At 37.0% G+C, this 72,089-nt stretch overlaps 5 protein-coding genes and 1 pseudogene across 5 annotated transcripts; all 6 read left to right on the forward strand.

Annotated features, from left to right (window-relative positions):
• The first annotated feature begins 4,994 nt into the window (after positions 1–4,994).
• On the forward strand, positions 4,995–5,939 carry LOC122731402 (olfactory receptor 5B12-like). The gene has a single exon (XM_043971487.1). The coding sequence runs from the start codon at positions 4,995–4,997 to the stop codon at positions 5,937–5,939; it is 945 nt and encodes a 314-aa protein (XP_043827422.1).
• A 4,151-nt stretch (positions 5,940–10,090) lies between these two features.
• LOC122731831 lies at positions 10,091–19,815 on the forward strand (annotated as a pseudogene).
• Positions 19,816–19,836: 21 nt separating this feature from the next.
• Positions 19,837–20,781, forward strand: LOC122731832 (olfactory receptor 5B2-like). The gene has a single exon (XM_043972097.1). It carries the CDS (start codon positions 19,837–19,839, stop codon positions 20,779–20,781), a length of 945 nt encoding a protein of 314 aa, XP_043828032.1.
• Positions 20,782–31,248: 10,467 nt separating this feature from the next.
• Positions 31,249–32,178, forward strand: LOC122731408 (olfactory receptor 5B12-like). Its single transcript, XM_043971509.1, has one exon. It carries the CDS (start codon positions 31,249–31,251, stop codon positions 32,176–32,178), a length of 930 nt encoding a protein of 309 aa, XP_043827444.1.
• Positions 32,179–50,473: 18,295 nt separating this feature from the next.
• Positions 50,474–51,403, forward strand: LOC122731352 (olfactory receptor 5B2-like). Its single transcript, XM_043971387.1, has one exon. The coding sequence runs from the start codon at positions 50,474–50,476 to the stop codon at positions 51,401–51,403; it is 930 nt and encodes a 309-aa protein (XP_043827322.1).
• An 18,538-nt stretch (positions 51,404–69,941) lies between these two features.
• Positions 69,942–70,871, forward strand: LOC122731325 (olfactory receptor 5B2-like). The gene has a single exon (XM_043971358.1). The coding sequence runs from the start codon at positions 69,942–69,944 to the stop codon at positions 70,869–70,871; it is 930 nt and encodes a 309-aa protein (XP_043827293.1).
• The last annotated feature ends 1,218 nt before the right edge of the window (positions 70,872–72,089 follow it).

A 72,089-nucleotide genomic window follows, 5' to 3' on the forward strand; every position in this document is an offset into this window, starting at 1 on the left:
AAGAACCCTTGAACTCTTTGCCCCAGTGACTTGTGAAGAGTTTCTCTAATATGATTATATGTTTGGAATTTTGTTATTCAATAGTCATTATATGGCTTGGAACTCCAGGGCCAAACCTTGAATAAAATTCTTGGCTAACTCTCTTCTTTGGAGTTCTGGCTACCTTTTTCTATTATCAAGCCAGCTAGGTTCTAGGATATTCAATCCCATGACTTCCGTGTTTATGCAGACACCAAGGAATAGTAGAAATATTGCTGGATGTAGAGGACCTGCAGGAGGGCCTGGATAAAAACCTCCTCTATCTCAGGCACTGACTAACTTTTCCCATTGGTAAGTCTATTGACTTCTATTTCCTTATCAATAAATTGTGCATAATTACACTAGTGGTACTTATTTCATAGGACTGTCTTAAGGTTCAAATAAGATCATGTATGGAAATGGTGTTCAGATATCCAAGGGCTCTATAAACACCTCTTATTATCTACTACTTTCAACTTTTGAAGCTTATCATCCTTCGGTAACTGAAGGAGCCATTTGAGGGACAGGTGATTGTGTAGTCCAAGTGAACATTTAATTAAATAATGTTGATTAAGGGTATACTCTGCACAAGGCACTTCATTAAAAACTTCAGGGAGGGGTTTGATAAAAAAATTTAGATGAAAGAGTCCTTGCCTGAAAGTTAATGGCTCATATATATGTAACATTTGGAAAGAGCTTTAAATCAATTTTATCATTTGAATCTCCCAATGACTGTGTGAGATAAACTCCATTATTATTATCTCCCTCCCCCTTTAATGGAGAAGTAACTTGAGGCTTAGTGAGCAGACAGAGGTATAGAAAGATCGATGAATGTTCATGAAATCATAAAAGAAATTAGTAAATATTCAAGTAAGCTTAGAGCCCAAGTCTTCAGATTCCTAATCAATTATCTTTCCAAGAGTGTGATATTCACCAACACTTGGGCATTTCTGAGTAGAAAACACATCACCCTGTCAGCCCTGGCAACCAAGCAGGGCTCTCTCTAGTCATGGAAACTCACCAGTGAAAAGGATTGTCATTGACTCTGTCTATACATATATGACTCAATATTGTCAATTATTAAAATGGCATGTGTATCATGTATGAGATAAACATTACTACGAATTTTGACTCTAAGTTGTTTGTTTTCTACTTAACATAGTTACTATTATGTTAAAGGAAAATCCTTCATTGTCTTGAGATGGAAAAACTAGATTTTTTTCTAATCTTCTAATAGTCTATAAGATAAAGTTTTATTTAATTTGCCCTTACCTATCAGTCTCACATTAACCACATTAGAAAAAAATCTTACAATGTGGTTTTATGAAGACTAATGGATATCTTTTTTTCTAATAGATATCTTTAAAATTAATGCTGGTTAAAAGTTTCACAGGATCATTGATTCAGAGATGGGAAGGACCTCAAAGGTCATGTAGTCTAATATCTTTTCTTTATCAGTGGGCAAACTGAGGTCCATAATATCCTAGGAGTAAAAGACGTTAGAGGATTTGTGAAAGATAATACAGATAGCAGCAGTGGTGTAAATGAGAATAACAGTAAATAATTCTTTTATAGAGCTTTAAGGTTTGCAAAGCACCTTGCAGAATTATCTCCTTCTATACTCAGAACAGTCCTATGATGGAGGTACCATGAATTTTATCCTCTTTTCCCTGATGAGTGAAGTGAGGCTCTGTGGTGAGGTGACTTGCCCATGGTCACAGTGCCAATAAGAAAAGCTAGGAATCAAATTTTCCCATAAAATGAGAAATTAATCTTTTTTTTTAAAATCTCTGTCTCCATCCCTCTAATCTCTCTCTCTGTGTGAAATATATTGAACAAGAGGTCAACTAGCCCTTGTGTCAGGACTTCCAAGTGAGGGAAAATCCAATACATATTAAGGCAGCCCCTTCTACTTCTGAACAGCAACATTTTTGGAATAGTTTCCTTATAGTAAACCCAAGTTTGTTTCTTCTTAATGTCTAACCTTTCCTCCCTTTGGGTACAAATAAAACAAACCAAATGCTTCCTCCATATGTTAGTTCTCTAGATACTTGAAGAGAACTTTAATCCCAACCTCTACCCTAACACCCATGTTTTATCTTCCCTACACCAAACATATTCAGTTTCTTCCATCAATCCCTATATGTCAAGATTCCAAAGTCCTTCTCCTAAACTCCATTAGAAAATCTGTAGTCCATCAATGTCCTTCCTAAACGTGGATCCCACAACTGAACACATTGCTCCAAATGCAGATTATAAAGGGTTACTTCTGTATGTCTGGATACTGTGATTCTTCATGCAATGTGATGTCAAATTGGTTTTTCTGTTAGCCATGCATGTCCTAAGGTTGTAATGGGGATCAAATGGTCCCAGGTATTTAAAGTACTTTGCAAAGTTTTAAGAAGCAGCTCTGGTAGGGTGGATAGAGCACTGGAACTGGAGTCCTGAGTTCAAATCCAGCCTCAGACACTTATGGTATGACTGTGGGCAAGATCATAATCCCTGTTAAACACAGTTTCCTCAACTTAAAAGTGGGGCTAATAACAGTGCCTACTTCACAGAGTTCTTGTGAGAATCAATAAGATTATATTTATTAAATGTAACTGTGTCTGGCACATAATAGATACCAAATAACTGCTTCGCTCCACTAACATAAGTGCTAATTCTTATTATCTTTGGTATCAATTCCTAGTTGTTTCGTTTTTCTAAATCCAAAGATTATTCTCCTTGTCAGAGAAAATAGAAGCAAAATACAAATTGAGCAGCTCTTCCTTTTCTTGTCATTCATTGTACTTGTTTCATCTGTCTTGAGAATCAGTCCAGTTCCTTATTTGATTATCATTTGTTTCCCTAAATATCCAGTTTTTTTCCCAATAAAAATACCCACCTTTTTGTAGTTTTTAGCTCTCAGAGTTCCCCTCAGTTCAAAGTGAGCCCTGGCACTTCTCTGGTTCTACTGCTTTCAGATACAATCTGCTTTTGCATTCATCCTTTGTTACTTCTCCTTTTGTTCTTTTCTGCATTTTTTCATATCTAAGTCTGTAAAATTATCAATTTTTCTTCTTGTATCTTCAAAATTTCCTTCTTGAGACCTTTCTATCCCATCAAATTTGAAATCCCTGAAGAATTAATCCACAGGATCCTACTTTATCCTTCCTCTACAATATCTGGAATTGACCCTCCCCAAGCATAATGTGTATGTTTGACGAGAACTAGTTTTCCTTTCTTTATCTATCTCAAATTTTATGATTTAATTACTTTCTTCCTATTCTTGTAACATTCCCATTTTTTAAAATCCTACATCAAAATTCCTCATGATTTATTAGAATCAAATGCAGGATAGAATTTTCTCATATTTGTTCCTTCTTTTAGCACTTTTGATGAATAAAAATATCATTTTTATCAAGAAATCAATAGCTGTTCTTTGAGGAGACTCAGATAGATAGATAGATAGATAGATAGATAGATAGATAGATAGATAGATAGATAGATAGATAGATAGACCCACAGATAGATAGATAGTACACAGGGATAATCAGGCAAACAAAGAAAGGAAAAATAGACAGGGAGAGAGACAGAAAATGACAAAGCAATGCATATATGTACACACATGTGACACACATATATACATATGTGTATACACATATACACATTAATATATATACACATATTGATGATACCAATTGTCACAGATAGCATGTGACAGCCTACTTATAACCTCTCTAAAAACTTCTTGTAACTCATGGTGGTAGAGATGAAACGAAGTACTCTAAGAGTAAGCGATGCACAACTATGGCAGGTCCTTCCAAGCTTCCAAGTCCTTCCAGGGGAAGGACTATGTATTTGTCTGATGCCTAAAGACCAACTTAGTTTAATTCAGAAAGGGAGGATTACCATGGACTAATCAGTCTATCAACATTCATTAAGCACCTACTATGTGTCCAGCACCAGGCTAAGCACTAAGAATACAAAGAAAGATAATACTCCTTGCCCCCAAGGAGTTCAAAATCTTTATATAAATAATATACAAATAACAGTTTACAAACAAACTATATCCAGAATAAATTAGAGATAATCAAAAGAGATCAAAGGATCAAGAAAGGCTTCCAGTAGGAAAGATTTTAGGTCAAACTTGAAGGAGGCTAACCCAAAGATTGGTGAGTTCTCTGGGTCACAAAAAACATTTAGTGAATGAAAGAGCAAAATATCCCTGTTTGTAGTTGCCTTCTGTTTCTATAGTGGCAAAAGTGAAGAATTGAAAAAGAGGCAGGGGGTATGAAGGAAACAAATTTAGAAGTCTTAGATTCATTGTTAAGTGATCCATTAAAAGTCTTTTTGACAGATGATTTCCACAACAATGCAACTGGTGTCCATTAGTAACTGCTCCTAGTCATGACCTGGTGACTGAAGTCCACTGCATAAAGCTTAAAGCTACAAAAATTCCAGGACTAAGCAGGATCCCAGATAGCTCTTGGCTAACTTTCTTTGATCCTTTCCCCTCTCTCTGTTTTTAAACTTGCCTCTTACTTTATTCCTCCCTCTTCTCTTTTATTCCTCTTTTCTCTCTTCATCAGAGTGAAGCATATTCATAAGAAAAGAACAAATTCTTCAGCCCTGACCAACTATAATCCCCTTTCTTATGTTTATTTTTGCCAGACACTTCCTTTTCCTAAAGTGGGAAATGCCACTTTGGTGATTGTTAAATTTGTAGTAGATTGAAAAAAAATTAGAATTAATACAAGCAGAATTCTTTCTCATTATGAGAAAATGAATAAGTAAATTTTGAGCACCTAGAATAACTACTATGACAAAGACCTGGATGTTTTTGGTCCCTTCATTGCTTATTTCTAGCCTTCATATAAAATAGGCCTCTGACCATGTTCTATGTCTTGGAGTCATTTCCCATATAGAATGAAATTTTTTCTGATAATTACTCTTTTGTTGTAGGTGAATGACCTCACCCTCAAAGGACATCTATGGAGAACAGATCTGAAGTGAGTGAGTTCATCCTCATAGGATTAACAGATGCCCCAGAGCTTCAGGTTTCTCTCTTCATCATGTTCACCCTCATCTACCTGATCACCCTGGTAGGCAACCTGGGGATAGTAGCTCTGATCTCCTGGGATTCCCGCCTCCATACCCCAATGTACTTTTTCCTCAGTAATCTCTCTCTGGTAGATGTTGGGTACTCCTCAGCTGTTACCCCAAAGGTGATGGCTGGGCTCCTCACAGGGGACAAGGTCATCTCCTATAATGGATGTGCTACACAGTTTTTCTTCTTTGGGGCCTTTGCTACTACTGAAAGTTTCCTCTTAGCCTCCATGGCCTATGATCGTTACGCAGCCGTGTGTAAGCCCCTACATTACTCTACCACCATGACATCAACTGTATGTGCGCATCTGGCCAGTGGTGCTTACATCTGTGGCTTTTTGACCTCCTCTATAGTCATAGGAAACATTTTTAGCCTTTCCTTTTGTAGGTCCAATGTGATCCATCACTTTTTCTGTGATGTTCCCCCTCTCCTAGTTCTCTCTTGCTCTGATATTCACAACATTGAGTCAATAATATTTATCTTAGGGTCATTCACTACCTTTTTACCATTTCTTGTCATCTTTACCTCTTACTTATTAATCTTCATCACCATCCTGAAGATCAATTCTGCTGACAGTCGACAGAAAGCCTCCACTTGTGCTTCCCATCTTGCTGCTGTGTCTATATTTTATGGGACAATCATCTTCATGTACTTCCAACCCAGCTCAAGCCATTCCATGGACACAGACAAAATGGTGTCAGTGTTCTACACCATTTTCATTCCCATGTTGAACCCTCTGGTCTATAGTCTTAGGAACAAAGATGTGAAGAATGCTTTTAGGAAAGCTGTGAGTGGACAAAAACTTCAATTTGATTATCTTTTTTCTTAGAGAGAAAATCCAGTTTGCACCTCCCCCAGTCTGGGATCCAGCCCCAAAATCAGAATATTTTTCCTATGCATGCAGAAGTATAATCAAAACTTTTTCAAAGGCAACATTATTTAGTAGATAGATTTGGAGTTAGGAGAGACCTGAATTTATATTATCTTAGACACTTTCACATTGTATAGTTCTAGGCAAGTCCCAATCTTAGTTTCCCCTTATGTAAAGGTCCTTTAAAGTATGCCACGTCTGATAAGATTGTTTTGTGAAATGAAACATATGTGTTTTGTCTTCTTGTTGTTCAGTTAAATGATCCCATTTGGGGTTTTCTCAGTAAAGATACTAGAGTGATTTCCCATATCATTCTCTAACTCATTTCGCAGATGAGGAATTGAGGCAAACAGGGTTAGAAGACTTTCCCAGGGTCACACAGCTAGTAAGTGACTGAAGCTCTATTTGAAATCACGAAGATGACTGCTCTTGATCTCAATCCCAGTGCTCTATTCACTGTACAGCATAGATGTCCCACCCCTCCCCACATACATTTATTTCCAATAGAGCAATGGTAGCAATTTTCCTAGAAAGAGGGAGATCAGCTACACAATTTTTGACCAGTTTACTACTTTGAGAGCAAAGTCACTGAGTTGCTTGGAAGATATAGCTTTGATGTTAATGGCATTGTTTATTCAGCAGCCCATAAACAAGAGATGAACTGGTAAATGCTTAAGAACCTGATCTTCAGAAAATAATGTATACATGATACATGTTGAAATTAATCTACATTATTGTTTTCTCCATCACTTTCTGAAATCTGGATCATCAACAAAAACAAAGTCCCAATTCATAGAACTTATTGATTTTTGCAGTCTAAGGATCAGTATAAAAATAGCCAGTTGGAGATCGCTCCAGCACACTACTGCAGTATGGCCACCTTTAGGAAGGAATATAAACCATAGGATGGTATTAAGAGTCTGGAAAGGACTCTGATCCTATAGGATATACACATCTCATTGGATTGTCAGTGTAATATACTGATGCCAACTTTACTATTAAGCCCATTCTAGGTAAAAGGTTCTTTTGGTACTTTATGTTTCTGTTTCTGAATAGGGGTTCCTGTGAGGTTTTAAATTTTTTTTAATTTTTCTGTGGGATGAAATAAATGATAGCCAGCGTTTGGTAACTTGAATAATTTTGGAAGAGCTAGGGACCCATCTTGACCACATTGGGAGAAACTTGGGAACATGTTCTACTAGTATCATGTAAGTTGATTTTTTAGGAACTCTATTAGGGAACAATCATTTTTATAGGTCACAGCCAGGATTAAACATGGTCCACACAAGCCCAGATGTCTTGATGGGGAGTGAGGGACTTTGAAATGGGTTACTGTTGGATTTCAAGTTGAAAGAAAACATTGATTTCACAGGACAGGAAACTGAGGCCCAGCTATGACTGGGTCTTTGGTGTTTCTTCCCACACTTTGACATTCCCCATTCTCCATTTGTGATTTAAATTTGGGGTGCTCAAATCAACTGGAACTGGGTTACTATACAGAAAGCATGGTTCATCTATAAAAGAACAGTGGGTATTAATGGGCTACTTTTATAACTCAATAGTGTACTTGTAAGCAAAAATGCCAATACAATATATGACCACATTGAGAACACATTTGTCCCAAATGAGGGAGGTGATGGTGCTGCCACTCTAAGAGGTTACATTAATAAAATAGAGAAATAACAGATTAATGAATTGAATATGCAATTTAAAAAAACTAGATAAAGAACAAAGGAAAAATCCCCAGTTAAACACTAAATTAGAAGTCCCAAATATTAAAGGTAAAATTAATAAAATAGAATGTACAAAGCTATTGAATTAATAAATAAAAGTAAGAGTTGCCTATATAAAAAAATAAAACATAAACAATTGATTAATTTGACTTTTGTTTGTTTTTGTTTGTTTGTTTTTTGAGGCAATTGGGGTTAAGTGACTTGCCCAGGGTCACACAGCTAGTAAGTGTTAAGTGTCTGAGGCCAGATTTGAACCCAAGGTCCTCCTGGCTCCAGGGCCAGTGCTCTATCCACTGTGCCACCTAGCTGCCCTGGTTAATTTGACTTTAAAAAGAAAGAAGAAAACAAAAATACTAGTAACAAAAATGAAAAGGCTGAATATACCACTAGCAAAGATGAAATTAAAACAATTATAAGGCTCTCTTGCCCAATTATATTCCAATAAATTTAAGAATTTAAGTGAAATGGATGAATATTTACAAAAAATATAAATTGGCTAGATTAGCAGAAGAGGAAACACAATATCTAAGTAGGCCAATTTTAGAAAATTAAATTTTACAGGACACAAATGAGCTTCCTAAGAAAAAAGCACAAGGGCCAGATGGATTTACAAGTGAATTCTATAAAACATTTAAAGATCAACTAATTCTAATATTAAATAAATTATGTAGAATAATAGGCAAAGAAGTGATCCTATCAAATTCCTTTTATGAAACAAATATGATAGTTATACCTAAGCTAGGAAGGGTAAAAACAGAGAAGGAAAATTAGACTAGCTTCATTAACGAATATGGATGCAAAAATCTTAAACAAAATACTAACTAAAAGATTATAATATATTGCAAAGATTATACATTATGATCAAGTGGGATTTATATCAGAAATGCAGGGATGGTTTAACATAAAGTAATTATTAACATAATTGATTATGTCAATGATAAAATTTAAAAATCATATTGTAGCAATAGATGCAGCAAAAAAGCTTTCAGTAAAGAACAGTACTCATTTCTATTAAAACTCTTGAAAGGAATGGTATAATTGGATTTTTCTTAAATTGATAAGAAAGCACTTATCTAAAGTAATCAGCAAGTATTTTTTTTTTTTTGTAATGGGGCTAAGTAAGTTCAGGTGTGATGTCCATTGTCACCAATATTAATCAATTCTGTCTTGGAAATCCTAGCAAGAGTAATAAAAGAAGAAAAAGCAATAGAAAAAATCAGAGTATGGAATAAGGTAATAACATTATCATTTTTTTGCAGAAAATATGATGATATATTTAGAAAATCCATAAGATTTAACTAAAGTTAGCTGAAACAATAATTTTAGGGGGAAGCTAGGTTGTACAGTGGATAAAGCATTTGCCCTGGATTCAGAAGGACCTGAGCTCAAATTCCACTCCAGACACTTGACACCTACTAGCTGTGTGACCCTGGGTAAGTCACTTAACCCTCATTGCCCCACCCCACCCACAGAATTAATAATTTTAGCAAAGTATCAGGATGTAAAATAAATCCACAGATATATTCTTATACATTACAAATAAAACCCTGCAAGAAGAGATAGCAAAAAATACCCCATTTAAAACAACTCTATAGTATAAAATACCTGGGAGTTCACCAGGCAAAAGAAACCCATGAATTATATAAACCACCTTTTATACAAATTACATAAAATTATATAAAATATTTTATACAAATAACATCAGATTTAAATAATTGGAAAAAGGTCAATTGTCCATTGTAAAACCAACACAATAAAAATTTTACTCAAATTAATTAATATATTCAGTGCCATCCCAATTAAATTACCCCAATTTTATTTTACTAAATTAGAAAAATTAATAACAAAATTCATTTACAAAAACAAAAAGTAAAGAATATCATAGGAACTAATGAAAAGGAAGGAACTTTAGCAATACTAGATCTTAAACTATACTATAAGGGAGTAATTATCAAAACTATTTGGTACTGGCTAAGAAATAGAAAGGTAGATCAATGAAACAGAGTAGACATATCATTTACGGCAGCAAATAAATAGAATAATTTTGTATTTAGTAAGTGTAAAGACTTAAGGTTTTGGTGGGGGCAGCTGGTGGTGCAGTGGATAAAACACTGGCCCTAGATTCAGGAGGACCTGAGTTCAAATCCAGCCTAAGACACCTGGCACTTACTAGCTGTGTGACCCTGGGCAAGTCACTTAAGCCCCATTGCCCCACGAAAAATAAATTAAATTTTAAAAAGACTTAAGATTTTGGGATAAGACTTTATTACTTAGTAAAAATGGTTGAGAAACCTGGAAAGCATTATGGCAGAAACTGGGCATAGATTCTTATAAGTATATGAATTAACAATAAAGTACAAATTAAAAATACACTATATGCATCTAGAGAAAGAACTGTAAGTAGAAGTTTGTATAAAATAATTTTATATATTATAGCTACGCATATATACATAATGTATATATGATATACACATACACTACATATACATATACATATATATAGTGTGTGTGTGTGTGCATGCATGCATGTTTTTCTAATGTTAGCCATCTCTAGGGAGGGAGGGAGGGAAGGAAAAAATTTAAATTACTTTATGATATATTTAAAATTAATAACAAGGTGTACATAATTGATTTTCCATTTCATATGCAATTTTATTTTTTATTATATTATGTTATGAAATTGATTGTTTTATTCTATAAACTAAAAATAAAATAAATAAATGTAGATACAAATAAAAACAAAGTGGGTTGAAAAATAGTATATATTGTTAAGAGCTAAAATTCTAGCTGGTCTGTCTAAAATATCTAATGAGTGGTCGCCAATAAATTATAAGCTTTAGCAAGAGTTAGATTTTTAAGCATTTATTAAGGAGAATAAGAATTTGGTAAAGAGAGAGAAAGGCCTACATTCATCTATCTATTAAAGGGAGAGCAGGTTTCTAGCTCCCTTCTCTGCCATAGTCCCCAGGAAAGAGCGTGAGACCGAGCGCCAGTCTCTTCCTTCTTCCTCCCACTAGCCCGCATCACTTCCTGATGCCAAAGAAAAGACTCCTGCTCTTGCCCTCAAAGACCTTCGCTTCATGGGCCGAACTCTTCTACAGTAAGTCTTCAGCAGGTGGCGTCATCCCAATCGTTACAATATTGAATGAAAAAAGAAAAGAACATTTCAGGATCTTTCCTGAGATGTCACAGTGAGGAAATACCAGGAGCAGATACTTGGTCTTAACTGCCATGTCAAGGGCTCTTTCTAACAGTGAGGTTCATTAACAAAGGAAAACACCCAAGAATATGGTCTCCTGGAGGAACTGAGTTTGGTCTCTGTGGACAGCACAGAGTTTAATGATGTGTGGTGTATATGGCGACTGTAGAGCTGCCAGTTGTCTCTGAGGGAAAATAACTTCTTAAAAGTAGATGTGCTCTGAGGTTTGTATGAAGATCTTGAGAAATTTAGGATTTCAGCTTTGACTTCCAAGCATTTCCCTGCTAGGGATCATTGAAGTGGGACCAACCTGGAGTCAGAAGTCCCTAGAGTCACTCACTCATTCATCTGCCTTCCATTGTTCATCCTGAGACTGAGCAGGAGGGAAGGTCACTCACTCTGCCTCCTTGTAGCAGCAATGAGCAGGGGATAACTTCTTGTGATTTAAGGACTTTGGAACAGTTGGCAGCAGGGACTAGGGAAGAGTGTCTTGAAAAGCATTTCTTACATACTAAGGTTGGGACTTCAAACCCAAGACACCCATGTGAAGGTGCCTGGCCAACTTCCAATGTTGGAGAGTCATCCACCTTTGTCTATATACCAGGTAGGTTCTGGGAAATGTCATGTAAGGTTAAGATGCTTATGTAGACAATAGCAAGGCAAAGTGGGAAAAGTGATGTATCTGGACTCAGAAAGAAAAAGCTGGATAAAAACCTTGCTTCTGAGATCACCTTCGATTGATATTCTGTACATCTTGTGTGTGCATTGGTATTTGCTTGTTATCCTCCACCCCACCCCCCTTAGAATGTGAGCTCATAGAGGGCAAGGTCCTTGGTTTTGCCTTTTTTGGATCCCTAATACTTAGTGCAATGCCTGTCGTACAGTAAGTGGTTAATAAATGTTGGTTGACTGATATCTTTACCTCTGAAATTTGTTAACTGTTTCCCCATAGAAAAGTTGCCTCATCTTTTTGAGCCCCAGCTTCCTGCTCCAAAAAATTTGCACAATAACACCTATGGTTCTTATCTCACAGGTTTGTCTTCAAGATGCAATGAGATAGTATACCTAAAGTGTTTCACAAATGTTAAAGTGCTTTCTAAATATTCTCTACTTGTCATTTAAGTGGATTGTCCTGCAGTAACTGAATGGGAAATCTGAGGGGTGGGAGACTGTGTATTCCTTTTTTTGTTTTGTTTTTTTTGTCAGGCAATGAGGGTTGTGACTTGCTCAGGGTCACACAGCTAATAAGTGTCAAGTGTCTGAGGTTGGAATTGAACTCAGGTCCTCCTGAATCCAGGGCCAGTGCTTTATCCACTATTACCCTGAGACTGTGTATTGCTAATGAGCTCTTAACAGCACATCCACAAATATGGATTAAGGGAATACTGGATTATTGTGTTAAATTCTTTGGGGACAGGGCATTGATGATAAAATGTAGCTAAGAAAGGGATGCTGTCCTTGACCTAAATATTTGGTGTTTATATAGGACTTCAAGATTGACAATGATCTGTTTTCTCATTTGAATCTCCCAACACTTATGTCAAATAAGTCCTATTATTATAATATAGGTAAACTTGAGGCTGAGAGAGTTAATTGACCTATTCAAGTGTGCTCAATTTTTAAGAGTCTGAGGGGGTTATTTTAAATGTGGATTTCCTTGACTCCAAGACCAGAGCCCTGTTACCTATACTGTATTGCATCAATGTATTAATAACCTAATATGACCTCTGTCTTCTGATCTCCATGTGCTTCTCAGGACTTTTTTCCCATAAATTTTCATGTATTAATTCATTAGCTTTTGCTGGTCAAGGACATTTTCATGTCTACAATGCTTTGGGTTTGTCATACCCAAAGAGTTGCCCTTGAACTCCCATATGCTAAGTAATATTATTCCCATTTTCCAAATGAGGACACAGAGGCCCAGGATGATTAATTTACTTGCCTGACATCATGCACAAATCAATGGTTAACCCAATAAAAGCCAGAACCTAAAATTTCTGATTCCTAGTTCAAGCATTCTTTTCAAAAATACTCATTTTACTGATTGGGAAACTGAGATAAACAGCACCAAAGTGACTTGTCACACAGTGTCTGAAGTTGGAATTGAACTCAGGTCTTTCTTTCATTGTTTGATCCATTGTATTGTCTCTGAGGTCCCTCTCTGCTCTAAGTCTATGACCTTTGGATGAAAACCTCAAAAACCCGGGCATTCCTGAGTAGAACAAGAAGTCACCTTGACACTATCCAGTCTTGAGTTCATCAAGCTGAATATCGTAGGCTTTGTCTACACATAATTGCTTTACTAGTACTGGATACCAAGTTAGCTCAAGAGTACCACATACATGACCAATATTACTTTAAAACTTGATTCCGAGTTTTTAGGTGCTGTTTGCAATAGATTCTCTAATACTAAAGGAAAATCACTGTTCAATCCAGAATTAGATGTAAACATGAATATTTCTTCCATTCCTTCACTAGACTCTGAAAAAAAGTTTTAAGCATTTATTATGTCCTTGCCTATGGGTTTCATATTAACCATGTTAGAAAAAAGAAGTTATAGGGTCCCTTTTTTTTACTATAGTGTGAGGAAGACTAATGGATATTTTTAATATTAATATAGGTTTATGACATAATAGAATCATAGATTCACAGCTAGAAAGAATGTCAGGGATCATCTCATCTTTACAGATGAAGAATCAAAGCCTCATTAGATAAGAGTTTTAAAAGAACTTAAAGGATATGTCCAAGGTCAAAAGGCAGTGGCTGGAGTATTGGTAATTAAAATAATAAATAGCAGCAGATGAATTCTAGAAAGCCTCAAACTTTTCAAAGCACTTCATAAAATGACTTCATTCTAAACTCAGGACTATTAAGCAGAAACTCAAGCATTATTGTCTTCATTTCTCATATGAGGAAATGGTCCCAGAGAGGAGATGGGACTTGTCCATGGGCATACAACCAGAAACTAGCATTGCCAATTTTCATTTATTCCCATAAAATGAGAAAGAAGTATTTTTCTACATTTCAGTATTTTCGTTTTAGTCATCTGGTTAACATGACTACTCTTTTCAGTACTATGACCTCCAAATAAAAATGTACATATTAGGTATGTTGACTTAGGTAAGTACCTATTAACATTATCTAAGTTTTAGTGCATGTTTATTTATTTAATTAAATATTTTCCTATTGCATTTAAATGTTTGCAAATCTCACTCTGGATTGCATATTAGACAACTTTGGTGTAGATAAAAACGTTACAATGTTTAATTATCCTATCTGGTTTTTGCTCAGATTTTCTAATACATTTCTATAGATGTTTGATAATAGCATCCAAAGGTCATAGACCTAGAGCAGTGTGCTGCCTCAGAGACAGCACAGTGGATTGAACAATGGAAGACTTGAGTTCAATTCCAACTTCAGACACTAACTGTGTGACACAGGCATTTAACTGCTGTTTGCCTCGGTTTTCCCATTAGTAAAATGAAGATAATCATAGCATCTACCTCAATGGATTGTTGTAAAAATCAAATAAGATTTGTAAAGGAGTCCACATACCTTAAAGCACCATATAAATGCTTACAAGTTATTAGAAATTACACCCATACTTTACACAGCATGACCTAATACAGCCCTTCTTTAAACACCTCAAGGGAGGTAAAACCCAGTACCTCCTGAGGTATCCCTCACTCTTTTTTTTTTTTTTTTTTTGGTGAGGCAATTGGGGTTAAGTGACTTGCCCAGGTTCACACAGCTGGTATGTGTTAAGTGTCTGAGGCTGGATTTGAACTCAGGTCCTCCTGACTCCAGGGTCAGTGCTTTATCCACTGCACCATCTAGCTGCCCGTATCCCTCACTTTTAAATAGTTCACAGGGTACTTAGGGTCTAAAGATTCGGGCTCTTTTTCCCAGATTTTGATCTTCCCAACTTCTATTCATTGCTCCTGGTCCTTCCTATTGTTACCAAACAGTATGTGTCTGATCTTTTCTCCAAATCACACTCTTTCAGATACTAGGAGACAGCTATCACTCTCCCCTGTCTCAACCACCTCAGTTTTCTCATCTTTAGACTAACCACCTTCAGTTCTCTCCAATGAGCTTAATATGACAAGATGTCAAATCCTTTCTCCATCCTGCCTGGCTATAGTCTTTGGAAAGCCTCTACCTTGTCAAAATTGTTCCTAAAATGTGGAAGCTGACACTGACCATTTTACTTTAAAGTCAGAGGATTTTGACCCCCCACCCACCCCATACTAATTTTCCTGGATTCTGTGCTTCTCAATGTACTTTAATGTCAAATTTGTTTCACTTGCCATTTCAAGCTACTGAATTATGTTTGAGTTTTCAGGCCACTAAAACTCCCAAATCTTGTTTTCTATGGTTTGCTCTTGTGATGTTAATCTTTGAACTAAAATGAATCTTCATTTCTTTTATGTATCATACAACATGTTAGCTTTCTTCCCTCCAATTCTGTTGTTTTCGAATTTAACTCATGTACCATTTATTCCTTTATTTAAGTAATTGATAAAAAGTAATAAACAGATCCGGGGTAGGCCCAGATCCACAGATTATTTCATAAGGTTCATCCTTTCAATTTGACAGAGTCATTATAATCTAATCTCTGCATCCAGGCTTTCTAACCAGTTCAGAATCCTCCTTATTTTATTATCATCTGGCTCTCATTGCTACATCCTTCACAAAGATCTAAAATGAGAAATTTTTCAAATGCTTTAGAGAATTATGTAAATGTAGAATTTCCCTTATTTACCATTTAGTACATTTTTTCAAAAAATGAAATAAAGACTGTTTGGAATGACCTGTTCCTATTGAAACCCTACTGACTCTGAGTAGTCTTTGCTTCCTTTTCTCATTGTCTACTTGTTATCCTTACCAGAGTCCACTATAAAAATTTACCTGGGGTTCATGTGAAACTTCCTAACAAAGTCACCAAAAATTGAGGCTGTCCTTTACTAGATATCCCATTATTTTTCAAAATTGATGTACAGTGGCTAAGTAATCATCAAAAGTCTTTTGAGTATTCAATATTGTAGTTGATTTGTGACTTGAACTCATCAAGGACAGCTCCTGAATCTCTTCCTCTCTCCTTATTTTTGGAGAAATAATGTTGCACTGTGCATAGGAAGCTATACTTGGAGTAAGGAACACTTTTGTTCAAATCCTACCTTATACACTTATTTGACCCCTTCCAAGTAACTGAAAAGCTGTATCAGCCTGAGTTTTCTGTTCTAAGTACTAATACTTGGAACAGTTACTGCACAGAAGTGAGGAGAGCACATTTGTTTAATTTTCAAACATAATATGGACTTCAGTTATAATTGTCCTTAATATCATCTCCCTAGTACTTATATTGGTGTTTTTCTCCAAACCTTTGAAACTATAAACCCTTTACCTATGCTAATTTTCACCAGACAAGGAGGCATTTCTTTACCCTGAGGAGGTATATGCTCCTTTTGGAATTAAGGATATTGAAAATCGTTGGAAAGCAGTGGGTACAGGTGTTTCTCCCAACAGGGATTTGGATCAAGGAACGTGGGGGGTCATGGAATAGGGGTTGCAACAGATGCCTAGATGCTCTTTGCCCTTTAATTCCTTTTTCACCCCCATATAAGATGTGTCTCTGGCCTGTTTTATATCTAAGAGTAATTCATTATAGTGGGTTACTTCCTTCTATGGTTTTTCTGTTGTCCCAGGTGAATGACTCTCCCTGCACCCCCAAAGGACATCTATAGAGAACACTTCTGAAGTGGATGAGTTCATCCTTATAGGAATAACAGATGTTCCAGAGCTTCAGTTTCTTCTCTTCACAATGTTTACCTTCATCTACCTCATCACCCTGGTAGGGAACATGGGGATAGTAGCTCTGATCTCCTGGGATTCCTGCCTCCACACCCCCATGTACTTTTTCTTCAGTCACCTCTCTCTGGTGGATTTTGGCTACTCCTTAGCTGTTACCCCAAAGATGATGGCTGGGCTCCTCACAGGGGACAAAGCCATCTCCTATAATGTATGTGCTACACAGTTGTTCTTCTTTTTGGCCTTTGCTTGTACTGAAAATTTCCTCCTAGCCTCCATGGCCTATGACCACCATGCTGCTCTCTGCAAGCCCCTACATTACACCACTACCATTACTTCAAAAACGTTTGTACATCTGGCCAGTGGTGCTCACATCTGTAGCTATCTGACCTCCTCAATAGTAACAGGAAACACATTTAGCCTTTCTTTCTGTAGGTCCAATGTGGTCCATCACTGTTTTTGGTGAGATTCCCTCTCTTTTAGTTCTCTCCTGCTCTGATCTTCATATCAGTGAATCTGTATTATTTATCTTAGGGTCATTCACTGTCTTTTTCCTTTTTCTTGTCATCTTTGCCTCTTATTTGTTAATCCTCATCATCATTTTGAAGATTCATTCTGCTGAAGGCTGCCAGAAAGCCTTCTCTATTTGTGCTTCCCATCTCACAGCAGTGTCCATATTTTATGGAACAATCATCTTCATGTACTTCCAACCAAGCTCAACCCATCTATGGACACAGACAAAATGGTATCAGAGAGTAAAACCTGCCCTCCCTTAAACCAAAACACCTGGCACCCTCTGAAGCTGGGAACAGTAGTATAGCTGAGAAGCAGGGCCCCCCAGTGGAGAGTTTAAAGTCAAGTAAAAGATGAGCAAGCAAAGAAAGTTCAGAATTATAGAAAGTTTCTTCAGCAACAAGGAAGATCAAGGTGCAGTCTCAGAAGAGGAAATCAACCACAGGGCCCCCAGATCCAAAGCTTCCAAGAAAAATATGAACTGGTCTCAGGCCATGGAAACTTTATATACTTTGGAATTTTTCTTCTTGTGTCTTCAAAATTATATTCTTGAGATCTTTCCCTTAAGGTTTGAATTCTCTGTAGAATTAATCTCTAGACTTCTATCTCAACCTTCCTCTGGAATGCCTGGAATTGATCCTCCCCAAACCTAATGTGCATGTCTGACAATTACTAGTTTCTCACTGTTTATCTACCTCAAACTTTAAGATTATTTACTTACTTTTGTAACATTCCCATTTATTTTGATTCTGCCTAATAATTTTTCCTCCTTTATGAAAGGCAGATGTTTACCTAATCCATGATCTATTTCCTTTTCCAATTAATTGTTATTTATAACAGTACAATGTTATGCTACTATCAGTATATATGATTTCCACCATATTTCCCCACTGTGGTCTCTGAATTTCCTCATATGTGTGTATAGTCTATATTGTTTAACAAATAGAACAGCTTGTTATTTCCTATCCAATTTCATTCAAATAAGAGAGAAACTGTTCTAGAATCACATTTCAGTTATGAGTCCCGTTCCTGAAGTCTAGATGTTACTCTGGTAGCTAGATTTGATTTCTTGTGTTAGAGATTCTGTTCATCTTGCTTGTTAGGCATATTAGCATGTGAATCCCAGAAGGCTACCAGAACTATATCTCCCTTATCTTTCATTTTTTTCTACTTAACCAGCTCTACTTCTTTTTCAACCTTACATGCCTTTTAGCAGACTTTTGTAGAAGTGATGCATGGTTAGATGTGAACTGAGGTAGGTGACCTCTGAGCAAGTATACTGACTTGAGATTCTCTGACAGTTTGCTATGATTTTTTTTCAAGATACATTTTGTTATAGATAGTACATAGCAGCCCATTCATAACTTCTATGAAAATTTTCTTCTGGTCGTTCATGATGGTCGAGATGAAACCAAGTAGTCTAAGTTAGTGAACCATAACTATGGAAGGTTCTTCTAAGTTGTAAAGTCTTATGGTGGAATCTGGGGATGGACTTTGTATTTGTTTGATGCCCAAAGGCCACCTTATCTTAGTTCAGACATGGAGTTTAACCAGTGAAATTGATGAGGCAATAAACATTTATAAAGTGCCTACTATGGGCACTGAGAATACAAAGAAAGGTAAAATATAATCCCTGCCTTCAAAGAACTCAAAATCATTAGACAACATGCAAATTACTATTTGCACACAAGCAATATCCAGGATAAATTGTGGATGATCAAAAGAAAAAAGACACTGGAATTGATATGGATCATCAAAGGTTTCCTTTAGGTGGGATTTTAGTTCAAACTTGATGGAGCCTAAAGCAAAGACTGGTAATTTCTCTGCGACCCAGAAAACCATACAATGAATGAAAGGAAAAAATGTCCCTGTTTGTGGTCACCTTCTGTTTCCACAGTGGCAGTGGTGGAAAATTTAAAAGGGGTCAGACTGTGGGAGGGAAACAAATTTAGAAATCATACATTTATTTTTATGCAATCCACCAGTGGCCTTTTTGACAGATCACTCCCACAACTGTGCAAGTGGCAGCTGTTCTGCTTCAGGAAATGGTGACTTCAGTATGTTGTATGCACCTTACAGCTATAATGATTCCAGGACAAACCTGGACCTCAGTGAAATTTTAGCCAACTTTCTTTGGTCCTCCCTTCTCTTCTCTCATTCTTTCAACTTTTCCCTCCTTTGGTTCCTCTCTCTTCTCCTTTTTTCCTATTTTCTCTGTTCTTCATCAGAATGAAGTATATTCATAGGAAAAGAGCTCAGTCTCCAATCCTAAACACTTTATGGTGATTTTTATCAGGAAATAAGGCACTTCCCTTTCCTGAAGTGGGAAATACCACTTTAATGATTAATAGAATTTTAGCAGATTGAAAAATAATGAGAAGTAATACATGAGGAACTATCTATGAGAAAATGATGAGTGGATTACCTAGTGTAATGGCTGTGACACCTACCCAGATGTCCTGCATCCCTTGATTCCTTATTTCTACTCCTCACATAAGATTTATCCCTGACCATGTTTTATGTCTTGGAGTCATTCATCATGCTGAAATTGATTTTTTCTGATGTTGCAGGTGAATGACATCATTCTCAAAGGACATCTATGGAGAACAGATCTGAAGTGAGTGAGTTCTTCCTCATAGGATTAACAGATGACCCAAAGCTTCAGGTTCCTCTCTTCATCATGTTCACCCTCATCTACCTCACCACCCTGGTAGGGAACTTGGGGATAGTAGCTCTGATCTCCTGGGATTCTCGCCTCCACACCCCCATGTACTTTTTCCTCAGTAATCTCTCTCTGGTGGATGTTGGCTACTCCTCAGCTGTTACCCCCAAGGTAATGGCTGGGCTCCTCACAGGGGACAAGGTCATCTCTTATAATGGATGTGCTGCACAGATTTTCTTCTTTGTGGCCTTTGCCACAGTAGAAAGTTTTCTCTTGGCTTCCATGTCCTATGATCGCCATGCAGCTGTGTGTAAGCCCCTACATTATACCACTACCATGACTTCAAAAGTATGTGCATTTCTAGCCAGTGGTGCTCACTTCTGTAGCTTCCTAACTTCCTCCATACTCACAGGAAACATATTTAGTCTTTCCTTCTGTAGGTCCAATGTGATCCATCACTTTTTTTGCGATATCCCCCCTCTTGTAGTTCTCTCTTGCTCTGATACTCACAGTATTGAGTTAGTATTCTTTATCATAGGACCATTCACTGTCTTTTTCCCATTTCTTGTCATCTTTACTTCTTACTTATTAATCTTCATCACCATCATGAAGATCAATTCTGCTGAAGGACGTCAGAAAGCCTTCTCCACTTGTGCTTCCCATCTCACAGCAGTGTCCATATTTTATGGGACCATCATGTTCATGTACTTTCAACCCAGCTCAAGCCATTCAATGGACTCAGACAAAATGGTGTCAGTGTTTTACACCATGGTCATCCCCATGCTGAACCCTCTAGTCTATAGCATGAGAAACAAAGAGGTGAAGAATGCTTTTAGGAAAGCTGTGAGAAGACAACTTCAATTTGATCATCATTTTTCTTAGAGAAAAAAAATCCAATCTGTACCATCCTTCTTCTGAGGTCCTACCCCCAGGTCTATTTTTCTGAGGCACACAGAAGTTGAATATAAACTTTTTAAGAGGTACCATTATGTAATAGGAGGGACTTCAAGTTGACACCCCTAAATTTAAATTCTGTCCCCCAAATTTTATTATTGTGTTACCTCAGGCAATTCACTTAAGTCTCAGTCTCAGTTTCTTCATGTTTAAAGAGATTTAATTGTATTTTCTATTTTATAAGATTTTTGTGTAGAATGAATAATGTGTATATACACACACAAGCATGATATAGCAAATCTAGATTTTATCCTTCCTTAAAGTGAAAGATCATTTATATCATTTTTTCGCAGCATAACAATTAGAAAGAAAAGCCACAGAGTTGTTCGGAAAATTTAGCTTTGAAGTTGTTGCCATGGCTTTTCAGTAGCCTCTAAAACAGGTTTACTGCTGAATGCTTAAGAATCAGATCTCTGAGGGGAAAAATGTATCTATGGGGTACTTTGAAACTTAATATCATTATTTTTCCATCACTTTCTGAACTCTAGATCATTAGCAAAACAATAAATCAAGTCCTAATTTGTAGCATTTACTGATTTCCTGGTCTAAATGTTCACACTCAAAATTCAACAATATCTTTGTGGTCCATTTGGAGCTACCTCCAGCATACCCCTGCAATATGATTACCTTTAGGAAGGACATAAACCACAGGGTGGTCCTAAGGGCCTGAAAGAAAGAGCTTTGAATAATCCTGTGGGGGAGATTTATTTCATTGTATTATCAGTGTAGTATCTTGATGTCTATTTCAATATCAGTTCAATTCTATCTAATAGATTCTTTAGGTGTTTTATGTGTTTCTGTGTCTGAATAGAGGCTGCTCTTATGTTTTACAAACAATTTTTGATTTTTCTATGAGATGAAATAAAAGCTGTCCAGTATTTGGCAATTTCAATTATCATATATGAGCTGGAGACCCATCTTGATCACATTGGAAGAAACTTAGGGACACGCTATGCTAGCAGCATGCAAGCTGATTGTCAAAGAATACCTCTATTTGAAGAGTACTGTGAAATTGAAAATTGATCAACTGTTTTATTTTGCATTATTTATTAATTATTGATTGAAAATTTTCTTATCCCTTGAATCAATATATATGCCCATCAAATGTAGACATAATTGTATAGACCTCATTGGTAAAAATTTGTAAGAGTTTAACACCCTATTGTTATGGGATAAAGTTATAAAAGAAAGATTCAAATCTCTGAGATTTGTTGACTGTGTGAGGAGATCATTCTTCCTGGTCACAGGATGTTTGCCCATCACAAAACTTTCCAAGTGATGTTAGTCAACTCACTGTTTTCCCTGTAGCTCAGGGTTATTCAAATCTCTGCACTGAATCTAGCAAAGCAAACCCTACCCTTCATGTCTTTGTTGTTGTTGTTGTTTGTTGTTTGTATTTTTTGGGGGGAGTCAATTGGGGTTAAGTGACTTGCCCAGGGTCACACAGCTAGTAAGTGTCATGTGTTTGAGACCAAATTTGAACTCAGTTCCTCCTGAGTCCAGGGCCAGTGATTTATCCACTGTGCCACCTAGCTGTCCCCCTGACCCACTCCCGCCCCGCCTCATGTCTTTGTGACCAGTCACAATCAGTTTAGTTTGCATCACTGGATTGCTTCTGGTATCTTGTGTAACCAAGTGGATTACTGAGTTACTCCGTCAGATGCATCCTTGGCTAATGAAAAACCTTGGATCCCTTTTATTGGTAATTGCTACATTTGCTCAGACCTTTTTGCCTCAGTTTCTCTTTATTATTTTTTATGTAGCAATGAGCTAACAAGAGAGAGAAAAAATCATTTTTCCAAGATTAAACGCGGTCCATGTAAGACTAGAAGTCTAGGTGAGGGATGAGGAACTTTGGTAAGCATTTGGTATTCCTTCCCCTGCTTTGACTTCACACCTTCTCCCTTTGGGACTTGAATTGTTTTGGACTCAAATCAACTGGCACTAGGTCAGTATAAAGAAGTTATGGTTCATCTGAAAGAGTTCAATGGGTATTAGTTGTCTACTTATATAATACCAGTCAATAGTAATTCGCAAATGCGAATGCCACATCTAACCACATTGAGAAACTTTTTGCTTCAAGTGAGGGAGGTGATGATACTACTTTCCTCTGCCCTTTTCAGAGTACATTTGCATATCTTATTCAGTCCTGGCAATCACATTTTAGGAAGGACATTGATACCTGGAGTGTGAGATTTAAAATTGAATATATGAGCATTAAACTCCCCCTTTTAACTTTTCCCATATATATCCCAGACCACTAAGAAAAAGAAGCCTCTGAGCTTTAATCAGTGAGGGATTAGTTTTTATTGCTTGGTAATTAATTAGACAACAAAAGGATACCAATTAGGGAAATAGGAAAGTAGAAATACAAATGAATAATCTTAGATCTAAGCTTAGTCTATATTCCTTTATAAAACTCACTGAATCCCAAACTGCTTGCCAGGCCGAGAACCAGCACACCCAAAAGCCACACCCAAAACGCATGTGCTGCCACGGCTAAGTTGAACAGCCAGAGAGAGAAAAAGGCCCACATTCATCTATCTATTAAAGGGAGAGCACATTTCTAGCTTCCTTCTCCACCAGAGTCCTCAGGAAAGAGCGAGTCAGAGCACCAGGCTCCCCCTTCTTCCTCCCACTAGCAAACGTCACTTCCTGATACCAAAGAAAAGACGCATGGTCTTGCCCTCACAGACCTTCACCTCATGGTGGAGCTTTTCTATAGTAAGTCTCCAGCAGGTGGCATCATTCCAATAGTTACAGGAGCATGCACAGAGGTGATTTACTGTAGACTATTCCATATGAGGAACAGTTAAGGAGGTGAGTGTAGTTATGTTGGAGAAAGAAAATTGAAGCAAGCTGGGAGTATTTAAAGGTATGTCTTAGGGCAGTTTAATAAATGTTTAATGCCCAAAGACTGGTACTGAAGCTTTTTAATTTAAGGCGACCACAATTTAGATTTTAAACATCACAGCAGCTAGGTGGCATAGAGGTTAGAGCATTGGTCCTGGATTCAGAAGGACCTGAATTCAAATCCGGCCTCAGACACTTGACACTTACTAGCTGTGTGACCCTGGCCAAGTCACTTAACCCCAATTGCCTCACCAAAAAAAAAAAAAAAAAAAGGTATGTCTTGTACAAGAATGATTAGATATTCTGCTTGTTCCTAGAAGGTAGAATGGGGAGAAATGTATAAAACATTCAAAGGTAAATTTTGGCTCAGTGCAAGAAAGTTTTCCTAACAACCAACCAATTAAAAATATTCAGAATACCTTGAAGAATTCTTCTTTACCGGAGATCTTCAAATGCAGTATACATTACTGTATGTATTATAGTAAATATTCCATTTCAGACATGCATTACATTTGATGACCTCTTTGAGCCCTGTGACTTGAAGATTCTATGATTCTCTAACTGCACCCTCTTAAGAATTTCCCCTGAAACTTTGGTGCCTGACTTGGTGTTCACATAATACTAATCCTTCCAGATGCCTGATTGGAACAAAGCAAACATATACCTTGTGTTTCATCTAAATCCTTACATGCCATCATGAATGTGGATTGCAAAGCATGAAAAAATAGAGCATACTACCTGTCCCTCAACAAGTTTGAAATGGAATGTTCAACATTGAGGATATTCAGGTATATTTAACAATATTAATATCCTTCTCTATTAATCTAATGAGTCCAACTTGTTTCTTAATATTTATTCTTTATAACCTCAATAAAGGGCAAAGTCTATGAACTTGGGTTTTTGATTTCCCAGTCCTTAATATTGTAACAGTCTAAAATTCTAGTTATGATGTCTAAAATCTAATGAGTGGTTGCCTTAAATTAGAAAATGTATAGCACCAATCTTTGGGCATTAAGTATTTATTAAAGTATATTAGGGGTTAGTAAAGAGAAACACATGGATAAAGTATCCCTATTCTGCCTGTCCCCTGCTGCCTCTGCCACGAAGCCCAAGTCAGGAAATGAAAAGACTAGCTCCTCCTTCCTTCTCCCAGAAGCCTCCTATAAAACAGGAAACAGGGCCATCCACACACACACAGCTCCAAGCTAATAGGCTGGTAACTTTGACTGAAAGGTCCCATGGGTGGTTGACATCACTTCCAGATGCTAAAGTAACATGCTTTCCTTTCATGGCCAGAACTCACAATGTCCCTCCCAAGCAGGGGGTGTCATTCCAATTCTCACAATATGTTTGCTTCATAAAAGATGAATGAAGAGGCAGCTAGGTGGTGCAGTGAATAGAGCACCGGCCCTGGAGTCAGGAGGACCTGAGTTCAAATCTGGCCTCAGACATTTGATACTTATTAGCTGTGTGACCTTGGGCAAGTCACTTAACCCCAATTGACTCACCAAAAAAAAAAACACCACGCAAAAAACATAAAAGATAAATGAATGAAGAGACATTGATTAAGCATTTCTCAAGTGCCACACACTATGCTAAACAGTAGGAAAACAAATATAAAACCAAGACAGTCTCTAACTTCAGAGAGTTTATGATTCAATAAGCAACTTGAGCATGTAGAGGACAGAGATATGGAACTGAAGTACAACTGGGTTTGAATGCAATAGTAGTCATTAACTAACTGTGTGACCCTGGCCAAGTCACTTAATCTCTCCCAGCCTCAGTTTCTTCATCTATAACATGAGAATAATAATAGCAACTGTCTTACATGGTTGCTATTCAGATCTAACAAGGTGGCACATTTAATGTGTTTCAGAAGTCTAAAAGTGCTATGTAAGTATAATTGTATGGGATGATGACACTTTGAGAGGTGTGTTCAGTAGGGAACAATAATTTGTTCTGGGAAGTCATAGATATAATGCGTGGAACCATAGGGCTACCCATTGCCTTTCCAAAGACAATAGTGGTGGGGATATGATGATGAGATTGAAAGAAGATTGTGGGGGCAGCCAGGGGGCAAAGTGGATAGAGTACCTGCCTTGGAGTCAGGAGGACCTGAGTTCAAATCTGGCCTCAGACACTTGACACTTACTAGCTGTGTGATCCTGGGCAAGTCACTTAACCTCAATTGCCTCACCAAAAATATAAAAATAAAAAAAAACACAAACAAATGAATGAATAAACAAACAAATGAATGAATGAATGGATAGATAAATAAACAAACACAAATAATGAATAAATAAATGAACAAATAAACATGAATAAATGGATGAATAGATAAATAAACAAACAAATAAATAGGTAAATGAAAATCTTTTTATTTTAAAAAGAAGATTGTGTATGTGTGTGTGTGTGTGTGTGTGTGTGTGTGTGGAGAGGGGGTAGGTTGGGTCAACAACAGTAGTAAAAGCTGTGGCATTGTGGAAAATAGCAGTATAGATGAGGATACATGTCCCTGGGAGGTCAGAGTAGAGAAGATTAACTCCTCTTTACAAAATACTGATGGAAATATAAGTATGTTCCTGTACAAGATTTCTACCCCAGGTCATCTCTTCCCCTGCCACTGCTTCTTCTGTTGCTATTACCCCAAAATTAATTGAAGAAATTATCTATAAAAATAATGATTACAATGGATTCTGCAGTCATTATCCAGGATTATAATCCCTGGGGAGATGTATTCCCAAATGGAAAACTGGTCTGTCAATGAAGACTGGTCCTTCGCATGTTAATTGCATCTGAAATGACCTATGTGCCTCATCAACCTGATTAGATTGCAAGCTTTTGAGAACAGTGGCTGCTTTGCTTTTCCATATATTTCCCCAACAGCTACTACATTTTATGGTTACCAGTACATCATAGAAGGGTAAGCCACATGATTCCCTTTAATAAACACAACAAGCTTTACTTAAAAAAAAAGTCAGTCATTATTGTCAGGAGATAATCTGAAGGTTTTGAAGAATGTACATTTGGTAGACATAATTACTACTCTATGCATGGAGTATTTGGGCCAGAGGTGAGCTTCCATTCACTTTTTTTCAAGAAAGCCAACAAATATCTACTGAGGACCCACTTTGTGAAAGTACGGACTAGAGAACAGAATAGTTCCACAGATTAGAGGTAAAATGATTTAGTGAAATGTCATCCATCTAGCGGTTCACAAAATCTTTGAGAGTTTAGAATGATAATCCAAGGAGTTTGGAGCTCAGCAAATTTTTTGGTGCCACAAGCAGGATGGTAACTCAATGATGTTACAAATGTCTTTTTCCTCAATGACCATAAGCATGCACTTCAGCATTTTAGGCTTGTTTTTTCAGCACTTTGAAACTGTCCTGACCATGTACATAACAATTTAGGGGTATAACAATTTTGAAATATTACACTAAAATCACTACACCCAATGCATATTCTGGGTATAATAAGAATAAAAGAATATAGTGTGTCCATTAGGAGCCAAATTGTATTGGGGTGCAACTATATATACACATGTAAGTGAACTTGGTGTTAGAGGATTTGCTATTGAATTGATTGATATATAAGGAGTAAATGCAAAAGGGTTTTTCAGAGTGGGGTAGATACTAACAGGCAGGGGATTATGAGAGATGACCTTTCAAGTTGACATCAAACATTTATTGAATCCTTCTTATTCAACAAAATTTTGAATCTAGAACACTGTGCTCCTTACTGTCTTTTTCTGCATCTTATATTCAAGAATAGCAAGAGGAAGCTTGTCAAAGGGTTAAACCATGACCAATGATTACTATAGTATTTATTCCCTGAAGTTATGATTTAATTGGAATGCTAAGGTCATGGTTTGTCAAGGACCAGAGTTATGAAGCAGAGTGAGGTAGAACAAGATGGAGTTTGGGGAGACAGGTCAGTTGAGAGCCCTGAGTAGTTTTTTTTTTTTAAAGGAGAGCAATAGTATTAATGATAATAAGAATATCCTTTACAATTTCTATCCTCACAATGGTACTGAGAATTAGAATATGCAATGCTCATTTGCATTTTACAAATGAGGAAATCAAAGTTAATCCAGGGTAAATGACTTGCCTGAAGTTTCACAATGACCATCAATTCCATAACAAATCCTCTAACACCAAGTTCAGGGATCCTTTCACTACCCCACTTTGTAGAGATCTTTTCACTACTCCACAGCTCTTTCATGTTCAGTATCACATTTGATCTTCACCAAAACCTTTTGATTGTTTTCACATCTGAGGTTATTACACCCGTTTCAAGGATGAAAAACTGAGAATTAGAGATATATGGTAACTTGGACAATGTCACATAATGCAAGTGAAATTTTCCCTAACTGTTAGATATAAGTGATTTCACTGTGGTGGTAATCACAGCACAGAGAATAGATATTATGTAACCTATTCTTGATGTATATTCTTCAGTTGATTTCTTGTAAACTTGTCCTTGAATGTTGTCCCTCTCCATCATTGTTCCAAAGTACATTGTGGTTAACCACAACACTAAAAATATCTTCTAAGCTGAAGTAGCCAATCAGCATTGAGAACCCTAAACATAACCCCAGTTGGTTGACCGACTTGACAAAATCCCTGACTTGGCTGTCTGCTGAGCAAAACTTTGCCCACATCCTTGTCCCATCCCTGTCCCCACAAACCATGTGGAAAACCATGATCATGACTACTATGTCTCAATTTCTCTTTTCTGTATCATTTATATTGTATAATGAGAGGTGTTTGCCTAAAAATAGTAGTGTATAAATACTTTTTTTTTTAAGTGGGGCAATGAGGGTTAAGTGACTTGCCCAGGGTCACACAGCTAGTAAGTGCCAAGTGTCTGAGGCCAGATTTGAACTCAGGTCCTCCTGAATCCAGGGCCAGTGCTTTATACACTGTGCCACCTAGCTTCCCTATATAAATACTTTAAAGCCTTGTAGGGGTATCAAAGCCAGTCTCTGGCTCTGTTCAGGGTCTTTCAGGTCCTACCCCTGGCTGACCAACTTTATTGTGAGATAGGCCCTCTCTCAATAAACCTATCTTTCTATGGCTTGGAGACTTCACTGTTTCTTTTCTTTCATCAGACTTAAGAAATTTTTGCAATAATAGGTAGGAGGTATGTAGAAGCAGGACTAGTATTCAGCTTTTGTCAATGGTCTTACCCAGGCCTCTTTCTTCCTCCTTTTGCTAACAAGAATCTAAGAATGACAAAGTACCCATGAAAAAATGATTCTTTTCCCGTGGTCAGAACAGAATTTAATGGATTGTTTTGATCATGGGTTGGCAGAAGTACTGCCAGGATCTCCAAGGGAGCATCATCTCCCAAGAGCTTAAATGGCTCCCAGGTCGTCATAAAGTCCCTGACTCCAGCTGTGACATTGAAACATTCTATTATAGAGCTCAGTACAGTGGTATCAGCATGTGGGTCAAATTCCCTGATTCATTCATGCATTTATATAGTTCCTTTTCTGTTTCCTAAGGGCTGAGCTGAATGGAAGGTAAGGATGGGCACTGTTAACTGTACTGCCATCTATGAAGCAGTAATGGCCAGAAGTGACCTCTCTTCCACTAAGAACCTTTGAAATCTCTGTGCCAGTGACTAGTGAATAGTGAGTATATAGTCCTGATTTTACAAAATTAGAACAGCCTGTTATTACTTATCACATTTCATTCAAATATGGGAGAAACCTTTCCAGAACCACATTGCAATTAAGAGTCTCTTCCCTCAAGTCTAAATATTACCTTAGTAGCTAGATTTGATTCCTCATGTTAGAGATTCCAGTTCATCTTGCTTGTTAGGTATAATTCCTTGGGGACCCCAATAGGCTACAAGAGCTATATGTCTCCTATCTTCCATTTTTCCTCCTTAACCAGTTCTTCTCCTTTTCCAATCTTTCCTGCCTTTTGAGAGGCTTCTGTAGAAGTGAATCCTGGTCAGATGTGAGCTGAGGTAGGTGACCTCTGAGGAATCATCCTGGTTTAAGATTCTCTGATTCCACTTGCTATGATTTTTTTCCAACTATATTTTGTGATAGATAGCATGTGGCAGCCTACTCATAACTTCCCTGAAAAGTTTCCTCTAATGTCTCATGGTGGTAGAAATGAAACCAAGTACTCGAAGGTAGTGACCCATATCTGTGGAAGGTCCTTCCCAGTGGTAAAGGCTTGTGGTTGAATCTGGGGATGCACTAGGTCTTTGTCTGAGGCCAAAAGGCCGACCTAGCTTTGTTCATAAGGGAAGGGTTCCCGCTTAAATAAATAAGCCCATAAAGGTTTATTAAGTGCCTACTATGTGCCCAGCACCATGCTTAGCACTGAGAATACAAAAAAAGATAAAATCTAACCCCTGCCCTTAAGGGACTCACAATAGCTTCTTTAAACTTAGAGTCACAACCCCTTATGGGGTCACATAACTGAATGTGTGGGTCGTGAAAAATTTGGCAACAGCAAGAGGTTTTTGTATACCTATTTTATATACCTATATATGTGGGGTCATGGAAAAATGTCCCAGGTGAAAAGTGGTCTTGAGCGGAAAAAGTTTAAACCCTGCTCTCAACAACATGCAAATAATTATATACAAACATCCAGAATAAATTGGAGATCTGAAGAAAAGGGAAAGCCTTCAAGTTGAGATGTATTAGCAAAGGCTTCCTGTAGGTGGGATTTTAGGTCAAACTTGAAAAGGCTAAATCAAAGATTGGTGATTTCTTTGGTACCCAGAAAACCATATAGTGAATGAAAGGAAAAAATGGCTGTTGTGGGCACCTTCAGCTTCCACAGGGACAGTGGTGGAAAATTGAAAATGGGGCATGCTATGGGAGGGAAACAAATTTTAAAATCATAAATTTATTGTTGCATGATGCCTTAGTGGTGTTTTTGAGAGCTCACTCCCACAACTATGCAAATCGTATCCACTGGCAGCTATTCCTCCTTGGGAAATCGGGAATTGACTCCATTTTATAGAACTTAAAGCTACTATGATCCCAGGACAAAGATGGATCTCAGTGAAATTATAGTCAACTTTCTTTGGTCCTCCCTTTCCTTCGCTCAGTCTTTTAACATTCCACTCATTTTGGTTCCTCGCTTTTCCCCTTCATTCCTCTTTTCTCTCTTCTTCATAAGAGTGAAGTAAATTTCTAGGAAAAGACCTAGTTCTCCACACAGACTGACAAAAATCCCCATTCTTGTGCTGATTTTTGCCAGAGAATAAGGAACATCTCTTACCTTAAGTGGGAAATGCCACTTTAACGATTGATAAAATTTTAGTATATGGAAGAATGGTGAGAAGTAATAAATGGGGGACTCTCCCTATGAGAAAATGGATCATGTAAATAAGGGGACCTAATGTAATTGTTACAACTACCTGGATGTTCTTGATTCTTTAGTTCCTTATTTCTACCCTTCAAATAAGATGTGTCTCTGACCATGTTTTACCTCTTGTAGTCATTCCTCATGCAGAATTGACTTTTGTGATGGTTACACTTTTGTTGTAGGTGAATGATAAAACTCTTAAATGACATCTATGGAGAACAGATCTGCAGTGAAGGAGTTCATCCTTATGGGAATAACAGATGATCCAGAGATTCAGGTTCCTCTCTTTATAATGTTCACCTTCATCTACCTCACCACCCTAGTAGGGAACTTAGGGATAGTAGCACTGATCTCCTGTGATTCCCGCCTCCACACCCCAATGTACTTTTTCCTCAGTAATCTCTCTCTGGTGGATTTTGGCTACTCCTCAGCTGTTACCCCCAAGGTGATGGATGGGCTCCTCTTAGGGGACAAGGTCATCTCCTACAATGGATGTGCTGCACAGTTGTTCTTCTTTGGGGCCTTTGCTGTTATTGAAAGTTTCCTCCTAGCCTCCATGGCCTATGATCGCCATGCAGCTGTGTGCAAGCCTCTACATTATACCACCATTATGACAACAACAGTATGTGCATTTCTGGTCAGTGGTGCTTACATCTGTGGCATTCTGACCTCCTCCATAGTCATAGGAAACATTTTTAGCCTTTCCTTTTGTAAATCCAACATAGTCCAGCACTTTTTCTGTGATATTCCACCTCTTCTAGTTCTCTCTTGCTCTGATATTTACCTCACTGAGTTAATATTTTTTACCTTAGGGTTTTTCAATGCACTTTGCCCATTTCTTGTTATCTTTACTTCTTACTTGTTAATATTCATCACCATCTTGAAGATCCGTTCTGCTGAAGGCCGCCAGAAAGCCTTCTCCACTTGTGCTTCTCATCTCACAGCAGTGTCCATATTTTATGGGACAATCATCTTCATGTACTTCCAACCCAGTTCAAGCCATTCAATGGACACAGACAAAATGGTGTCAGTGTTCTACACCATGGTCATCCCCATGTTGAATCCTCTGGTCTATAGTTTGAGGAACAAAGAGGTCAAGAATGCTTTTAGGAAAGCTGTGAGGGGACAATAACTTGACTTAAGTTATCATTTTTCTTAGAGAAAAAATCCAATCTGCACCTTCCTCCTTCTGAAGCCCAGCCTCCAAGCCAGGCTTTTTTTCCCTTATGCATATAGAAGTGTAATCTAAACTTTTTCAGAGGTAACATTATGTGGTAGAAAAGATTTAAAGTTTAGAGTGACCTGAATTTAAATTCTGTTTCAGACATTTTCATATTTTGTTACCCTAGGCAAGTCACTGAAAGTCTCAGCCTCAGATTCTTGATCCAAGTCCAAATTAAGTCCAAATAGACTTAATTTTATTGTCTAGTTTATGAGACTGTTGTGGCAAAATAGATAATGTAGATAATGCAACTGTGATATCACACATATAGATGTTATCCTTCTAGAGAATAGAAGATAATTTACATCATTTTGCACAGTGTAGCACTTGGAAAGCAAAGCCACTGAGATGCTTGGAAAGTGCTTCTGTCAGGTCATTGGCATTGCTTTTTCAGCAGCCTCTAAAACTGTGCTGCTGAATGTTTAAGAACCAGCTCTCTGAGGAAAAAAACACATCCATGAGATACTTTAAAATTTAATATCAATATTATTTTTCCATGACTTTCTGAACTAAAGTTCAGATCATAAAAAACTATATATTAAGTCCTTATTTCTAGCATTTACTGATTTCCTGCTCTAAATTTTCACACTCAAAATTCAACAGTCTCTTTGTTGCTCATTTGGAGCCACCTCCAGTATACCCTTATAGTATGGCTATCTTTAGGAAGGATGTAAACCACAGGGTGGTAATAAGAGCCTAGAAAGAACTTTGAATGATCCAGTGGGAGAGATGTATTTCACTGTATTGTTGGAGTAGTATCCTGCTGCCTACCTCAATAACAATTCCATTCTATCCAATATCTTTTTTAGCTGTTTTATGCATTTCTGTGTCTGAATAGAGGTTGCTGCATTTTTTTACATATTTTGAATTTTCTGTGGAATGAAATAAAGGCTGTCCAGTATTTGGTAACTTGAATTGTTATATTTATAGGCTGGAGGCTCATCTTGATGATATTGGAGGAAACTTAAGAACATGCTATAATATCAACATGTAAGATTATTTTCCAAGAAGAGCTCTATTCAGAGGATAATGTGAAAAAGAGTTTATGATTTAGCAGGCAGCTCCTGGTCCTGTAGAGGATAGACATATGGAAAGGAAGTCAAGAATACCTGAGGCTGAATGCTACAATATTCATTAAGCAGCTCTGTGACCCTGGCCAAGTCATTTAACCTCTCTCAGCTTCATTGTTTTTGTTTGTTTGTTTGTTTTTTAGTGAGGCAATTGGGGTTAAGTGACTTGCCCAGGGTCACATAGCTAGTATATGAGGATGGATTTGAACTCAGGTACTCCTGACTTCAGGGCTGGTGCTCTATCCACTGTGCCACCTAGCTGCCCCCAGCTTGATTGTTTTTTATGTGTAAAATGAGAAGAATAATAGCATGTGTTTTATATGTTTGTTGTTCAGATTTAAAGTGTTTCTGAAGTCTACACGTGCTATGTAAGAGGAATTCTAGGGGAAGACAACACTTTGAGGAGTGTGGTGTCCAGGGAACAATGATGTGTTCTAGGAAGCCATAAGAGTAATGAGTGGAACAATGGGGCAATCCATTGCCTTTTCAGAGACAATAGAGGGGGCAGATAGGTGGCACAGTGTATAAAGCACCAGCCTTGGATTCAGGAGGACCTGAGTTCAAATCCGACCTCAGACACTTGATACTTGCCAGCTGTGTGACCCTGGGCAAGTCATGTAACCCCAACTGCCTCACCAAAAAAAAAACCCCAAAACTAAAAAACCCAAAGCAAAACTAACAAAAAAGCAGAGACAATAGAAGTCGTGATCTGATTATGAGATTGAAAGAGGATTCTCTGTGTGTGTGTGTGTGTGTGTGTGTGTGTGTGTGTGTATTAGACTGGGGTAAAAGCAGCAGATAAAACAGTGGCAGGACAGAAGATGTCAGGAGTGTAGTTGAGGATGCATGTCCCTGGGAGTGTAGAACAGAATAGGTTAGCTCCCCCCCTCATCCCCTAACATATTGACAGAAGGTTATATTCGTGCACAAGTTTTCTGTCATCGCCACCCCTGCCATTTTTGGCCTTGGCAGTGCTTCTGCTGTTGCTGCTGCCACCAAATTAACTTAAGAAACAATTGATAAAAATTATAATGACCAATGATGTGGGTGTCATTTTCCAGCAATATAATCCCTGTGGAGATGCTGTGTTCTCAAATGGGATAATTCTGTCAGTGAAGGCAGTTCCTTCACATGATACTTGCATCTGAAATGACCAGAGTGTTTCATGTCTCTGATTGGATAGTAAGCCTTTGAGATCAGGGACTGGTTTGTTTTTCCATATGTATCCCTAGCACCTGGCATAGTATGTTCCTGGCTAATGACTGCAGAATTATTTGTAATACATATTTCTTAATTATTTCTTAAGTTAATTTTGGGAGAGCAGCAACAGTTGAAGCAGTGTCAGAAAATGGCAGGGGTGGAGATGACCTGGAGTAGAAACCTTGTGGAGGAACATACTCAGACTTCTGGGAGAGCTAAACTACCTATGTTCTGAACTCCTAGGGACATGCATCCTCATGTGTACCACTGCTATTTTCTGCCCTACCACCACTTCTTTTTCTTTTTCTTTTTTTAGGGCAATGAGGGTCAAGTGACTTGCCCAGAATCACACATCTAGTGAGTGTCAAGTGTCTGAGGCCAGATTTGAACTCAGGTCCTCCTGAATCCAGGGCTGGTGCTTTATCCACTGTGCCACCTAGCTGCCCCTACCACCACTTCTTTTTATTTTTATTTTTTTCCTACCACCACTTCTACTGTTGCTGTTGCCTCAACCTAGCGTGCACGCACGCGCACGCACACACACACACACACACACACACACACACACACACACACACACACACACACCCCCAATCATCTTTGAACCTCCTAATCAAATAGAGTTGGTGATCTGATTAAGAGAATGAAAGAAGATTCCCCAGGGGAAAAAAACACAAAGTTTAAATCATCCCTCAAAACAAATTCCAGAGCAACAGAACCCACAAAAGATGTAGTGAAACAATTTTCCAGTCCAAGGTAATAAAATGAGTGTGGGAACGTAAAGAGGGAGTGCAACCCAGTGTAGGAAGTTTGGGGACAAACCAGCAGGAGACCCCCATCCTAGGACAGATAAGCAACTGAGGTCTCTTGGTCCTGGCTCAGCAAGTTGTACAGTGAGTCAGGGGTGAGGCCTCCAGCCCAGATATTTATAGTAGCTTTTTTAGTGGTGTCAAAGAGTTGGAATTTGAGGGTATGTACTTCATTTGGGAAATGGCTAAACAAGTTATTGTATGTGATTGTGATGGAATAATATTGTGCTATAAGAAATGATGAGCAGGATGCTCTCAGAAACACCTATAAAGTCTTACATGAACTGATGTAAAGCAAAATGAGCTGAATCAGGACAACATTGTACACAGTTACAGCTATGCTATTTGGTAATCTACTTTGAATATTAGCTATTCTCAGAAATACAATGATCCAACACAGTTTTGAAGGATTTATGATGAAAGGTACTGTCCTGCTCCAAGGAACTGGTGGAGGCTAAATACAGATTGAAGATACTTTTTTTTTATTTGTTTATTTTTCTGGGGGTTTTTTGGTCTGTATTTTCTTTGATTTCACAACTTAACCTGGAAATGTGTTTTCCATAACTACACATCTATACCTATGTCAAATTCTTTCCCTTTTCAATGTGGTTGGGGGGAAGGGGAGGGAGGAAGGGAGAAAATTTGGAACTCCAAATTTGAAAAGAATATTTAAAATGTTTTTACATGTGATTGGGAAAAATACTAAATTTAAAGTAAAAAAGAAATGAGTGCATCAAACAACATATTATAGAAACATTAAATAATTTCATCAAAGAGAATGACAACAATCACACAACATACCAAAATTTATGGGATACAGGCAAAGTATTGTTTGAAATATTTTGAGGGTGCCTGTCTCTGTTCTATGTTTTAGGGAACTTATTTGGGGTTTCTAATACATTGCTACTTATAAGTTAGAGGCTATAGCACCAGAGAGAGACAGACCCTAAGAGGGCAAAGCTTTTAGATAGGTGTGGTTTTAATCTCTATTGTCCCTATTCAGAGCCTGAGCTCCAACTTTACTGACTCTAGGCTAGCTCCAGAGTTAAGCCCTCATTATTTTCTCACATTACTTAGGGGAAAATGTCTATCTTCAAACATTTACATCAATAAAATAGAGAAAGAACAGATCAATGAATTAAAATTCAACTAAAAAATCTAAAAAAAGAGCAAATTAAAAATCTCCACTAAAACACCAAATTGGAATTCTTGAAAATCAAAGGGAAGACTCACAAAATTGAAAGTAAGAAAACCATTGAATTAATAAATAAAACTAAGAGCTGGTTTTATGAAAAAAATAATAAAATTAATAAACCATTGGTTAATTTGATTAAAAAGAAGAGAAACAGGGGCAGCTACATGGTGCAGTGGATAGAGCTCAGGCCCTGGATTCAGGAGGACCTGAATTCAAATCCAGCCTCAGACACTTAACACTTACTAGCTGAGTGACCCTGGGCAAGTGACTTAACCCCAACTGCCTCACCAAAAAAAGAGAGAAACAAATTATGAATATTAAAAGTGAAAAGAATGAATTCACCCCTAATGAAGAGGAAATTAAAGCAATAACTAAAAGCTATTTTGACAAGTTGTATGTCAATAAATCTGACAATGTAACAGAAATGAATGTTTACAAAAATATAAATTGCACAGATAAAGAGAAGAATAAATAGAATACTTAAATAAGCCTATTTTAGAAAAAGAAATTGAGGGGGCAGCTAAGTGGCACAGTGGATAAAGCACCGGCCCTGGATTCAGGAGGATCTGAGTTCAAATCCAGCCTCAGACACTTGACACTTAGTAGCTGTGTGACACTGGGCAAGTCACTTAACCCTCATTGCCCCTCCAAAAAAAGAAAGAAAGACAGAAAGACAGAAAGACAGAAAGAAAGACAGAAAGACAGACAGACAGAAAGAAAGAAAGAAAGAAAGAAAGAAAGAAAGAAAGAAAGAGATGAAGAAATTGAAGAAGCCATCAATGAGCTCCTTAAGAAAAAAATCCCCAGGGCCAGATAGATCCACAAATTCTAACATACATTTAAAGAACAATTGATTCCCATGCCAAATAAACATTAAAAAAAATAGGCAAGGAGGGAGTCCTACTATATTCCCTTTATGACACAAATATGATGTTGATACCTAAACCAGAAAAAGCTAAAGCATAGGGGAAAAACTATAAGCCAATTTCCCTAATGGAAGTCGGCACAAAAATTTGAAATAAAACACTAACAAGGAGATTACAACAATATATCACCAGTATTATGCACTATGACCAGGTGGGATTTATACCAGGAATGTAGGGTTTGTTCAATATTAGGAAAACAATCAGCATAATTGACATCATTAACTTTCTATTAAAAAGACTAGAGGACATAGGAATAAATGGATCTTTCCTTAAAATAATAAGTATAATCTATCTTAAACCATCAGCAAGCATTATCTCTAAAAGGAATAAGCTTGAAACTTTCCCAATAAGATCAGAGGTGAAACTAGGCATCCCATTAACAGTACAATATTGTACGAGAAATGTTAGCCTTAGCAATAAGAGAAGAGAAGGAATTAGAAGGAATTAGAATAGGAAAGGAGGAAATAAAATTATTATTCTTTGCAGATGATATGATGGCATACTTACAGAATCCTAGAGAATCAACAAAAGAACTACTTGAAATAATTAAGAGCTTTAGCAAAATTGCAGTATATAAAATAAACTGACATAAATCATTAGCATATATATTTATTTATAACCAACAAAGCCTAACAGCAAGAGATAGAGAAACTTCATTTAAAATAACTGTAGACAATATTAAAAAACTTGGGAGTCTATCTGTCAAGAAAAACCCAGGAACTATATGAACACAATTACAAAATGCTTCACACAAATAAAGTCAGATATAAACAACTAGAAAAAATATCAATTGCTCATAGCTAGGTTGAGCCAATATAAAAAATGACAACACATCCTAAAGTAATTTACTTATTCAGTGCTATACCAACAAAACTACCAAAAATTCTATTTTATAGATCTAGAAAGAAATTATTTTAAAAATTCTCCTGGAAGAACAAAAGGTTAATATATCCAGGCAATTAATGAAAAAAAATGCAAAGGAAGGTAGTCTGGCTGAACCAGATCTAAAACTATATTATAAATCAGCAATCACCAAAACTATATGGCACTGGGTGGATCAGTGGACTAGATTAGGTATACAAGACAGAGTAATGAAAGACCTTAGTATTTAGTGTTTAACAAACCCAAAGATTCCAGTTTCTGGGACAAGAACTTAGTATCTGACAAAAACTGCTGCAGAAATTGGGGAATAGTATGGCAAAAACTAGATACAGACCAACATCTTATACCACATACCAAGATAAGGTCAAAATGGGTAGATGATTAAGACATAAATGATGATACCATAAACTGGAAAAAGAAAGAATTTTTGACTGAACATGATACAGAGAGCATTACATGATGTAAAATAGATAATTTGGATTATATTAAATTTTAAAAGGTTTTGCAGAAAGAAAACCAATGCAACCAAATTTGAAGGAAAACAGAACATTTCCAGGAAACAATTTTTAGAGCAAGTATCTCTGATTAAGGCCCTACTTCTCAAATATATAGAGAATTGAGTCAAATTTATAAGTATACAAGTCATTCCACATTTCAGAAATGGTCAAGGGCTATGAACAGGCAATTTGCAAATGAAGAAATCAAATCCATCTACAATCACTTGAAAAAATGCTCCAACTCAATAATGATTAGAGAAATGCAAATTAAAACAACTCTCTGGTACCATCTCATAACTATCACAGTGGTTAATGTGACAGAAAAGGAAAGTGATAAAGATTGGAGAGGATGTGGGAAAATTGGGACACTAAGGCACTATTGGTGGAGTTGATCTAGCCAATCTGAGGAGCAATTTGGAATTATACACAAAGGGCAATCAAACCGTACTTACCATTTGATCCAGCAATACCACTATTAGGTCTGTATCTCAAAGGTATCATAAAAGGTGGGGAGGATGGTCTACATGTACAAAAATATGTACAGAAACTTTGTAGTGGCAAAGAATTGGAGATTGAGGTGATGCTCATCTATTGGGGAATTGCTGAATAAGTTGTGTTATATAAGTGTAATGGAACACCATTGTGCCATTAGAAATGATGTGCAGCCATTTCAGAAAAACCTGAAAAGACTTACATGAACTGATGCAGAGTGAAGTGAGCAGAATCACCAGAACATAGTACACAGTAAAAGCAATGTTGTGTCATGATCCACTATAAATAACTTAGCTCTTCTCTGCAATACTTAGCTCTTCTCACATCTAGAGAAATGCTATCCATATCTAGAGAAAGAACTGATGGTGATTGAATATAGATCAAAGCATACTATTTTCCTTTTCTTTATCTTTTTCATAGTTTTATAAAAATGTTTGTTCTATATCTTCTTTTTTCCCCAAATGATTAATTTGGAAATATGTTTTATATGATGGCACATATATAACCTATTTAAAATACTTACCTTTTTAGGGTAGAAGGAAGGAGGGAAAAATTTGAAATTCAATTTAAAAAATTAATATTACAATTGTCATTATATGTAACTAGAAAATACCATTAAAAAGAGAAAAAGAAGGGTGAAAGAAGATTGTGTGTGTTTGTGTGTGCTTGTATTTATTAGGTTGGGGAAACAGCAAAAGTAGAAGCAGTGGCAGGACAGAAAATGGCAGGCATATAGATGAGGATGTATGTTCCTGGGAGTTCAGAACAGAGTATCTTAGCTCCCCCTGACATATTGAAGGCAATTCCAGTATGTACCTACACTAAGTTTTGACTCCAGTTAAATTCATCCTGGCAATTTTCTGCCCTGAAACTGCTTCATTACCATTATTGTCCCAAAATTAATTTAAGAAATCATTAATAATACAAATTTTACAATTATTGTCCAGGCATATAACTACAGAGGAGATGTGTTCCCAAATGGGAAACTTATTTGTCAGTGCATTCTGGTTCTTTACATGACACAAATCTAAAACAACCTATATGTGTCATGTTCCTGATTAGAATGTGAACCTTGAGAGTAGATATTGCTTTGCTTTTCAATATGTATTCACAACACTTGACATCATACTTTGCATGGAATAAATGCTTTTTTCTTCTCTCATTTGTTCATTACTGTGTTTTATAATTTCCAGTACAGCATACCTGGTAGGCCTCATGATTCACTTCAATAAATAGGTTTTACCTAACAGAAGAATCGAGGTTATTGTTATGAGGGAACAATCTAAATGTCTTGAAGAATGCTCATTTTGGAGACATCACTATTACCCATACATGGGGCATTTAGGTCAGAGTTGAGATTCCATTCATTTTTTCCAAGAAAGTCAACAAATATCTACTAAGGACCCACTTTGTGAAAGGCTAAACTAGGAGCCAGAATAGTTCTATAGATTAGAGGTAGAATGATTTAGTGCAGAGTCTCTCATTTAATGGTTCACAAATTCTTTGGGGGTTCACAAATCTAAGGAGTTAGACTTACCACATTTTAATGGTGCCACAAGCACCATTTACAATTACTCAATGATTTTATGAATTTTTTTCCTCTGTGACCACTAGCATGCACATGAATGAAGCATTTTAGGCTTATTTGTGCAGAAATTTAAAACTGTCATGATCATATACACAATAATTTGGGGGCTTGTGTAAATATTGCATCAAACTCATGAGGCCCAGTGCATGTTTTGGGTATACCAAAACAAAAATAATATGGTCTGTCTATTAGGAGCAAAATTTTATTGGGGTGAAATTACATATACACATGTAAGTGAACTTGGTGTTAGAGGATTTGCTATGGAATTGATCGTCATAAGGAGTAAATGCTAAAGGATATTTCAGAGTGGGGTAGACACTAACAGGCAGGGGACAATGAGAGATGACCTTCCAAGTCAACGGGGAGAATTTACTGAATCCTTCTTATTCAACAAAATTTTGAATTTAGCACACTGTGCTCTTTACTGGCTTTTCCTGCATCTTATATTCAAGAATAGGAAGAGGGAGCTTGTCTAAAGGTTAAACCATGACCAACGATTACTAGAGTATTCTCTGCAGTTATGATTTAATTGGAATGTTTAGGTTATGGGTCATCAAAGACCAGAGTTATGAAACAGAGACAGGATAAGTTGGAGTTTGAGGACACAAGTCAATTGAGATATCTGAGTAGGAGGGAGTGCGCTGGAGGGAGGTGCAGTTGGCAATGGAAACTGTGAAAACATTGAAGCAGAGGCAAAAGCAATGTAACATGATGATTATGAGGATGAGGGTGAGCATGATAAAACTTATGGTACTTACTTTGCTGGGCTATTGTGAAGAAAATTCTTTGTCAGGGATAAGGTACTCTATAAATGTGATCTATTATTTTTGTTGCAATAATTGACATCATGGGGTTACTGTAATGAAATATCTCTTTAAAGTACTATATAAATGTAGTTTACTATAAAAAATGATGAGCAGGATGCTATCAGAGAAACCTGGAAAGACCCACATAAGCTGATGCAAAGTGAAATGTATTGTATACAAAATAACAGCAATGATGTAAGATGAAGTGCTGTGAATGACTTCATTATTTTCAGCAGTACAATGATCCAGGACAGCTCTGAAGGACTTCTGTAAAATTTAATCCATCTATAGAGAAAGAACTGATGGTATCTGAATACAGATTGATGCATAATTTTTTGTTAGTTCCTTTTTCTAGTTTTTTTTAACTGTTTTCTTTTTTTGTTTGTTTGTTTTTTTGCAGGGCAATGAGGGTTAATTGAGTTGCCCAGGGTCACACAGCTAGTAAGTGTCAAATGTCTGAAGCCGCATTTGAACTTAGGTATTCCTGAATCCAGGGCTGGTTCTTTATCCACTGCGCCACCTAGCTGCCCCTTACCCTGTTTTCTTTTACAACCTAACTCATGTGGAGAAGTTTTGCATGACTACAATGTGTTGCTTGTGTTGAATAGCTTGATTTCTTGGAGGGGGGAGGGGAGGAAGGAGGGAGGAGGAGAATTTTGAACTCAAGGACTTAGAAGTTGATCTTGTGGGGGCAGCTAGGTGGCACAGTGGATAAAGCACTGCCCCTGGATTCAGGACTACCTGAATTCAAATCCCAGCTCAGACCCTTGACACTTACTAGCTGTGTGATCCTGGGCAAGTCGCTTAACCCTCATTGCCCCACCAAAAAAAAAAAAAGAAGAAAGAAAGAAATTGATGTTGAGATTTGTTTTCACATGTAATTTGGGAAAAATAAAATTCTAAATAAAAAATAAAGGAGATCAATAATATTCATGACAATAAGAATATCCTCTATAATTTCTATTCTTACAATGGTCCTGAGGATCAGAATATGCAATGCTCATTTGCATTTTGCAAATGAGGAAATCAAAGTTCATCCAGGATAAATGACTTGCCTAAAGTTTCACAATGACCATCAATTCCTTAACAAATCCTCTAACAGCAAGTTCAGGGATCCTTTCACTTCCCCACTTTGTAGAGATCTTTTCTCTACTCCACATCTCTTTCATGTTCAGTATCACATATTTGATCTTCACCAAAACCTTTTGACTGCTTTCAGGTCTGAGATTATGAAACCCATTTTAAGGATGAAAAACTGAGAATTGGAGATATACAGTGACTTGCCCAATATCACATAGGTAGGAGGTATGTAGAAACAAGACTAGTATGCAGCTTTTGTCAGTGGTCTTGCCCAGGCCTCTTTCTTCCTCATTTTGCTAACAACAATCTAGGAATGATAAAGTTTCCTTGAGAAAATTATTTTTTTCCCATGAACAGAAAAGAATTTAATGGCTTGTTTTGATCATGGGTTGGCAGCAGAACTGCCAAGATCCCCAAGGAAGCACCATCTCCCAAGAGCTTCAGGGCTCCCAGGTCTGCATAAAGCCCCTGCTTCTTCCCTGACTCCAGCTACCAACATCGAAATATTCCATTATAGGTCTCAGTACAGTGGTACCAGCATGTTGGTCAAATTCCCTAAGTCATTCATGCATTCATTCAGTTCCTTTTCTGTTTCCTAAGGGCTGAGCTGAATGGAGGGTAAGGATGGGCACTGCTAACTCTACTATCATCCATGAAGCAGTCATGGCCACAAATGGCCTCTCTTCCACTAGGAACCTTTGAGCTCTGCCCCAGTGACTAGTGAAGGGTATCTCCAATGGGATAACATGCTTCCTAGGCCTTGGACTTCAAGCCAAACTTTGATTACAAAGTTCTGGGCTAACTCTGCTCTTTGGAGTCCTTGGCCACCTTTCTTCATATCAAAGCAGCAAGGTTGTTGGGTGTCCAATCCATGATTGTAGTGCTCATATAGACAGCAACATGGTATAGCAGAAACATTACTGACCTGGAGGCAAGATGACTTGGATAAAAGCCTTCTCTATCTCAGACACTAACTCACTGTTTCCCTATGGGTAAGTCACTTGACTTCTTCCCTTTCCTTATCCATAAACTCTGCAGAATTACATTTGTACATATTTCACAGGGTTGTGTTGGGGCTCAAATGAGATAATATATGTAAGTTTTGTTCAAACATTCTAGTGTTCTATAAACACCAGGGATTATTTTCTGCTATAACTTTTCAAGTTCATTATCATTCAAGTAACTGAAGGAGCAATTTGAGAGACTGCCACCCCTGTGGTACTAATGAAGTTAAATAATGTCGATAAAGGGGATGCTGTGTGCAAGACACACATTAAATTCTTGAGGGAGGGGACTGGTGACAAAATTTAGGTGAGATCTCATCATTGCCCTCAATGATAATAATTCATATTTTTAGACAAATGGGTTGACGAAGTATCAGAAAAAAATAAAAGCATTTAAAACTTGCAAAGTGCTTCAAATCAATTTTCTCATTTGAATCTCTTCTGTGTGAATTAAATGCCATTATTACTCTTGCCCTTTTACATGTAAGTAACTTGAGGTTGAGTGAGTTAAGTGATATGTCCAAATATATACAATTAATAAGGGTCTGAGGTGGGATTTAAATCCATATCTGGATTCAAAGGACAAAGTTTTTTTCCCCTACAGCACATTGCTGCATTAGTACTTTGGAGTGTAGTAGCACCTCTATCCTCTTTTCTCTATGTCTTTGTGTTTTTCATAATACTCTCTCATCCATTATCATGTAAAAGCCCAATAACATGTGCTGATCATGGTAACTCTCATTCTATACCACTTGATTCTTAGGAAACTCTTTCTGCACAACCACTGTTTTACCTCCCAGCTGAAAAAAATATAATTCCCTTTTTCTAAATGAGGAGACAGAGGCCCAGAGGGATTGATTAAATTTTGTGACATCACAGAACAAATTAGTGCATATACAAGTAACATTAGAATCTGAGTCTTCATAATATTAATCTCTTTGTAAAATAGTACTATCCACTTACCCCTGGGTACTTCCAAGTAGAAAACAAATCACCTTTTCTGCCCTGGCAACCAAGAAGGGCTCTCTCCAGACCTGGGAAGTTGAGAGGATCCAATCTTAAGAACATCAATGAGAAATACTGTGATACACCATGTGTACAAGTATTTGATTTACTTATATCAATTACCAACATGGCTCAAGACTACCATATATGAGTAGATATGAGACCAACATTATCATAAATCTTGACTGTAAGTGGGTTGTTTATATTCTATCTAATATAGTATCTATTATGAGAGCAAAAAATCATTGTGGTAGTTATTTGCAAAATTTTTTTTCTATTCTTCTAAAAGTATATGAGATAAAGTTTTGTTTATTTTGTTCTTACCTATAAATCCAAAATTAAGTATATTGGGAAAAGCTTCTTTTACTATAGAGTTATAAAGACTAATGATAATCTTCAAAATTAACATAGGCTAAAAGTATCACAGAATCATCAATTCAGCCATCTAGTCTAACATCTTTTCTTTATTGATGAGCAAACTGAGGTCCAAATTATCCTAGGTGTAAAAGACCTCAAGGGATTTCTGATAGATAGCACAGGCAGTAGCAGTGTTGTTAATAATGAAAATAATGCCTGTTCATAAGACTTATGTAAAGTTTCAAGGTTTTCAAAGAACTTTATACACTTATCTCCTTCTAAGGTCAGGGCAGCCCTATGATTTAGGTGCCATGCCCTCTTTTGCCATATGACTTGTACGTGGTCAAAATGACAATAAGAAGCAGTAGGAGTCAAAATTTCCTATGAAATGAGAAATAAACCTTTTCTATCTTTGTCTCTCCTGGGCCTCTATTGTACTACAACACAAAAACATCCATATAGGCCATATACACTTAAGCATATATTCTACATTACATATATATTTAATATATACACATATGTAAAAATTCATATATATTTTGTATATATATGTATGTGTCTATATATGTGTGTGTATTTAACAAGTGGTCAGTTAGCTCTTCCTTCAAGACTGCAATTGGAGGGAAATTCAGAACATGTCAAAACAATCACTTCCACATTTGAATAACAATATTTTTGAAATGTTTTCATTACATCTAAATTTGTTTCTTCTTAACTTCTGTCTTTGCTCCTAATTTTTCCCTTTACATACAAATAGAACAAGTCAAGTATTTCTATTTCCTTCCAATGTCAGTCCTATAGATTTTTTTTTTTGCAGGCCAATGAGGGTTAAGTGACTTGCCCAGGGTCACACAGCTGGAATGTGTCACGTGTCTGAGGCCGGATTTGAACTCAGGTCCTCCTGAATCCAGGCCCAGTGCTTTATCCACTGTGCCACCTAGCTGCCCCAGTCCTATGGATTCTTAAAGATAACTTTAATCTCAAGTCCTGCCTTGACACCCATATTTTATCTTCTCTAAGTTAAACACCCTCAGTACACTCCACAAATCCTAATATGGCAAGACTTCCAAGTCCTTCTCCATTTGGGCTGAATTCCTCTAGAAAATCTCTAGTCTATCAATGTCCTTCCAAAATGTCAAATCCACAACTGAATATTTTGCTCCACATGTAAAATCCAGTGTACCCTCTCTGCACATCTGGGTACTTTGCAGTGTCAGGTTCATTTTTTTCTTTTCATTATGTATATCACAGTATTGGTGTGGCAAAGGATCCAATGCATATAAAATACTTTGCAAACATTAAAGTTGTAGCTCTGGTACAGTGGACAGAGCACTGGGACTAGTGTTAGGAAGTCCTGAATTCAAATACGGCCTCAGAAATGGTGATACTCTGGACAAGTCATTTAAGCCTTGTTTGGCTCTGTTTCCTCAACTTTAAAATCGGGATAATAACAGCACCTATGTTGCATGGTTGTTGCAAAAAGCAAATGAGATATTATTCACAGTACCTGACACGTAATTGATGCCATGTGTGTCTCTTCCCTTCCCTTCACTAATATCAGTGCTAATTCCTATTGTCATTACTACCAACTCCCTATTAACTATTGTTGTTTTGTTCTGCTAAATACAAAGGCCATTCTCCTTGTCAGAGAAAATAGGAGTAAAATACAAATTCCAAACCTCTGCCTTTCTTTGTCATTCATTGTATTTTTCTCATCAACCTTGAGAATCTGCCCAATTTCTTACTTTATTATTTTTGTTTACCTAAATGGTCATTTTTCAATTAAAAACACCTTTTGTAGTCTTTAGCCTTCTGAAATTCCCTCAGCTCACCCCGAGCCCTGATCCTCCCCTGACTCTATTACTACAAGATAGGGTCTGTTTTTGGCTTCATTCTTGGTTACCACTCCTTTATTTCCTTTATTGCAGTTTTTCCATATATAAGTCTATCTACATGGCAATTTCTCTTCTTGTATCTTCAAAATTATATTTTGAGATATTGCTATCCCTTCACATTTGAATTCCTTGTAGAACCAATCCCTAGGCTCCAACTTCATCCTTTCTAAAGAATGACTGGAATTGATTCTCCCCAAACCTAATGTAGATGTCTGACAATTGCTAGTTTTCATTTCTTTATCTACTTCAAATTTTAAGATTATTTAGTTACTTTCCTGTTCCTCTTTTAACATTCCCATTTTATTTTGATAGTACTCAACAATTCCTCATCCTTTATAAGAATCAGATGCAGAATAGAATTTCCTCATTTAGGTTCCTTCACTTTTGATGTATAAAAATATAATTTTCATCAAGAAATCAATAGTTGTTCTTTGAAGAGAGAGACAGCGACATACATAGGTAGACAGATGATAAGAGGCAGACAAACAGACCACAGAGAGAAATAGGCAGACAGAAAAAGGGAAAAACAGAGAGAATGAGAGAGACAGAGACAAAGATACAGAAATATGTAGAGAGATACAGAGACAGAGACAGAGACACAAGGAAAGAAATGAAAGAAAATCCTGGGAGATGACCAGATAATTGAAATTCCTCTTCAATAACATATCATTCTTTCATTCCAAGTTTGTGACATTTACCAAATTCATGATCTATTTCGTCTTCCAATGAATTGCTATTTATAACAATATACTGTCATGCTAATATCAGTATGAATGCTTTCCACCATATTACCTCACTCTGGTTCCTGGATTTCCTGATATGAGTATATAGTCCTGATTTTACAAAATTAGAACAGCCTACTATTACTTATTCCATTTCATTCAAATATGGGAGAAACCTTTCTAGTGTTGAATATTAAATATAGTTTTCATACCCATCCTGCTACAAGATAATAAACAGGTCAGAGACATCAATAATATCTCCTACAATTTGTTCAGAGAAGTCTATTTCTGCCTCTCTTGCCAGAAAGTAGGTAACTCACAGAAACCAGATCAGAGAATGCATAGAAAAAACATAATATCAATTTAATATTTTGTCCCAAGAAGAAATATATAACACATGATTATCTAGAGACTCCCTCCCTAAGAAGAGAGCTTGGGGGATTCCCCATTTCTGAGGGTACATATGGTTTTTTTCCACTGATTACAGGGCGTTGTCTGTTTCAATAGCATGATACAGAAATGAAACCAGAAGCAAAAAGCAGTTTAACAATTTCAATTATAACAAGTATGAAGGAAATACAGAAGCATCATGAGAAGATTACAGGATTCCAAAAAAGGGTTTGGCAAGATGAGGACACCCAGATGTTACCATAAGATAGGAACTTACTATCCTGAGGGAAAAGAAATCACTAAGTAGGGTCTTTTATCTGCTAGCTATCTGGGTTCAGTTGAAGGACATTTTGCTCCTATTAATCCAGGGTTTTATAAAACTCCTTTTAGATAATAAGGTACCTCCATCAAATCCAGGTGATCCATATATTCACATTAACACCAGAACTACATTCCAGTTAAGAGTTCCCTCCCTCGAGTCTAAATGTTACCTTAGTAGCTAGATTTGATTCCTTGTGTTAGAGATTCCAGTTCATCTTGCTTGTTAGGTATAATTCCTTGGGGACCTCAATAGGCTACAAGACCTAAATGTCTCTTATCTTTTGTTCTTCCTCCTTAACCAGCTCTTCTCCTTTTCCAATCTTTCCTGCCTTTTGAGAGGCTTCTGTAGAGGTCACTCCTTGTCAGATGTGAGCTGAGGTAGGTGATCTCTGAGGAACCATCCTGACTTAAGATTCTCTGATTCTGTTTGCTATATTTTTTTCCAAATACATTTTGTGATAGATGGCATGTGGCAGCCTACTCATAACTTCTATGAAAAGTTTCTCCTAATGTCTCATGGTGGTAAAAATGACACCAAGTACTCTAAGTTACTGACCCATATCTGTGGAAGGTCCTTCCCAGTGGTAAAGGCTTGTGTTGGAATATGAGGATGGACTAGATCTTTGTCTGAGGCCAAAAGGCCGACCTAGCTTTGTTCATAAGGAAAGGGCTCCCACTTAAATAAATAAGCCCATAAGTGTTTATTAAGTGCCTACTATGTGCCTAGCACCATCCTTAGCCTTGAGAATACCAAAAAAAGATAAAATTTAATCCCTGCCCTCAAAGAACTCACAATCTCTAGCCTCTAGCTTCTTAAACTGTTAGTTGTGACAATATATGGGGTCACAAAAGTAAATGTGTGGGTTGTGAAAAATGTGGCAACAGTCAAAGGTTTCTGTATACCTATTTTATATACCTATATATATGTGGGGTCCTATAAAAATTTCTTAGTGAAAAGGTCATGTGTGGAAAAAGTTTAAGAAGCCCTGCTCTAGACAACATGCAAATAATTACATGTAAACAAGCTGTATCCAGGATAAATTGGAGATAATTTTTTTTCAAAGGGAAAGCCTTGGAGTTAAGATGAATCAGCAAAGGCTTTCTGTAGGTATGATTTTAGGTCAAACTTTAAGGAGGCTAAGTTAAAGATTGGTGATTTCTGTGGTATCCAGAAAACCACATAGTGAATGAAAGGACAAAATGTCTGTCATGGGCACTTGCAGCTTCCACGGGGGGAGTGGTTGAAAATTGAAAATGGGGCATGCTACGGGAGGGAAACAAATTTGGAAATCATACATTTATTGTTGCATCATGGCCCCGTGGTGTTTTTAATAGACCACTCCCACAACTATGCAAGTGATATCTACTGGCAACTGTTCCCCCTCAGGAAATGGGGACTTCACTTCACTTTATAGAATTTATGGCTACAATGATCCCAGGACAAAGATGGATCTCAGTGAAATTTTAGCCCACTTTCTTTGGTCCTCCTTTCCCTCCTTTCAGTCTTTTAACTTTCCCCTCATTTTGGTTCCTCTCTCTTCTCCTTCATTCCTTTTTTCTCTCTTCATCAGAATGAAGTATATTTCTAGGAAAAGACCTAGTTCTCCACATAGACCAACAATAATCCCCATTTTTCTGCTGATTTTTGCCAGAGAATAAAGCACTTCCCTTTCCTGGATTGGGAAATGCCACTTTAGTGATTAATAAAAATTTAGTAGCTTGAAAAATGGTGAGAAGTAATAAGTGGGGGACTCTCTCCCTATGAGAAAATGGATGGATGAAATTTGAGGACCCAGTGTAATTGCTGTGACAACTACTTAGATGTTCTTGTTCCCTTGATACCTTATTTCCACCTTCAAATAAGAAGTGTCTCTGACCATGTTTTACCTCTTGGAGTTATTCCTCATGCAGAATTGACTTTTGTGATGGTTACACTTTTATTGCAGGTAAATGATAAAACTCTCAAATGACATCTATGGAGAACAGATCTGCAGTGAAGGAGTTCATCCTTATAGGAATAACAGATGTCCCAGAGCTTCAGGTTCCTCTCTTCACAATGTTCACCTTCATCTATCTGATCACCCTGGTAGGGAACTTGGGGATAGTAGCTCTGATCTCCCGGGATTCTCGCCTCCATACCCCAATGTACTTTTTCCTCAGTAATCTCTCTCTGGTGGATTTTGGCTACTCCTCAGCTGTTACCCCCAAGGTGATGGCGGGGCTCCTCTTAGGAGACAAGGTCATCTCCTACAATGGATGTGCTACACAGTTGTTCTTCTTTGGGGTCTTTGCCATTACTGAAAGCTTCCTCCTAGCATCCATGGCCTATGATCGCCATGCAGCTGTGTGTAAGCCCCTACATTACACCTCCATTATGACATCAACTGTATGTGCACTTCTGGCCAGTGGTGCTTACATCTGTGGCTTTCTGACTTCCTCCATAGTAGTAGGAAACATTTTTAGCCTTTCCTTTTGTAGGTCCAATGTGATCCATCACTTCTTTTGTGATATTCCCCCTCTTTTAGTTCTCTCTTGCTCTGATATTCACCTCACTGAGTCAACAATTTTTATCTCAGGGTTTTTCAATGCATTTTGCCCATTTCTTGTTATCTTTACTTCTTACTTGTTAATATTCATCACCATCTTGAAGATCCGTTCTGCTGAAGGCCGCCAGAAAGCCTTTTCCACTTGTGCTTCCCATCTCACAGCAGTGTCCATATTTTATGGGACAATCATCTTCATGTACTTCCAACCCAGTTCAAGCCATTCAATGGACACAGACAAAATGGTGTCAGTGTTCTACACCATGGTCATCCCCATGTTGAACCCTCTGGTCTATAGTTTGAGGAACAAAGAGGTCAAGAATGCTTTTAGGAAAGCTATGAGGGGACAATAACTTGACTTAAATTATTATTTTTCTTAGAGAAAAAATCTAATCTGCACCTTCCTCTTTCTAAAGCCCAGCCTCCAAGCCAGGATTGTTTTCTTATCCTTTTCTTAGTGTAATCTAAACCTTTTCAGAGGTAAGATTATGTGGTAGTAAAGATTTACAGTTGAGAGAGACCTGAATTTAAATTCTGTCTCTGACATTGTCATATTTTGTTACCCTAGGCAAGTCACTGAAATTCTCAGCCTCAATTTCTTCATGTTTGAAAAGACAATTTTATGCCTTAGCTTATAATATTATTGTGTAGAATGGATGATGTATGTACACACACATAAAAGCATTATATACCAAGTATAGCTATTATCCTTCTAGAAAGTATAAGATGATTTACATCATTTTGCACAGTGTAGCACTTGCAAAGCTAAGCCATTGAATTGCTTGGAAAGTGCATCTGTGATGTTATTGGCATTGTTTTTTCAGCAGTCTTTAAACCAGAGGTGTTCTGTTCAATCCTTAAGAACTATCTCTCTGGAAAAACACAGAAACATGAAATACTTTAATATTTAATATAAATATTATTTTTCCATCACTTTCTGAACTTTAGATCATCAAAAAATTATAAATTAAGTCCTGATTTGTAGCATTTACTGATTTCTATCGCCTAAATGTTCACACTCAAAATTCAACAATCTCTTTATTGCCTATTTGGAGCCCCCTCCAGCATACCTCTGTAGTATGGATACCTTTAGGAAGGATATGAATATCTGTAGGACCACAGGATGGTCATAAAAGCCTAGAAAGAACTTTGAATGATCCAGTAGGAGTGCTGTATTTCACTGTAAGAGTAAAACACTGATGCCTACCTCAATATGAATTCCATTCTATCTGATAGGTTCTTTAGCTGTATTATGTGTTTCTGTGTCTAAATAGAGGTTGCTTCCTATTTTTAGAACATATTGTGATTTTTGTGTGGAATGAAATAAAAGCTGTCCAGTATTTGGTAACCTGAATTATTATTTATGAGCTCGAGATCCATCCTGACCATATTAGAAGCTATTCTATCAGCATGTATGTTGATTTTCCAAGAAGACCTCTATTTAGAGGGTAATGTGAAGTTGAAAACTGATACCCCATTTTATTTTGTATTATTTATTATTTATTGATTGAGAATTATGCTTGCACTCAGAATCAATGTATGTGCCCCAAATATGGACAATTATATAGACCTCATTGGTACAATTTTTTAGAGTTTAACTTCCCTGGTACTATGGGCTAAATTCAACCAACAACAACTGAAATCTTTGAACTTTTGCTGATGATGTGGGGAGATGAGTCACCTTGGTCAAAGGATGTTTGCCTACAATGAGACTTTACATGAGATGTTAGTCAACTCCATGTTTTCCTTGTTTCCCTGGGTTATGAAAATCTCTGCTCTCAGTCAAGACTACCCTTCATCTCCCTGTGACCAGTTATAATCAGTTTATTTGGCATCATTAGACTGCTTCTGCTATTTTATGTGTAACCAAGTGTATAAAAGAGTTACTCTGACTGTCAGATGCATCCTTGACTAAGGAAAAGTCTTTGATCCCTTTATTGATAATTGCTAGACTTGTTAATGAATTGATTGTGCTCAGACCTTTCTGCTTCAGTTTTTCTTTAACATAGATTTTATTGTGAAAGCAATGAGCTAACAAGAGAGAGGGGAAAAAGTTTGTAAGTAATTTTCCAGGACCGAACATAGTCCCTGTAAGAACAGAAATCTTGATGAGGCATAAGGGACTTTGGTAAGTATTTGGTATTTCTTCCCCTACATTGACTGCCTGCATTCTCCCATGGGGATTTGAATTATTTTGGACTTGAAGCAACTGGCACTAGGTCAGTATAAAGAAGGCATAGTACACCTGAAAAAGTTCAGTGAGCATTAGTGCTGCCTACCCTATTCCTAATATATCTTTCAATAGTAGGACTTTAAGCCACAATGCTAATGCTACAACAGACCACATTGAGAAATATTTTTGCTCCAAATGAGGGAGATGATGATACTGTTTTCCTCTACTCTTTTGAGAGTACATCTGCATATTGTATTCAGTCCTGGGAGTCACTTTTAGGAAGGACATTAATAGCTGGAGAATGCACAGAGGAGCTTTACTGGAGAGTATTCCATATGAGGATCAAGTAAGGAACTGAGTATATTCATCTTGGAGAATAAAAATGTAAGCATGGTGTCAGAAGGGTTTGAAGACATGTATTATGGAAGAATGATTAGACTTATTCTGCTTGTCCCTAGAAAGCAGAACAGTGAGCATCAGGGAACAAGGGAGTAAGTTTTCCTAACAAATGACCTATTCCAAATTGGTAAGTTGCCTTCAAAAAATTCTTTCCTTTAGACCTTCAGATGCAGTATACATTGTTGGATGTACCATAGCGAATATTCTGTTACAGGCATGGATTAGATTTGGTGACCTTTGAGAGCCTTCTGAATCTAAGATTCTATGATTCTCTTATTCTACCCTCTCAAGAATGTCTCCTGTACCTTTGGTGCCTGGCCTGAAGTTCATATGCATCTATATATCAGGCACTCCATTGGGACATAGTTTATGTTTACCTTTTGCTTTGTTTGTCTCAAGCCTCACTTGCTGTCATGAATGTGGGTTGCAAAGTATAAAAATTACAGTACTCTGCCAGTCTCTCAACAAGTGTGAGATGATAAGGATATTCAGGTATATTTAACAATAATAATATCCTTCTGCATTAATCTAAAGAGGCCAATTTCCTTTTTTTTTGTTTGTTTTTTTGGTTTTTGCAGGGCAATGGGGGTTAAGTGACTTGTCCAGGGTCACACAGCTAGTAAGTGTCGAGTGTCTGAGGCCAGATTTGAACTCAGGTCCTCCTGAATCCAGGGCTGGTGCTTTATCCACTGTGCCACCTAGCTGCCCATACCACCACTTCTTTTTATTTTTATTTTTTCCTACCACCACTTCTACTGTTGCTGTTGCCTCAACCTAGCGTGCACGCACGCACACACACACACACACACACACACACACACACACAGAATCATCTTTCAACCTCCTAATCAAATAGAGTTGGTGATCTGATTAAGAGAATGAAAGAAGATTCCCCAGGGGAAAAAAAAAACACAAAGTTTAAATCATCCCTCAAAACAAATTCCAGAGCAACAGAACCCACAAAAGATGTAGTGAAACAATTTTCCAGTCCAAGATAATAAAATGAGTGTGGGAACATAAAGAGGGAGTGCAACCCAGTGTAGGAAGTTTGGGGACAAACCAGCAGGAGACCCCCCAATCCTAGGACAGATAAGCAACTGAGGTCTCTTGGTCCTGGCTCAGCAAGCCAGCTGTACAGCGAGTCAGGGGTGAGGCCTCCAGCCCAGATATTTATAGCAGCTTTTTTAGTGGTGTCAAAGAGTGGGAATTTGAGGGTATATACTTCATTTGGGAAATGGCTAAACAAGTTATTGTATATGATTGTGATGGAATAATATTGTGCTATAAGAAATGATGAGCAGGATGCTCTCAGAAACACCTATAAAGTCTTACATGAACTGGTGTAAAGCAAAATGAGCTGAATCAGGACAACATTGTACACAGTTACAGCTATGTTATTTGGTAATCTACTTTGAATATTAGCTATACTCAGAAATACAATGATCCAACACAGTTTTGAAGGATTTATGATGAAAGGTACTATCCTGCTCCAGAGAAAGAACTGATGGAGGCTAAATGCAGATTGAAGATACTTTTTCTTTATTTGTTTATTTTTCTGGGGGTTTTTTGGTCTGTATTTTCTTTTATTTCATGACTTAACTTGGAAATGTGTTTTCCATAACTACACATCTATACCTATGTCAAATTCTTTCCCTTTTCAATGTGGTTGGGGGGAAGGGGAGGGAGGAAGGGAGAAAATTTGGAACTCCAAATTTGAAAAGAATATTAAAAATGTTTTTACATGTGATTGGGGAAAATACTAAATTTAAAGTAAAAAAGAAATGAGTGCATCAAACAACATATTATAGAAACATTAAATAATTTCATCAAAGAGAATGACAACAATCACACAACATACCAAAATTTATGGGATACAGGCAAAGTATTGTTTGAAATATTTTGAGGGTGCCTGTCTCTGTTCTATGTTTTAGGGAACTTATCTGGGGTTTCTAATACATTGCTACTTATAAGTTAGAGGCTATAGCACCAGAGAGAGACAGACCCTAAGAGGGCAAAGCTTTTAGATAGGTGTGGTTTTAATCTCTATTGTCCCTATTCAGAGCCTGAGCTCCAACTTTACTGACTCTGGGCTAGCTCCAGAGTTAAGCCCTTGCATAGTGGGGTGGGGTGGGGTCCCCTCAAACCCCATTATTTTCTCACATTACTTAGGGGAAAATGTCTATTTTCAAACATTTACATCAATAAAATAGAGAAAGAACAGATCAATGAATTAAAAATTCAAGTAAAAAAGCTAAAAAAAGAGCAAATTAAAAATCTCCACTAAAATACCAAATTGGAAATCTTGAAAATCAAAGAGATGATTCACAAAATTGAAAGTAAGAAAACCATTGAACTATTAAATAAAACTAAGAGCTGGTTTTATGAAAAAAATAATAAAATTAATAAACCATTGGTTAATTTGATTAAAAAGAAGAGAAACAGGGGCAGCTACATGGTGCAGTGGATAGAACACAGGCCCTGGATTCAGGAGGACCTGAGTTCAAATCCAGCCTCAGACACTTAACACTCACTAGCGGAGTGACCCTGGGCAAGTCACTTAACCCCAATTGCCTCACCAAAAAAAAGAGAGAAACAAATTATGAATATTAAAAGTGAAAAGAATGAATTCACCCCTAATGAAGAGGAAATTAAAGCAATAACTAAAAGCTATTTTGACAAGTTGTATGTCAATAAATCTGACAATGTAACAGAAATGAATGAATATTTACAAAAATATAAATTGCACAGATAAAGAGAAGAAGAAATAGAATACTTAAATAATCCTATTTTAGAAAAAGAAATTGAGGGGGCAGCTAAGTGGCACAGTGGATAAAGCACCGGCTCTGGATTCGGGAGAAACTGAGTTCAAATCCAGCCTCAGACACTTGACACTTACTAGCTGTGTGACTCTGGGCAAGTCACTTAACCCTTATTGCCCCACCCAAAAAAAGAAAGACAGAAAGACAGAAAGACAGAAAGAAAGACAGAAAGACAGAAAGACAGAAAGAAAGAAAGAAAGAAAGAAAGAAAGAAAGAAAGAAAGAGATGAAGAAATTGAAGAAGCCATCAATGAGCTCCTTAAGAAAAAAATCCCCAGGGCCAGATAGATCCACAAATTCTAACATACATTTAAAGAACAATTGATTCCCATGCCAAATAAACATTAAAAAAAATAGGCAAGGAGGGAGTCCTACTATATTCCCTTTATGACACAAATATGATGTTGATACCTAAACCAGAAAAAGCTAAAGCATAGGGGAAAAACTATAAGCCAATTTCCCTAATGGAAGTCGGCACAAAAATTTGAAATAAAACACTAACAAGGAGATTACAACAATATATCACCAGTATTATGCACTATGACCAGGTGGGATTTATACCAGGAATGTAGGGTTTGTTCAATATTAGGAAAACAATCAGCATAATTGACATCATTAACTTTCTATTAAAAAGACTAGAGAACACAGGAATAAATGGATCTTTCCTTAAAATAATAAGTATAATCTATCTTAAACCATCAGCAAGCATTATCTCTAAAAGGAATAAGCTTGAAATTTTCCCAATAAGATTAGAGGTGAAACTAGGGATCCCATTAACAGTACAATATTGTACGAGAAATGTTAGCCTTAGCAATAAGAGAAGAGAAGGAATTAGAAGGAATTAGAATAGGAAAGGAGGAAATAAAATTATTATTCTTTGCAGATGATATGATGGCATACTTACAGAATCCTAGAGAATCAACAAAAGAACTACTTGAAATAATTAAGAGCTTTAGCAAAATTGCAGTATATAAAATAAACTGACATAAATCATTAGCATATATATTTATTTATAACCAACAAAGCCTAACAGCAAGAGATAGAGAAACTTCATTTAAAATAACTGTACGGGGCAGCTAGGTGGCGCAGTGGATAAAGCACCAGCCCTGGATTCAGGAGTACCTGAGTTCAAATCCGGCCTCAGACACTTGACACTTACTAGCTGTGTGACCCTGGGCAAGTCACTTAACCCCCATTGCCCCGCAAAAAAAAAAATAAAATAACTGTAGACAATATTAAAAAACTTGGGAGTCTATCTGTCAAGAAAAACCCAGGAACTATATGAATGCAATTACAAAATGCTTCACACAAATAAAGTCAGATATAAACAACTAGAAAAAATATCAATTGCTCATAGCTAGGTTGAGCCAATATAAAAAATGACAACACATCCTAAAGTAATTTACTTATTCAGTGCTATACCAACAAAACTACCAAAAATTCTATTTTATAGATCTAGAAAGAAATTATTTTAAAAATTCTCCTGGAAGAACAAAAGGTTAATATATCCAGGCAATTAATGAAAAAAAATGCAAAGGAAGGTAGTCTGGCTGAACCAGATCTAAAACTATATTATAAATCAGCAATCACCAAAACTATATGGCACTGGGTGGATCAGTGGACTAGATTAGGTATACAAGACAGAGTAATGAAAGACCTTAGTATTTAGTGTTTAACAAACCCAAAGATTCCAGTTTCTGGGACAAGAACTTAGTATCTGACAAAAACTGCTGCAGAAATTGGGGAATAGTATGGCAAAAACTAGATACAGACCAACATCTTATACCACATACCAAGATAAGGTCAAAATGGGTAGATGATTAAGACATAAATGATGATACCATAAACTGGAAAAAGAAAGAATTTTTGACTGAACATGATACAGAGAGCATTACATGATGTAAAATAGATAATTTGGATTATATTAAATTTTAAAAGGTTTTGCAGAAAGAAAACCAATGCAACCAAATTTGAAGGAAAACAGAACATTTCCAGGAAACAATTTTTAGAGCAAGTATCTCTGATTAAGGCCCTACTTCTCAAATATATAGAGAATTGAGTCAAATTTATAAGTATACAAGTCATTCCACATTTCAGAAATGGTCAAGGGCTATGAACAGGCAATTTGCAAATGAAGAAATCAAATCCATCTACAATCACTTGAAAAAATGCTCCAACTCAATAATGATTAGAGAAATGCAAATTAAAACAACTCTCTGGTACCATCTCATAACTATCACAGTGGTTAATGTGACAGAAAAGGAAAGTGATAAAGATTGGAGAGGATGTGGGAAAATTGGGACACTAAGGCACTATTGGTGGAGTTGATCTAGCCAATCTGAGGAGCAATTTGGAATTATACACAAAGGGCAATCAAACCGTACTTACCATTTGATCCAGCAATACCACTATTAGGTCTGTATCTCAAAGGTATCATAAAAGGTGGGGAGGATGGTCTACATGTACAAAAATATGTACAGAAACTTTGTAGTGGCAAAGAATTGGAGATTGAGGTGATGCTCATCTATTGGGGAATTGCTGAATAAGTTGTGTTATATAAGTGTAATGGAACACCATTGTGCCATTAGAAATGATGTGCAGCCATTTCAGAAAAACCTGAAAAGACTTACATGAACTGATGCAGAGTGAAGTGAGCAGAATCACCAGAACATAGTACACAGTAAAAGCAATGTTGTGTCATGATCCACTATAAATAACTTAGCTCTTCTCTGCAATACTTAGCTCTTCTCACATCTAGAGAAATGCTATCCATATCTAGAGAAAGAACTGATGGTGATTGAATATAGATCAAAGCATACTATTTTCCTTTTCTTTATCTTTTTCATAGTTTTATAAAAATGTTTGTTCTATATCTTCTTTTTTCCCCAAATGATTAATTTGGAAATATGTTTTATATGATGGCACATATATAACCTATTTAAAATACTTACCTTTTTAGGGTAGAAGGAAGGAGGGAAAAATTTGAAATTCAATTTAAAAAATTAATATTACAATTGTCATTATATGTAACTAGAAAATACCATTAAAAAGAGAAAAAGAAGGGTGAAAGAAGATTGTGTGTGTTTGTGTGTGCTTGTATTTATTAGGTTGGGGAAACAGCAAAAGTAGAAGCAGTGGCAGGACAGAAAATGGCAGGCATATAGATGAGGATGTATGTTCCTGGGAGTTCAGAACAGAGTATCTTAGCTCCCCCTGACATATTGAAGGCAATTCCAGTATGTACCTACACTAAGTTTTGACTCCAGTTAAATTCATCCTGGCAATTTTCTGCCCTGAAACTGCTTCATTACCATTATTGTCCCAAAATTAATTTAAGAAATCATTAATAATACAAATTTTACAATTATTGTCCAGGCATATAACTACAGAGGAGATGTGTTCCCAAATGGGAAACTTATTTGTCAGTGCATTCTGGTTCTTTACATGACACAAATCTAAAACAACCTATATGTGTCATGTTCCTGATTAGAATGTGAACCTTGAGAGTAGATATTGCTTTGCTTTTCAATATGTATTCACAACACTTGACATCATACTTTGCATGGAATAAATGCTTTTTTCTTCTCTCATTTGTTCATTACTGTGTTTTATAATTTCCAGTACAGCATACCTGGTAGGCCTCATGATTCACTTCAATAAATAGGTTTTACCTAACAGAAGAATCGAGGTTATTGTTATGAGGGAACAATCTAAATGTCTTGAAGAATGCTCATTTTGGAGACATCACTATTACCCATACATGGGGCATTTAGGTCAGAGTTGAGATTCCATTCATTTTTTCCAAGAAAGTCAACAAATATCTACTAAGGACCCACTTTGTGAAAGGCTAAACTAGGAGCCAGAATAGTTCTATAGATTAGAGGTAGAATGATTTAGTGCAGAGTCTCTCATTTAATGGTTCACAAATTCTTTGGGGGTTCACAAATCTAAGGAGTTAGACTTACCACATTTTAATGGTGCCACAAGCACCATTTACAATTACTCAATGATTTTATGAATTTTTTTCCTCTGTGACCACTAGCATGCACATGAATGAAGCATTTTAGGCTTATTTGTGCAGAAATTTAAAACTGTCATGATCATATACACAATAATTTGGGGGCTTGTGTAAATATTGCATCAAACTCATGAGGCCCAGTGCATGTTTTGGGTATACCAAAACAAAAATAATATGGTCTGTCTATTAGGAGCAAAATTTTATTGGGGTGAAATTACATATACACATGTAAGTGAACTTGGTGTTAGAGGATTTGCTATGGAATTGATCGTCATAAGGAGTAAATGCTAAAGGATATTTCAGAGTGGGGTAGACACTAACAGGCAGGGGACAATGAGAGATGACCTTCCAAGTCAACGGGGAGAATTTACTGAATCCTTCTTATTCAACAAAATTTTGAATTTAGCACACTGTGCTCTTTACTGGCTTTTCCTGCATCTTATATTCAAGAATAGGAAGAGGGAGCTTGTCTAAAGGTTAAACCATGACCAACGATTACTAGAGTATTCTCTGCAGTTATGATTTAATTGGAATGTTTAGGTTATGGGTCATCAAAGACCAGAGTTATGAAACAGAGACAGGATAAGTTGGAGTTTGAGGACACAAGTCAATTGAGATATCTGAGTAGGAGGGAGTGCGCTGGAGGGAGGTGCAGTTGGCAATGGAAACTGTGAAAACATTGAAGCAGAGGCAAAAGCAATGTAACATGATGATTATGAGGATGAGGGTGAGCATGATAAAACTTATGGTACTTACTTTGCTGGGCTATTGTGAAGAAAATTCTTTGTCAGGGATAAGGTACTCTATAAATGTGATCTATTATTTTTGTTGCAATAATTGACATCATGGGGTTACTGTAATGAAATATCTCTTTAAAGTACTATATAAATGTAGTTTACTATAAAAAATGATGAGCAGGATGCTATCAGAGAAACCTGGAAAGACCTACATAAGCTGATGCAAAGTGAAATGTATTGTATACAAAATAACAGCAATGATGTAAGATGAAGTGCTGTGAATGACTTCATTATTTTCAGCAGTACAATGATCCAGGACAGCTCTGAAGGACTTCTGTAAAATTTAATCCATCTATAGAGAAAGAACTGATGGTATCTGAATACAGATTGATGCATAATTTTTTGTTAGTTCCTTTTTCTAGTTTTTTTTTAACTGTTTTCTTTTTTTGTTTGTTTGTTTTTTTGCAGGGCAATGAGGGTTAAGTGAGTTGCCCAGGGTCACACAGCTAGTAAGTGTCAAATGTCTGAAGCCGCATTTGAACTTAGGTATTCCTGAATCCAGGGCTGGTTCTTTATCCACTGCGCCACCTAGCTGCCCCTTACCCTGTTTTCTTTTACAACCTAACTCATGTGGAGAAGTTTTGCATGACTACAATGTGTTGCTTGTGTTGAATAGCTTGATTTCTTGGAGGGGGAGGGGAGGAAGGAGGGAGGAGGAGAATTTTGAACTCAAGGACTTAGAAGTTGATCTTGTGGGGGCAGCTAGGTGGCACAGTGGATAAAGCACTGCCCCTGGATTCAGGACTACCTGAATTCAAATCCCAGCTCAGACCCTTGACACTTACTAGCTGTGTGATCCTGGGCAAGTCGCTTAACCCTCATTGCCCCACCAAAAAAAAAAAAAGAAGAAAGAAAGAAATTGATGTTGAGATTTGTTTTCACATGTAATTTGGGAAAAATAAAATTCTAAATAAAAAATAAAGGAGATCAATAATATTCATGACAATAAGAATATCCTCTATAATTTCTATTCTTACAATGGTCCTGAGGATCAGAATATGCAATGCTCATTTGCATTTTGCAAATGAGGAAATCAAAGTTCATCCAGGATAAATGACTTGCCTAAAGTTTCACAATGACCATCAATTCCTTAACAAATCCTCTAACAGCAAGTTCAGGGATCCTTTCACTTCCCCACTTTGTAGAGATCTTTTCTCTACTCCACATCTCTTTCATGTTCAGTATCACATATTTGATCTTCACCAAAACCTTTTGACTGCTTTCAGGTCTGAGATTATGAAACCCATTTTAAGGATGAAAAACTGAGAATTGGAGATATACAGTGACTTGCCCAATATCACATAGGTAGGAGGTATGTAGAAACAAGACTAGTATGCAGCTTTTGTCAGTGGTCTTGCCCAGGCCTCTTTCTTCCTCATTTTGCTAACAACAATCTAGGAATGATAAAGTTTCCTTGAGAAAATTATTTTTTTCCCATGAACAGAAAAGAATTTAATGGCTTGTTTTGATCATGGGTTGGCAGCAGAACTGCCAAGATCCCCAAGGAAGCACCATCTCCCAAGAGCTTCAGGGCTCCCAGGTCTGCATAAAGCCCCTGCTTCTTCCCTGACTCCAGCTACCAACATCGAAATATTCCATTATAGGTCTCAGTACAGTGGTACCAGCATGTTGGTCAAATTCCCTAAGTCATTCATGCATTCATTCAGTTCCTTTTCTGTTTCCTAAGGGCTGAGCTGAATGGAGGGTAAGGATGGGCACTGCTAACTCTACTATCATCCATGAAGCAGTCATGGCCACAAATGGCCTCTCTTCCACTAGGAACCTTTGAGCTCTGCCCCAGTGACTAGTGAAGGGTATCTCCAATGGGATAACATGCTTCCTAGGCCTTGGACTTCAAGCCAAACTTTGATTACAAAGTTCTGGGCTAACTCTGCTCTTTGGAGTCCTTGGCCACCTTTCTTCATATCAAAGCAGCAAGGTTGTTGGGTGTCCAATCCATGATTGTAGTGCTCATATAGACAGCAACATGGTATAGCAGAAACATTACTGACCTGGAGGCAAGATGACTTGGATAAAAGCCTTCTCTATCTCAGACACTAACTCACTGTTTCCCTATGGGTAAGTCACTTGACTTCTTCCCTTTCCTTATCCATAAACTCTGCAGAATTACATTTGTACATATTTCACAGGGTTGTGTTGGGGCTCAAATGAGATAATATATGTAAGTTTTGTTCAAACATTCTAGTGTTCTATAAACACCAGGGATTATTTTCTGCTATAACTTTTCAAGTTCATTATCATTCAAGTAACTGAAGGAGCAATTTGAGAGACTGCCACCCCTGTGGTACTAATGAAGTTAAATAATGTCGATAAAGGGGATGCTGTGTGCAAGACACACATTAAATTCTTGAGGGAGGGGACTGGTGACAAAATTTAGGTGAGATCTCATCATTGCCCTCAATGATAATAATTCATATTTTTAGACAAATGGGTTGACGAAGTATCAGAAAAAAATAAAAGCATTTAAAACTTGCAAAGTGTTTCATATCAATTTTCTCATTTGAATCTCTTCTGTGTGAGTTACATGCCATTATTACTCTTGCCCTTTTACATGTAAGTAACTTGAGGTTGAGTGAGTTAAGTGATTTGTCCAAATATATACAATTAATAAGAGTCTGAGGTGGGATTTAAGTCCATATCTGGATTCAAAGGACAAAGTTTTTTTTCCCCTACAGCACATTGCTGCATTAGTACTTTGGAGTGTAGTAGCACCTCTATCCTCTTTTCTCTATGTCTTTGTGTTTTTCATAATACTCTCTCATCCATTATCATGTAAAAGCCCAATAACATGTGCTGATCATGGTAACTCTCATTCTATAGCACTTGATTCTTAGGAGACTCTTTCTGCACAACCACTGTTTTACCTCCCTGCTGAAAAAATATTATTCCCTTTTTCTAAATGAGGAGACAGAGGCCCAGAGGGATTGATTAAATTCTGTGACATCACAGAACAAATTAATGCATATACAAGTAACATTAGAATCTGAGTCTTCATATTATTAATCTAGGGCTCTTTGTAAAATAGTACTATCCAGCTACCCCTGGGTACTTCTAAGCAGAAAACAAATCACCTTTTCTGCCCTGGCAACCAAGAAGGGCTCTCTCTAGACCTGGGAAGTTGAGAGGATCCAATCTTAAGAACATCAATGAGAACTACTGTGATACACCATGTGTACAAGTATTTGATTTACTTATATCAATTACCAACATGGCTCAAGACTACCATATATGAGTAGATATGAGACCAACATTATCATAAATCTTGATTCTAAGTGGGTTGTTTATATTCTATCTAATATAGTATCTATTACGAGAGCAGAAAATCATTGTGTAGTTATTTGCAAAAATTTTTTTTTCCATTCTTCTAAAAGTATATGAGATAAAGTTTTGTTTATTTTGTTCTTACCTATAAATCCAAATTTAAGTATATTGGGAAAAGCTTCTTTTACTATAGTGTTATAAAGACTTATGATAATCTTCAAAACTAACATAGGCTAAAAGTATCACAGAATCATCAATTCAGCCATCTAGTCTAACATCTTTTCTTTATTGATGAGCAAACTGAGGTCCAAATTATCCTAGGAGTAAAAGACCTCAAAGGATTTCTGATAGATAGCACAGGCAGTAGCAGTGTTGTTAATAACGAAAATAATGCCTGTTCATAAGACTTATGTAGAGTTTCAAGGTTTTCAAAGAACTTTATACACTTATCTCCTTCTAAGGTCAGGGCAGCCCTATGATTTAGGTGCCATGCCCTCTTTTGCCATATGACTTGTACGTGGTCAAAATGACAATAAGAAGCAGTAGGAATCAAAATTTCCTATGAAATGAGAAATAAACCTTTTCTATCTTTGTCTCTCCTGGGCCTCTATTGTACTACAACACAAAAACATCCATATAGGCCATATACACTTAAGCATATATTCTACATTACATATATATTTAATATATACACATAAATAAAAATTGATATATATTTTGTATATATATGTATGTGTCTATATATGTGTGTGTATTTAACAAGTGATCAGTTAGCTCTTCCTTCAAGACTGCAATTGGAGGGAAATTCAGAACATGTCAAAACAATCACTTCCACATTTGAATAACAATATTTTTGAAATGTTTTCATTACATCTAAATTTGTTTCTTCTTAACCTCTGTCTTTGCTCCTAATTTTTCCCTTTACATACAAATAGAACAAGTCAAGTATTTCTATTTCCTTCCAATGTTAGTCCTACAGATTTTTTTTTGCAGGCCAACGAGGGTTAAGTGACTTGCCCAGGGTCACACAGCTGGAATGTGTCACGTGTCTGAGGCCGGATTTGAACTCAGGTCCTCCTGAATCCAGGCCCAGTGCTTTATCCACTGTGCCACCTAGCTGCCCCAGTCCTATGGATTCTTAAAGATAACTTTAATCTCAAGTCCTGCCTTGACACCCATATTTTATCTTCTCTAAGTTAAACACCCTCAGTACACTCCACAAATCCTAATATGGCAAGACTTCCAAGTCCTTCTCCATTTGGGCTGAATTCCTCTGGAAAATCTCTAGCCTATCAATGTCCTTCCAAAATGTCAAATCCACAACTGAATATTTTGCTCCACATGTAAAATCCAGTGTACCCTCTCTGCACATCTGGGTACTTTGCAGTGTCAGGTTCATTTTTTTCTTTTCATTATGTATATCACAGTATTGGTGTGGCAAAGGATCCAATGCATATAAAATACTTTGCAAACGTTAAAGTTGTAGCTCTGGTACAGTGGACAGAGCACTGGGACTAGTGTTAGGAAGTCCTGAATTCAAATACAGCCTCAGAAATGGTGATACTCTGGACAAGTCATTTAAGCCTTGTTTGGCTCTGTTTCCTCAACTTTACAATGGGGATAATAACAGCACCTATGTTGCAGGGTTGTTGCAAAAACCAAATGAGATAATATTCACAGTACCTGACACGTAATTGATGCCATGTGTGTTTCTTCCCTTCCCTTCACTAATATCAGTGCTAATTCCTATTGTCATTACTACCAACTCCCTATTAACTATTGTTGTTTTGTTCTGCTAAATACAAAGGCCATTCTCCTTGTCAGAGAAAATAGGAGTAAAATACAAATTCCAAACCTCTGCCTTTCTTTGTCATTCATTGTATTTTTCTCATCAACCTTGAGAATCTGCCCAATTTCTTACTTTATTATTTTTATTTACCTAAATGGTCATATTTCAATTAAAAACACCTTTTGTAGTCTTTAGCTTTCTGAAATTCCCTCAGCTCACCCTGAGCCCTGATCCTCCCCTGACTCTATTACTACAAGATAGGGTCTGTTTTTGGCTTCATTCTTGGTTACCACTCCTTTATTTCCTTTATTGCAGTTTTTCCATATATAAGTCTATCTACATGGCAATTTCTCTTCTTGTATCTTCAAAATTATATTTTGAGATATTGCTATCCCTTCACATTTGAATTCCTTGTAGAACCAATCCCTAGGCTCCAACTTCATCCTTTCTAAAGAATGACTGGAATTGATTCTCCCCAAACCTAATGTAGATGTCTGACAATTGCTAGTTTTCATTTCTTTATCTACTTCAAATTTTAAGATTATTTAGTTACTTTCTTGTTCCTCTTTTAACATTCCCATTTTATTTTGATACTACTCAACAATTCCTCATCCTTTATAAGAATCAGATGCAGAATAGAATTTCCTCATTTAGGTTCCTTCACTTTTGATGTATAAAAATATAATTTTCATCAAGAAATCAATAGTTGTTCTTTGAAGAGAGAGACAGCGACATACATAGGTAGACAGATGATAAGAGGCAGACAAACAGACCACAGAGAGAAATGGGCAGACAGAAAAAGGGAAAAACAGAGAGAATGAGAGAGACAGAGACAAAGATACAGAAATATGTAGAGAGATACAGAGACAGAGACAGAGACACAAGGAAAGAAATGAAAGAAAATCCTGGGAGATGACCAGATAATTGAAATTCCTCTTCAATAACATATCATTCTTTCATTCCAAGTTTGTGACATTTACCAAATTCATGATCTATTTCGTCTTCCAATGAATTGCTATTTATAACAATATACTGTCATGCTAATATCAGTATGAATGCTTTCCACCATATTACCTCACTCTGGTTCCTGGATTTCCTGATATGAGTATATAGTCCTGATTTTACAAAATTAGAACAGCCTACTATTACTTATTCCATTTAATTCAAATATGGGAGAAACCTTTCTAGTGTTGAATATTAAATATAGTTTTCATACCCATCCTGCTACAAGATAATAAACAGGTCAGAGACATCAATAATATCTCCTACAATTTGTTCAGAGAAGTCTATTTCTGCCTCTCTTGCCAGAAAGTAGGTAACTCACAGAAACCAGATCAGAGAATGCATAGAAAAAACATAATATCAATTTAATATTTTGTCCCAAGAAGAAATATATAACACATGATCATCCAGAGACTCCCTCCCTAAGAAGAGAGCTTGGGGGATTCCCCATTTCTGAGGGTACATATGGTTTTTTTCCACTGATTACAGGGCGTTGTCTGTTTCAATAGCATGATACAGAAATGAACCCAGAAGCAAAAAGCAGTTTAACAATTTCAGTTGTAACAAATATGAAGGAAATACAGAAGCATCATGAGAAGATTACAGGATTCCAAAAAAGGGTTTGGCAAGGATGAGGACACCCAGATGTTACCATAAGATAGGAACTTACTATCCTGAGGGAAAAGAAATCACTAGGTAGGGTCTTTTATCTGCTAGCTATCTGGGTTCAGTTGAAGGACATTTTGCTCCTATTAATCCAGGGTTTTATAAAACTCCTTTTAGATAATAAGGTACCTCCATCAAATCCAGGTGATCCATATATTCACATTAACACCAGAACTACATTCCAGTGAAGAGTTCCTTCCCTCGAGTCTAAATGTTACCTTAGTAGCTAGATTTGATTCCTTGTGTTAGAGATTCCAGTTCATCTTGCTTGTTAGGTATAATTCCTTGGGGACCCCAATAAGCTACAAGAGCTAAATGTCTCTTATCTTTTGTTCTTCCTCCTTAACCAGCTCTTCTCCTTTTCCAATCTTTCCTGCCTTTTGAGAGGCTTCTGTAGAGGTCACTCCTTGTCAGATGTGAGCTGAGGTAGGTGATCTCTGAGAAACCATCCTGACTTAAGATTCTCTGATTCTGTTTGCTATATTTTTTTCCAAATACATTTTGTGATAGATGGCATGTGGCAGCCTACTCATAACTTCTATGAAAAGTTTCTTCTAATGGCTCATGGTGGTAAAAATGAAACCAAGTACTCTAAGTTACTGAACCATATTTGTGGAAGGTCCTTCCCAGTGGTAAAGGCTTGTGTTGGAATATGAGGATGGACTAGATCTTTGTCTGAGGCCAAAAGGCTGACCTAGCTTTGTTCATAAGGAAAGGGCTCCCACTTAAATAAATACGCCCATAAGTGTTTATTAAGTGCCTACTATGTGCCTAGCACCATCCTTAGCCTTGAGAATACCAAAAAAAGATAAAATTTAATCCCTGCCCTCAAAGAACTCACGATCTCTAGCCTCTAGCTTCTTAAACTGTTAGTTGTGACAATATATGGGGTCACAAAAGTAAATGTGTGGGTTGTGAAAAATGTGGCAACAGTCAAAGGTTTCTGTATACCTATTTTATATACCTATATATGTGGGGTCCTATAAAAATTTCTCAGTGGAAAGGTCATGTGTGGAAAAAGTTTAAGAAGCCCTGCTCTGGACAACATGCAAATAATTACATGTAAACAAGCTATATCCAGGATAAATTGGAGATAATTTTTTTTCAAAGGGAAAGCCTTGGAGTTAAGATGAATCAGCAAAGGCTTTCTGTAGGTATGATTTTAGGTCAAACTTTAAGGAGGCTAAGTCAAAGATTGGTGATTTCTGTGGTATCCAGAAAACCACATAGTGAATGAAAGGACAAAATGTCTGTCATGGGCATTTTCAGCTTCCATGGGGGGAGTGGTGGAAAATTGAAAATGGGGAATGCTACGGGAGGGAAACAAATTTGGAAATCATACATTTATTGTTGCATCATGGCCCCGTGGTGTTTTTAATAGACCACTCCCACAACTATGCAAGTGATATCCACTGGCAACTGTTCCCCCTCAGGAAATGGGGACTTCACTTCACTTTATAGAATTTATGGCTACAATGATCCCAGGACAAAGATGGATCTCAGTGAAATTTTAGCCAACTTTCTTTGGTCCTCCTTTCCCTCCTTTCAGTCTTTTAACTTTCCCCTCATTTTGGTTCCTCTCTCTTCTCCTTCATTCCTCTTTTCTCTCTTCATCAGAGTGAAGTATATTTCTAGGGAAAGACCTAGTTCTCCACTTTTGCCAGAGAATAAAGCACTTCCCTTTCCTGGATTGGGAAATGCCACTTTAGTGATTAATAAAAATTTAGTAGCTTGAAAAATGATGAGAAGTAATAAATGGGGGACTCTCTTCCTATGAGAAAATGGATGGGTGAAATTTGAGGATCTAGTGTAATTTCTGCAACAACTACTTAGATGTTCTTGTTCCCTTGATAACTTATTTCCACCTTCAAATAAGATGTGTCTCTGACCATGTTGACTTTTGTGATGGTTACACTTTTGTTGCAGGTAAATGATAAAACTCTCAAATGACATCTATGGAGAACAGATCTGCAGTGAAGGAGTTCATCCTTATAGGAATAACAGATGTCCCAGAGCTTCAGGTTCCTCTCTTCACAATGTTCACCTTCATCTATCTGATCACCCTGGTAGGGAACTTGGGGATAATAGCTCTGATCTCCCGGGATTCTCGCCTCCATACCCCAATGTACTTTTTCCTCAGTAATCTCTCTCTGGTGGATTTTGGCTACTCCTCAACTATTACTCCCAAGGTGATAGCTGGACTCCTCACAGGGGATAAGGTCATCTCCTATGATGGATGTGCTGCACAGTTGTTCTTCTTTGGGTTCTTTGCTGTTACTGAAAGTTTCCTCCTAGCCTCCATGGCCTATGATCGCCATGCAGCTGTGTGCAAGCCTCTACATTATACCACCATTATGACATCAACTGTATGTACACTTCTGGCCAGTGGTGCTTACATCTGTGGCTTTCTGACTTCCTCCATAGTAGTAGGAAACATTTTTAGCCTTTCATTTTGTAGGTCCAATGTGATCCATCACTTTTTTTGTGATATTCCCCCTCTTTTAGTTCTCTCTTGCTCTGATATTCACCTCAGTGAGTCAACAATTTTTATCTTAGGGTTTTTCAATGCATTTTGCCCATTTCTTGTTATCTTTACTTCTTACTTGTTAATATTCATCACCATCTTGAAGATCCGTTCTGCTGAAGGCCGCCAGAAAGCCTTCTCCACTTGTGCTTCCCATCTCACAGCAGTGTCCATATTTTTTGGTACAATCATCTTCATGTACTTCCAACCCAGTTCAAGCCATTCAATGGACACAGACAAAATAGTGTCAGTGTTCTACACCATGGTCATCCCCATGTTGAACCCTCTGGTCTATTGTTTGAGGAACAAAGAGGTCAAGAATGCCTTTAGGAAAGCTGTGAGGGGACAATAACTTGACTTAAGTTATCATTTTTCTTAGAGAAAAAATCTAATCTGCACCTTCCTCTTTCTAAAGCCCAGCCTCCAAGCCAGGATTTTTTTCTTATGCATATAGAAGTGTAATCTAAACCTTTTCAGAGGTAAGATTATGTGGTAGTAAAGATTTACAGTTGAGAGAGACCTGAATTTAAATTCTGTCTCTGACATTGTCATATTTTGTTACCCTAGGCAAGTCACTGAAAGTCTCAGCCTCAATTTCTTCATGTTTGAAAAGACAATTTTATGCCTCAGCTTATAATATTATTGTGTAGAATGGATGATGTGTGTACACACACATCCAAGCATTATATAGCAAATATAGCTATTATCCTTCTGGAAAGTATAAGATGATTTACATCATTTTGCACAGTGTACCACTTGGAAAGCAAAGCCACTGAATTGCTTAGAAAGTGCATCTGTGATGTTATTGGCATTGCTTTTCCAGCAGTCTTTAAACCAGAGGTGTTCTGCTCAATCCTTAAGAACTATCTCTCTGGAAAAACACAGAAACATGAAATACTTTAATATTTAATATAAATATTATTTTTCCATCACTTTCTGAACTTTAGATCATCAAAAAATTATAAATTAAGTCCTGATTTGTAGCATTTACTGATTTCTATCACCTAAATGTTCACACTCAAAATTCAACAATCTCTTTGTTGCCTATTTGGAGCCCCCTCCAACATACCTCTCTAGTATGGCTATCTTTAGGAAGGATATGAATATCTGTAGGACCACAGGATGGTCATAAAAGCCTAGAATGAACTTTGAATGATCCAGTAGTAGAGTTATATTTCACTGTAAGAGTAAAATGCAGGTGCTTACCTCAATATGAATTCCATTCTATCTGATAGGTTCTTTAGCTGTATTATGTGTTTCTGTGTCTAAATAGAGGTTGCTTCCTATTTATAGAACATATTGTGATTTTTGTGTGGAATGAAATAAAAGCTGTCCAGTATTTGGTAACCTGAATTATTATTTATGAGCTGGAGACCCATCCTGACCATATTAGAAGCTATTCTATCAGCATGTATGTTGATTTTCCAAGAAGACCTCTATTTAGAGGGTAATGTGAAGTTGAAAACTGATAGCCCATTTTATTCTGTATTATTTATTATTTATTGATTGAGAATTATGCTTGCACTCAAAATCAATGTATGTGCACCAAATATAGACAATTATATAGACT

Source organism: Dromiciops gliroides, chromosome 6 (genome assembly GCF_019393635.1).
Source record: "Dromiciops gliroides isolate mDroGli1 chromosome 6, mDroGli1.pri, whole genome shotgun sequence".
NCBI classification, from domain to species: Eukaryota; Metazoa; Chordata; class Mammalia; order Microbiotheria; family Microbiotheriidae; genus Dromiciops; species Dromiciops gliroides.

Bases quoted from the DNA above. Each gene is read 5' to 3' on its own strand.
- LOC122731402 (XM_043971487.1), top strand. From the start codon at position 4,995: ATGGAGAACAGATCTGAAGTGAGTGAGTTCATCCTCATAGGATTAACA.
- LOC122731832 (XM_043972097.1), top strand. From the start codon at position 19,837: ATGGAGAACAGATCTGAAGTGAGTGAGTTCTTCCTCATAGGATTAACA.
- LOC122731408 (XM_043971509.1), top strand. From the start codon at position 31,249: ATGACATCTATGGAGAACAGATCTGCAGTGAAGGAGTTCATCCTTATG.
- LOC122731352 (XM_043971387.1), top strand. From the start codon at position 50,474: ATGACATCTATGGAGAACAGATCTGCAGTGAAGGAGTTCATCCTTATA.
- LOC122731325 (XM_043971358.1), top strand. From the start codon at position 69,942: ATGACATCTATGGAGAACAGATCTGCAGTGAAGGAGTTCATCCTTATA.